Source organism: Microtus oregoni, unplaced genomic scaffold (assembly GCF_018167655.1).
Source record: "Microtus oregoni isolate MIOR12 unplaced genomic scaffold, Mior012 000004F_ref0000308, whole genome shotgun sequence".
In the NCBI taxonomy this organism is placed as follows: Eukaryota; Metazoa; Chordata; class Mammalia; order Rodentia; family Cricetidae; genus Microtus; species Microtus oregoni.
In genome coordinates this window covers 63,532,703-63,593,650 of record NW_024543063.1, presented here as the reverse complement: position 1 = coordinate 63,593,650, position 60,948 = coordinate 63,532,703, and the positions used below count along the sequence as shown (strand labels likewise).

Here is a 60,948-nt window from a genome sequence, read left to right as displayed (position 1 = left end):
TGATGTGTGTGTGTGTGTGTGCACGCGCGTGCAAAGCCAGTAACAAACAGGTGGCATGGGAGAAGTCGTAGGAAAAATACACAATATATCAATTTGGGAAACAGGGCAGTGTCGCTCAAGATCTGCTCAGCCCTGATCTTTTCTGTCATCTTGGGGTCCACAGCACAAATGTCCTCGCAACACTTGCAATAAACTCCTTTCAGTTCCATCATTTATTATCTGTTTCCTCCACAGAACTCCTCTTATCTAAAATCAATCAATGTTTGCATGCTTACTGCTCCCTGCGACCTTTCGCCTTGAGGACTGCAATCTTATCTACCACCGTCATAATTGTATCTCAGATAAACACAATGTTTAGTGCGTCACGCAATAAATACTTCTTGAATGAATCAATGACCACTAGGAAATAAACAGGACATTATAATCAAATATCCATTTTTCTAACCTTGTACATATTCTTGTTATAGTTACTGAGGCTTATACTTTGCATTCTTTATTACTTATGAATATCGGATGACATGAGAAGAAAATAACCAAGACAGAAGTCCTCTAAGGAGTTGCCTTTCTAAGAAAGCGGTACCATTAGTCAAGGAAATCTATTCTGTGGTTACTGACCGCTGAACATTATTTTAGTTTTCCTTAGTTCCTTGAGAGCAAGGACAGCTTGTTGATCTCTCCTTAGCAACCAGAATACTGCTCAGAAGGTAGTGGGCTCTCAATCACTGTTTAGAGACTGAAAGAAGTAAGAAAGAAACCAAGGGAATGTGTAAAAATGAAGTACGCTTTTCCGGGATGCAGTTCCTCCCCGAGGCAGCAGGCGGCACCATGGCTATACCTGTCCGACTGCCTGCTATTCTTGGCCCTTCCCGCTGAACGTCTAACGCTAGGTCCCCGAAAGCGTTTGCTGAAATTAGCCAATAGAAAACTACTTTAGTTAAGCGGTCTTCCAAAGATACCCAATAAACACAGCGTTTCTAGAAGAGGGCGGTGCGAAGGGGAGGGGCCGAGGGGAGCGGTTAGAGGTGGGAGTTGGTGCTGCCGGCCGGGCGGGGACGGAGGGCTGCGATGCGGACCTGGCAGCAGCGGTGACCGGAGCTGCCGCCCGACATGAACTCGCTGGAACAGGCGGAAGGTAGAGTGTGTCGCCCGCCCAGTCCCGAGGCGGACGGGGTCGCGAGGGCGGCGTGCCGGGGACCCGGGGCGCACGGCCGCGGAGGGGTACCACCTTCTTCCCGCTTGGGCCCCCGGGGTGGGGGTGGGGGCTTCTCATTGACGAGCCCTTGCTTGTTGTCGAGTGCGGATTCATGTTCTTTTTGTCTGACAACCCCTCGAGCCGTAACCCGAATTTCTTCCTTTGGCTTCCGGTAATTGCCGGGGTTTCGGAGTGCTCTTGGCCTTGCAAAGTTTTACAAAAACTCCACTGTGGAAATAGCACCCCACTTCATTCAGAGGTGCGCCCAAGACGTAGGTGCTCGCTGCTGCCGGGACGATCACCGGTCACTCGTTCCGAGGAGGGGAGGGAGTGTCTTTGTACAACCGTTACCTGTCTACGGAAGTCTAGTAAGCCCATACTACAGAGCCATCCATTAATGATGAGAGCTAGGGCCTGAATCGGATAATTGCAACCCTCATGGGTTTTGATGTTTCAACAGAAAGTTCGTGGTTGCACAGAATCGGAACTCAGCTGGATTTTGCTTCTTTTATTTGCAGCTCCCCGATTCCAGCTTTTGGCTCCGGCTGGTCTTCCTTATACTATTTTTCAAGCTTCTAAATGTAGACCAACTGGTTTCCAGAAGCTGGAATGAAAGCAAAGTGATGTTTTTGTTGTGTCCATAAAACTGTCATTATAAGCAAAGAGGGTATGACGTATGGGATTGGATGTGTAAGGCCTGTAGCCGTTACCGACATAAAATTTCATTTTAATAAGTTCAAACTGGAAAGCGTAGGTAGAGAACTGAATTCTCTTTGCCTAGATCTCAAGGCTTTCGAAAGAAGACTTACTGAGTATATTCATTGCTTGCAACCTGCCACTGGACGCTGGAGAAGTAAGTTGCCGAATGCTTTCTAGGGGAAAAGGAGGTGCCGCTGATAACTTTATTACTAATTTATTTCATACTTTGGACTAATAAAGGCTTGTTTTACTCAGCTATCAAATTTCTGTGTTTAGACACCTTTTAAATATGCTACTTAACACTGTCAACAATGTATTACAAAGAAATGCTTAAGAAAAGAAAATTATAGACTAGCAAGATGGCCTGGGTGCATGCAGTAGAGTTTAGACCTCAGTTTCATCCTCAGAAGCCATTTAAGGATCTTATTTATTTATTTATTTATTTAGTATACAATATTCTGTCTGTGTGCATGTCTGCAGGCCAGAAGAGGGCACCAGACCTCTTTACAGATGATTGTGAGCCACCATGTGGTTGCTGGGAATTGAACTCAGGGCCTTTGGAAGAGCAGGCAATGCTCTTAACCACTGAGCCATCTCTCCAGCCCCCTCAGAAGCCATTTAAATGGCCAAGGAGAGGATGGACTCCACGGAGTTTTCTGACCTCCACATGCATCCGCGCCTGTACATGTCATGCATATATACACGCACAACAAATGATTTTTTAAAGAAAAAAATTATAACTGGCTACCATAAAAGGACAGACTATTTTATATGGTTGATTTTTTTTTCTATTCTATTTTATTCTTTTCTTTTCTTTTCTTTCTTTTTTTTCCAAGACAAGGTTTCTATGTAGCTTTGGAGCCTGTCCTGGAACTTGTTCTGTAGACCTGGCTGGCCTCAGACTCACAGAGATCCTCCTGCCTCCACCTCCCAAGTGCTGGGATTAAAGGCATTCACCACCACTGCCCAGCCTTTTTATACACACACACATATGATTTATTTATTATGTATATACACGTCAGAGGAGGGCATCAGATCTTATTATAGATGGTTGTGAGCCACTATGTGGGTGCTGGGAATTGAACTTAGGACCTCTGGAAGAGCAGCCAGTGCTTTTAATCTATGAGCCATCTCTCCATCCCTTTTTTTGGTGGGCAGAGTGGGAACTGAGACAGGGTTTCTCTGTGTAACAACCTGGTTGTCCTGGAACTTGCTTTGTAGATCAGGCTGCCTTGAACTCACAGAGATCCATCTGCCTTTGCCTCCCAAGTACTGGGATTAAAGGTATGTACCACCACTGCCTGGCTGAATTTTTATTTTTCTATGAAAATACATACATATTTTAAAAAGTTTTAAGTATATTAGTGTTTGGTCTGCATATACGTGTGTGCATGCCAGGTACCTGCAGAATCCAGAAGAGGGTACCATATACCCTGGAACTGGAGTCTCTAGTGATTGTAAGCCACTCACTGTGTGAGTGCTGGGGACTGAACCCAGGTTCTCTGTGAGAACAGAAAGTGCTCTTATCTGCTGAACTGTCTGGCCCCCCCCCCAAAAAAAATCATATTTTATGTGTATAATTGTTTTCTTTTTTGCTTGCATGTATATCTGTGTTACTATGTGTGTGTGCAATGTCCAAAGAGGCTAGAAAAGGGCACTAGATCTCTCGGACTGGAATTACAGAGGGTTGTAAGTTGTTGTGTCGGTGCTGGGAATTGAACCTAGGACTTCTGGAAGAGCAGCCAATGCTCTTAACTGCTGAGCCACCTCTCCAGCCCAAGATAAATGTTTTTTTATTAAATGTTATAACTGATAAAAAAAACAGTCAATAAAAATGTTAGTAGCTAGTGAGCTTCAGATTAAGTGAGCTACTCTGTCTCATACAATAAATTAAACAGCTCGCTGGTGATGCTGTATGCCTTGGGTTCCAGTACTTTGGAAGCAAAGGCAGGCACAGCTCCTGAGTTCAAGGCCAGCCTGGTCTACAGAGTGAGTTACCCTGTCTTGAAGGAAAAAGCAAAACAAAACAAAAAACCCCCAGGAAAACACAATTTGCCTACAAGCTATTGAAATATAATTTTGTTAAGAAAAATCATATTTTGGAGCTGGTGATTGAGAGTGCATCCTGATCTTGTAGAGGACTCATCCCATTCCCAGAACTCATGTCAGCCATCTGTAACTCCAGTCCCAGGGATCCGACACCCTCTTTTATATTCTGCAGACATGTGCACAAGCCTATATGGATACACACATACAAATAGACATAATTTAAGATAATAAATCTTTTTCAAAAAAAGAAAAATCATATTTTGACTTGAGGATGACTCTGGTAGACCATGTGCTTAGCATCTACAAAGCTCTTGCTTTAAAAAGAAATCATTCAGTTGTACCTATAAGATTAAAACAGGGCTGAATAGATGGCTCAGCAGAGGACCTGAGTTTGGTTCTGAGCATCAACATGGTGACTCACAATCCTCTGACCTATGCAGGCCTTGCATACATATAGTGTACATGTATACACACAGGTACATACAGATAGAATTACATAGATACTTAAAAAGCAGAGGTTATATTTCTTTTAATATATTTTTTAAAAATATTATATTGCATATATTGTTGGCATGTGTGCTTGCGTACAGGTTCACTAACGTGCCACAGCCCATGTTGAGGTCAGAGGACAACTTGTGGGAGACAGTTTTTTCCAGCCACCTTGTGAGTCCTGGGAATTGAACTCAGGTTACAAGACTTGATGGCAAGCCCTATTGTCAGATGAGCCATCTTGATACCTCCTTAGCTGATGTTTAATATAGCCTAATGGTATGCTTTGGAGCCTGACCCAGAAAAGACTTTTACCTTACTACTGCCTATTCCTATTCCTAAGTATTGTGAAGGCTACACAGTATGATTTGAATGAGTTCTAGTTATTGCTCCAAGGAAGGGGCAGAATGGGAAATGTGATCAAATATAAAAGCATTGATATAGTCAAGAGAATGTTTTGCTCATCTATATTGAGACAAATTGTCTTTTTTCCCTCCTCCCTCCATTCCTTATCTTTTTGGATATGGGATCTTTCTATCTTGCTCAGGCTGGCCTCCAATTACTAGGCTCAAGTGACTCTCCTACTTCTGCTTTCCATTGTTGGGACCACAGATATGTATACCACTCAGCTTTGGACTAGCTGTGGGAAGCTGGACTCTGAGATTTAGTATCTCAGGCTTCTTATTAACTCTTATAACTTATATTAGCCCATAATTCTTGTCTGTGTTAGCCACATGACTTGGTACCTTTTTTGGTGAGGCAGACACATCTTGCTTCCTCTGCATCTGGGTCAAAACTGCAGACTGAAACTTTCCTCTTCCCATAATTCTTCTTGCCATGCTTCTACTTCCTGCCTGGTTGCCGTCACCCTGGCTATACTTTCTGCCTATCTACTGGCCAGTCAGCATTTTATTAAAAATAATGCAAGTGACAGGGTACAGACTATTGTCCCACAGCATTTGCTTAGTCACAATATCCTTTTGTTCTTTTTTATTAATATTATCTATTCTTCAATTTATAATTTATTTAGATTTTAAAAGGTGAGGGTGTCTAGCAAATGGCTAAGCAGGTAAAGGTGATTGCTGCCAAGCTTGATGACTTAAGTTCAATTCCCAGGAGCCATCTGGTGTAGGGAGACAACCAGCTCGCACAAGTACCTCTGACCTTGACATGTGCACCATGGCGCACACACACACATACACACACGCCATACATACACACACACAACTGAACAAATGTAGAATTTGAAAAAAAAAAGCTTAGTGGGAAAAAACTTAACCCTTTCTGGTTTCTACTAGCCTTAGAAATTTCTTTAAGTCCTTTTTTTATTTTTTATTTTTTTTTATTTTTCGAGATAGGGTTTCTCTGTGTAGCTTTGGAGTCTGTCCTAGAACTCACTCTTAGACCAGGTTGGCCTCGAACTCACAGAGGTCCTCCTGCCTCTGCCTCCCCAGTGCTAATGTTAAAGGCCTGCACCACCACCGCCCAGTTTTAAGTCCTTTCTTTACTCCCCTTTTAAAAACCAGTACTGACTGGTCTGCTCACCAGTGACATCACACTCAGTGACTCCAACACTGCCCTTTGTTTAACTCAGCAGCAGTTGTCTGCCTGGCTAGGAATCACAGGACTGCAGTGTGGCTCAGAAAGGGGCCTTTGTGTGCTCCCATTAGAAAATGGGAGGGCTTTCTCTTTTCAGTGTGAGTTTACAGGATCTGCAAAACCACAATGAAAGCTCTATAACATTGAGTCTTAGCTTGAAATTCTTGGTTTTAAGTTTTAGACTTCATTCTCATGAATCCTAACCAAGAAGAAGTTGCTGTAATTCCCCATTCCTAGGGTTCAGAATGTTGAAGAGAGTTCCTCAAGATGGCAAGTCTGACTCTTGAGCCTAGTCATTGCTCTGTTTGATCAAGTGCTGCATTCTTTGGCTGTGTCTGTCAGGAACCGATGGAAGGGGTATCAAGACATGAAGGGATGAAGGGTGTGTTTGCTTACTAATTTTCTGTTTATCTTTCACCAGTGCTTCTTATAGTGGTGTCTGTCTGTACAGCTACTGGTGCCTGGAACTGGCTAATAGATCCTGAGACACAAAAGGTAGACATTTTGTTTTAAAACCTTTAGCAGATTAAATGAGATACTAAATGTATGATGCTAATAATGAAATACGATGCCAACCTGCCTGTGCCTGCTACTAATGACTTGAATCTCATATTAATGACATGCTCGGTAATTGTTTGCTTAAGTAAAGCTCTAGCTGACTTTATAAGTTAGTTATCTTTCTTTTTGTTTTTCTTTGTTTGTTTATTTTGAGACAGTTTCTCTATGTAGCCCTGGCTGTCCTGGAACAAGTTCTGTAGATCAGGCTGGCCTCGAACTCACAGAGATCCACTTGCCTCTGCCTCCTCAGTGCTGGGATTAAAGGTGTGTGCCACACTACCTGATTCAGTACCAGATTTTAAATACTGTAATTTAGTAAATTATTTATTACCTTTCTGCATCCCATAAAGCATTTGAAATGCCAGGAAAAAGATACAAAGACAAATGTCACTGGTAAACAGATTAGACCAGGTGGCCAATATCAGGGAGGAACCAAGTCACTGATCTCTAGGCCACGTAACTCAGCGAAGTTGACAGAATTGAGTTATAAGTTGATCTCTAGGTGACCTGATCTTTGGAGTCACAATTAATTCCTTGTGTTTTCATTGTCATTGAAGAGAGAGTGCAAGCTCCTCAAGTCAGCAAAGCTTTTCTTTCTCCACATTGGTCCTTCCACGGTTCTTGCCTGCAGTTTAATATGGAGAACACCGAGAGAACTCCCGCTGGGCACTGCACAAGCTTCGCTGTACCAAATGCAATATCAGATCTCATAATGTTAGCTCTGGAAGGATTATTTGATAAAATGTTTCTGAAGTTTCCACCTCTTACTGTACCTTCGTTTCAAGTTCAATCTTTTTTTATTAGAAAATCTGCAGTTTTGTGTTTTTCATTCTTTTGTTTTTTGTTTCTTTCTTTGGTTTTTATTTTTTTTCCTTCAAGGCAAGGTCTCACTATGTAGCTGTATAGACCAAACTAACTTCAAACTTAGAGAGATCCACCTGCCTCTGCCTCTGCCTCCCGAATACTGGGATTCTAGGCACACACCCCCACACACACTGGGCTAGTCTCAGGATTCTAGGTACACACCCCCACACTGGGCTAGTCTCAGGATTCTAGGTACACACCCCCACACTGGGCTAGTCTCAGGCTTCTAGGTACACACCCCCCCACACACTAGGCTAGTCTCAGGATTCTAGGTACACATCCCCACACTGGGCTAGTCTCAGGATTCTAGGTACACCCCCCCCACACACACACTGGGCTAGTCTCAGGATTCTAGGTACACCCCCCACACACACACTGGGCTAGTCTCAGGATTCTAGGTACACCCCCACACACACACACTGGGCTAGTCTCAGGCTTCTCTTTCATCGCCTCTCTCCAGCTTTAAGTTCAGTCTTATGATTTTCTTAAAAATAGGCTCTCCTTTTTTTTTTTTTATTTTTGAGAATGAAAATGTTTCTCTGTGTAACAGCCCTGATTGTCCTGGAACTCTCTGTGTAAACCAGGCTGGCCTCGAACTCACAGTGATCTCTTGCCTTTACCTCCTGAGTGTTAGGATTAAAATGCACCACCTGGCTGTAGTTATAATTAAGTAGACTACATCTGTAGATTTATTTTCTACTTTTTAAGTTATACAGAAAGGGAAGCCCAATGATAAGGCTTTTGTCATCAATCTGGTTGGCAATTCAGACAGCCAGGGGGTTGTTTAGGATGTACCCCCTCCCACCCGACTCTCACTGAGGGGAGATGGAAAAGGACAGGAAGCAGGGGAGGTTGGTGTTGGAATTTGTGTTAATAGAAGGGGTTTTGTGGCAGATAGGAAACTCTCCTGTGAGTTCATTTATAAAATCTGATCTGAAGGCTGTACTTGGTACTCATCTGTAGGGGAGGGTAGAAGGAGGCTGGCAAGATGATTAAAAAAGTTCTATCTTGGGAAATGAGTCTACTTCTAATTGAGAAAAATGTAAGCTGATTTCAGCTAGTTGAGATCTTAATAAAACGAAGAATTAAATGTAATCGGAAATAGGCCCAAAACTGTGTAGTTAATATTTCTAAATTAGGTAAGAAGATCGCTTTTAGCCTCAGGGTTGGTTCTTTTTACTTCAGTGTTTAATAACCCAAACCTGATGAGAGTTCTAACCAGCAATTGTGTCTGAAGCAGAAGGTACAAATACAAAAGCCAGGGAGTACAAAGATGCTGCAAACTTCTGAAAGAAGAAACTGCTGTTTAGATGTCATTGGTTGTCGCCCTGGAGGGAAGGAAGGAGGCTAATACAACTGCCCTAGTTAAAGTAAGAACATAAAGCCAGGGGTGCAGTTCTGTAATCTTGACATCATGAGAGACTGAACCAGGACATTTGAGTGATAGAAGCCAACCTGGGCTGCATGGTGAGACATTGTTGCTAAATAGCAACAGTAAAATGACAATTTTTAGACTATAAAATATCAGAACTGGAGAAATGATTGAATATTTGCTGTGTAAGCATCAGGACCCAAGTTCATAACTCCTACAGTCACGTGGAACCAGATGTGGCAGTCCGTGTCTGTAACCTGTCTGTAACCCTAGAGCTGGGGGAGGACAGGGTTGATGACGTAGAAGGATCCCAGAGCTTGCTAGTCGGCCAGTTCAGTGAGAGACCTTATCCTAAAAAATAGGGTGGAGGTAATAGAGGAACAAGTGAGTGCACACACAGACTATACACACATTTACAAAGTACTGTATGTGCCAACATTGTCCAGGCACATAGCCATCTTGTAGGAATCGAAGCTCAGATTTTCAGCCACACCTTTAATTCCAGCACTTGGGAGGCAGAGGCAGTAGGGTTTCTTGAGTTTGAGGCCAACCTAGTTTACAGAGCAAGTTCTGGGGCAGCCAAGGATACACAGAAAGACCCTGTCTCCAACAAACAAACAAACAAAAACCCCTCAGATTCCTTAAATTACATACACACACACACACACTATATATATATATTGTGTGTGTGTGTGTGTGTGTGTGTGTGTGTGTTTGCTCCTCTTGTGGAAGACGGAAGACACTTTGGGAATTAGCTCTCTTCTTCTACCATGTGGGTCCTGAGGATTGAACTCAGGTTATCAGAGTTGGTGGCAAGTACCTTTACCTATATAACCATCTTGCTGGCCAGTTAAAGCTCAGAGATTGTAAAGCGATAGTTCTTCAGAGGCGAGCGTGGAGGCTTATGCCTATGTCCCCTGTGCGTGGGAGGCTAAATCATAGGAGATACTGTGAGTTCTAGGCTGCCATGGCTACAATTTAAATACCAGGTCAGCAGGGGCTATGTAGCAAGACCCTGTTTCCCAAAACAGAAAGAAAAGGAAGTCCTCTGGAACTTTAGCTTGTCTTCAGCATCACCTCATCTCAGAAATATTTCCCTCCTGGTGTTTTAAGCCTTGTTCTTTCATTTGTCCTTGTTGAATTATATGCCTAGTCCATTTCTTTGTCTTGCATGTGTGTGCGCGTATGTGTGTTTAGCTTTCCATCATAAACCGTGAGATCTCTCCTGTGGAGAAAGTACTGTGCTTCCCTCCATTGTTTTTCCTATGTACTTACCAATCCGTTTACTTTCTTTTTCTAGACAGGCTATATGTTTATCTTTTTACTTTGCTATGTTTCCATTTCCAAGCCTTCTGCTTTTTGTGCCCTCTCTTGTTCTAGTATGGATCCTGGACTCTTGTCACTCTACATAGTCTTAGAGTTGTGCATTTCCAGATTTTTTATAGTCGTTTCAATATGCCCAGATCTGAAGGAAGTCCTTTCTCTCTCAGTCTTTCTAGATCTTTACAGATTCCTACTAACCAGTTTTTGTTGCTTCAGTGTCCATGGCCACCACAATTCTAATAACTTCAAAAGAAACTTTTTTTACTTAATATTTTTTATTTCATTTTTCAAGAAGCTTTAAAACAGCTTCATTTTTAAAAATTCAAATAAACCGGGCAGTGGTGGCGCATGCCTTTAATCCCAGGCAGAGGTGGACAGATCTCTGTGAGTTCAAGGCCAGACTGGTCTACAAGGCAGGGCAGGCACCAAAACTGCAGGGAAACCCTGTCTCAAAAAAACAAAAAACAAAAAACAAAAAATTCAAATAAACATTATTTATTCATTTCAAGCAAAGGTAATGAAGGCGTTGTAGAAATTAAGCTAATAGGGAAGTTGGCATTTGTGTGGAGGGTGGGAAGGGAGATGAAGATTAGTCTGGGACTTGGTTGTGAATGACAGAGCTGGCCTCACTCTCTTAAGGTAACTTTTGTTGGTTTTAGTTTTTTGAGACAGAGTCTCACTATACAGCTATTAGCCCAGGCTGGTCTTGAACTCACAAGATCCACTTGCCTCTACCTCCTGAGCATTGAAATTAGGTAGTTTCATTACCGACACTGTTCCCAGCCTTGAAGCTTTTTGACGGGGAAATAATTAAATCAGATTTAATCTGTGTTTTCATTGAGACTAAAGGCCTCCAGCAGGGCAGGGGTGGCACTGCTTTTAATCCCAGCACTCACTCAGGAGGCAGAGGCAGGTGTACCTCTGAGTTCAAGGCCAGCCTGGTCTACAGAGAGTTCCAGGAAAGCTAGGACTAAATCAAAAAACCCTGTCGGGGGTTCGGGGGAAGAAGACATTAAAGGCCTAATCTACATTCATTGAACAGAAAGTTGAGGATTTTTTTGGTGGGGTGGCTTTCTGATTATAGGAATGAATTTGAAGTGGCCTAGAGTTTGGCATGGATGACAATGCTGTGCAATCCTGCCATACAAAGAAGATAAAGCATGTGTTCTGTTATCATAGCACAGCAATAAGAAATAGAGTTGTTGGAAGTCTTCACACCCTTATAGTTGACGTGATAAAACATTGTGCATGTCTGTGTAGGCCCTAAGATTCTTAATCTCACACTTTTCTCTTACAGGTGTCCTTCTTCACGTCCTTGTGGAATCATCCATTTTTCACAATTAGCTGTATAACTCTAATAGGCTTGTTCTTTGCTGGCATACACAAAAGAGTAGTTGCACCATCAATGTATCCTTTACCTGGAGTTTAATTTTGTCTTCTGAACTAAGCTGAAGAACCTTCCATGTTATCTAAGTCGTTGTTAGAAGCCTTGTTAATCACATTCCAACTCCAAGACAAACTACGTGAGAAGATTTGTCATGGCTCGTGATTTCGGAGGGCTCAGTCCATGCTTGGTTAGCTCTGTTGTATTTTGGCCATGGTAAGGCAGCACATCATGGCAAGAAACGTGGGGTAAAACAAACCCACTCACCTCATGGTGGCCAGACACAGTGAAGGTTCAGTAACAAAATATGCTTTTAAAGTTACCCCCTCCTTAGCTATGAAACATAGGTGGATTTATCTATTGAGGAAGTTTGTCCCTTCATTATTCAGTTACCTCAACATGCCGATGGCTAACCTTTAACCTTTACCTCAACCTAGCCTTTAGCACATGAGCCCTTGGGGGCAACATTTCACGTCTAAACCGTAAGAGATGCTTGCTTCGCATTGGCAATTTTCCTTTGACCACAATGATTCAGAATAGCTGCTCGATGCCGAACGATACTAGCAGAATACAATATGTCTTGTGATGATGTAAGTATTTTTTCATTAGAATATACCTGTAGCCAGTTATGTTGTTGACATCTATAATCTCTGCCCATGGGAGGCAAGAGGATTACTTCAAATTCAAGGCCACCCTAATCTATATAGTGAGACCCTGTTTCAAAATAGTAAAAATGCTTAGTGGACCTGTTTAGCTTTAGGAAAACAGACCTTTGGGTCCTGTGGGTCAGGCTTGGTGGCATACACCTGTAATCTCGGTACTAGGGAACTGAGGCAAATGAAGAGAGTGTGAAGCCAAGGTCTTGGGTGTAGCTCAGTTGGAAGTTGTAACTGAGTGCTTGTTTATCACGTGTAAAGCCTTGGGTTTGATCTCTAACACCATGTGAAACCGGGCATGGTTTACACCTGTAATCCCAGCACTTGGGAGGTGGAAGCAGGAAAATCAAAGTTTAAGGCTCTCCCTTAGCTATATACAAATTTGAGACTAGCCTGAAGATAAAAATACTGTCTAAAAACAAAACAAAACAAAAACCCACTGCCACCAAAAAAAACAAAAATCAGTAAATGGATGAAGGCCAGCCTGGACTCCATAGCAATTCCTTATCTGAACCAAACAAGATTATACCTGAAATCTCTTAGTCAGGCTTGTTGGCACACACCCTTAACCCCTGCACTCAGGAGGAAGAGACTAGCCTGGTTTACATAGCAAGTTCTAAACCAGCCAGGACTGCAGTCAGGGGTGCCAAACAAATTGGTGGGGTTGGGGACTAGAGAGATGGCTCAGTGGTTAAGAGCATTGTCTGCTCTTCCAAAGGTCCTGAGTTCAGTTCCCAGCAACCACATGGTGGCTCACAACCATCCGTAATGGGGTCTGGTGCCCTCTTCTGGCCTGCAGGCATACACACAGACAGAACACTGTATACATAATAAATAAATAAAATATTTAAAAAAAAACCAAATTGGTGGGGTTGACAATTGAATCTTTCTTATTTTATTTATTATTATTTTTAATTTTGAGACAGGCTGGCCTGGAATTTACTATGTCATCCAAGCAGGGGAGATGAGAGGACAACTCCCACAAATCTTTTTTTTCTCCTTCTACTTTGGGTTCTGGGAACTGAACTGATTTTGTCAGACCTGTCAGCAGGAGCCTTTCCCCACTGAGCCATCTCACTGGCTCCATTAGATGACCTTTAACAGAAAGTTTTACATCTTTATTGAATGACTGATCATGTGTGTTTGTGCGCCTGGGCACCCAAGTATGTACATACCGTATGCCATGGTGCCAGTGGGAAAGAGATGTGCAGTAGTTCTCTGCTTCTACCGTTTTGGTTCTGGGGGCTGCACTCTGGTTATCAAGCTTGGCAGGCAGCAAGTGCTAAACCATGGCCCTCCAGTTCCCTTTAAGGTCTATAAGTAACTGCTGGTGTTTTTAATAGAACTGTGAATTGACTTTTTCTTTTTTCCCTTTTTACAGACAGGAAAGCTAATTTTGAAACCTAGACCTCACGTTCAATGACAATCTGCACTATTGCTAGGGAACCTGAACCAGTCTTTCTTCAAATAAGTGACAGAGCAAAACGCCACCAAGGATTCCTCTTGGAATTGGATATGTGATGGTTTAGCAACAACTGACAAGACGCGTGCAATATTTGCCCAGATTGTCTCAATGAAGAAGACTGAGCGCTCAGTGCTTCAGTACCTTTGGTTACCTGTGTTCAGTGTTAGTGTCACTTTAGTACTTCAGCTCCTGCAGAGTTTTGCAGATGAAGTATGTGTGTATGTTACTAAGTTAAACTTAGAAACCAAACCTCATTCAGTTTTTATAATGTATTTTTGCAAACTACTGTAAATAGCAAATCAATGCCAATGTTAAACCAAGAGGAAAATGTTTGGACTTTGCTCTCCTGCACCAGTATTTCAGAAACCATCTGCTTGGCATCTCCACGGCTCCTTAAACCTGGCTATTATGCGCCTTTCACTCTCAGCGCCTCCTTCCATCGTGCTGCGGGGAATACCAGGCTCCACTTAGACTGAGAAAACCTCATCTCTACTATGTTGAAATTTTATACATGTTTCCACAATTTTTGTTAATCCCAATACTAAATTCTGGCAACTATTGTTATATTTTTCAGTAAATTGTTCTCACTTAACACTAAATTACTTTTTTAAAAAAGAATTTAAAAAAACACCCCAAAGTCTTCTGAATGTACAAGTTAAATTACGTGTTGCCTGGGAATTTGACAGTCATTATTTTAGGTGACTGGATTTTATGCTGAGGTAGACGTGTTAGACCAGTACTGTCCTGGTGTAGCTGATGGGCCCAGTCCATCACCAGTAACACTGGAACCACATCCCAAGCCAGAGCCTGCAGTCCTCACTGCTGGAGAGTCGTGATGGCATACTGTGTATGCGCAACAGCAACATGTACTACGTAGCCCTTGAAACGAAACTGTGGGATTGCTGTAAATACTTAATGGACTAGTGGTGCCTTTTTACCTGTTTATTAGAAGATTTTGAAAAGGTTAAATTATTTCATGAGCAATATTTTAAATTTCATCCAATATGAAACTAAATTTGAATGATAGGACAAAACCATTGAATTAAAGTTGCCATTTAACTAATACTTTTTCATCTTGACTTTCCTTTCAATAAATTGTATTCTTTGAATTGCAGCAATAAAACCCTCTGCTTCTAAGAATTCTCTAAGAGGGTATTCTATATGTTCTGCATTGTGTTATTTTCTGTAAATTCTGTAGCTAAATATGTGCAAAAATAAATATTTTATATATAACCAGTGATTAGAGTTTTTCTTTGGTTTATTGTGTCTGCAACTAAAAAATATGTAAATGTATTCTGTATATTAGATACAAGCTAATTCCAAATAAGAAATTTTACTTTTTTGTGTGTGTGTATGAGTGTTCTGCCTTCATGTATGTCTGAGCACCACTTACATGCCTTTTGCCTGTGCAGTTAAGAAAAGGGCATCAGAAACTGGAACTGGTGTTACAGATGGTGATGAACCACCATGTGGGGACTGGGAATTGAACCTCAACCTCTTTAAAAGCAGCCAGTGCTCTTACTGCTCTTACCCGCTGAGCCAGCTCTAGCTCCTAGCTGTCTTACTGTAACTCTGTCCTGTAGACCAAACATAGTTGTCAGTACTATTCTAGACTATTAGCCTTCTTCATGTCTTATTCATTGTGGTCTAATATTGCTTGGCTTTTACTAAGGAGATGCATGTTGTTTTTACAGGCCTAGATTGGTAATTTCCTCCAAGAGTGTAAAGCTGAAGAAGATTTAAGACCTTTAGTACTGGGGACAGGGAAGTTTGAGTGTTTAATAAGAACCTGGCTCCTAGAAGAGCTATATCTGACTATATAAATAAACGTGGTGCTTAGAGCCCACTGGCTCTAAGAAGCAGCATCCTGCTACAGTGCCAGAGGTTTGAGCTTTCCTCTTTTCTGTTTTTCTATTCATTGTTGTGTCTTGTTTTGTACTGTAGATGTTCATTTTGAGACCAGGCCTCACTGTTTCATAAGTCAATCTTGAATTCCTGGGCTCAGGCAATCCTTCAGTGTCCTAAGTTTTTGATTTAGGATGATTACAGGGATGTTGTCCCCCACCCACCCACCCAGTGCAAAGCAAGCAGCCATAATTATTTTCAATTCTTTAGGTATTTATGTTTTGCCTGCGTGTATACAACATGTCTATCTGGTGCCCACAGAGTCCAAAAGAGGATATCAGACTTCCTGGGACTGCAGTTGCATATGGTTATGAGCCACCATGTAGGTGGTGGGGATCAAAACTGTCCTCTCCAAGAGTGCTGAACCATCTCTCCAGCCTCAGGATAATACGGTTCCCACAATTTTTATGAGGCATGGTCCCATTATGTAGCTTTGGCTATCCTGGAACTCACTCTGTAGACCAGGCTGGCCTTGAATTCAGAGATCCACCCACCTCTGCCTCCCAAGTGCTAAGATTAAAGGATGTGCCACTACTTCCTTTAGACAGGATTTTTTTCTTTTTCAAGATAGGGTTTCTGTACTGTAGCTTTGAAGCCTGTCCTGGAACTAGCTCTTGTAGATCAGGTTGGCCTCAAACTCACAGACATCCACCTGCCTCTGCCTCCCAAGTTTTGGATTTAAAGGCATGCACCACCACTGCCTGGTTTAGTTTTTTATTTTAGCCTGGAGGCAGTTAGTGTTGGGAGGACTGATGTGTGGGAATGGGATCGTGTCCTTACTAGATGTAACTGTCCATCTCGGAAGACAGCAGTTGTGCCACTACATATAGAAGCAGAAGGTGACTTTTTTTGTGTTTTTGGGACAGGGTTTCTCTGTGTAGCTTTGGAACCTGTGCTGGAACTCATTCTGTAAACCAGGCTGGCCTCGAACTCACAGACATCCACCTGCCTCTACTTCCTGAGTGCTGGGATTCAAGGTGTGCGCCATCACCGCCTAGTTTAGGTGACAATTCTTAATTGTGCTATGAAGCAAAAGAACAGGTGAGTCTCAAGATAGATCTCTGACTGAAGTCAGAAGAGGTACCCATAAAGAAATGCCTCTTAACTAGACATGGGGGCTCACTTTAAATCCCTGAACTCAGGAGGTAGAGGCAGATGGATCTCTCTGAGTTTGAGTGAGTTCCAGGACAGCCAGGGCAACACAGAGAAACCCTGTCTCAAACCAAAATAAATAAATAAATAAAATAAATAAAAAAAAATATATATATATATATATATTCTCTTGTGTCCACTGATTCAGGAGGTTGGGGGAAAAGAGGCTTATGTAAAACCCTGGGCCCTAATGAACATTATTGTTTTTAATTTTTTAAATGATTTATTTAACTTTATTTTATGTGCATTGGTGTGAAGGTGTCAGATCTTATGAAACTGCATTTTCAGACAGTTGTGAGCTGTCATGTGGGTGCTTGGAATTTAATCCAGGTCCTCTGGAAGAGCAATCAGTGCTCTTAACTGCTGAGCCACATCTCCAGCCCCTAAAGAACATTATTAAAGGGACCAGGACACAGGAGTGAAGTGAGATGAGGCAGCCTAGCCTAAATTTTTGAAAACTATCCCGAGGAAGAGAAGCCATTGAGAAGTTTTGAGGACAATGAATATAATAACCATGGAAGAATATTTTGAAAAGTTCATAGGGTGGACATGGAGAGGCATGATCAGGACAAGCGAAGACTACTTTGGTCCTGTGTCCAGGTGAGAGATCAAGGAATTAAGATATATATTTTTGGTAGCTCCATGGGTTCTTTGCACCTTAAGGTTGAGAGGCTTCCCTGATGTGATTCTATCTTAAACATGGCATAGTAAGGAATGTTATCCTTTTTGGTAGACAGTCCCGTCTTTGTGACTAGGTTACACTGAGATAGAACGGGTCTTTGGAACAGTTGGATTAGAAGCCTTGAATTTCTCGGGTGGAGTGGGTGTGTTAACATTCCCAGGAAAAGCCAGTGCTCCACCCCCTGTCAGGAGTGGCCCCGCCCACACCGCTTTACACGCATGCGCACTCCCTGTGCCCGCCCTCTCCTCGCTCCCGACGCGCCGTGCGCAGGCGCGTAGCTTTTCCATGTGTACTCAGGCCGTCAGCCCGGTCCAGCTTAGGAAGGACGCCAGGTAGTGCCGGAGACTGAAGTGTTCGTTGGGCCGGCGGCCCCCATCGTCTGTTGCTGTCTTCCATTCCCGGTCTCTCCCCGCGGCCTCCGTCGCCATGGGTAAGAGTCGGACGAAGCGCTTCAAGAGACCTCAGTTCTCCCCTACTGGTAGCTGTCAGGCCGAGGCGGCGGCCGTGGCGAATGGGACCGAAGACGAGGAGGACGACGGACCAGCGGCGGAGCTTCTGGAAAAGGTGGGTCGATGGCTTGACCGGGCTCGGGGCGGCTTGCGGCAGGGTGTCCGCGGGAGCGGGGCTGCGGCGCGCGTGCTCACTTCCCACCTCTGACGTCTTGGTTCCCGCAGCTCCAGCACCCGAGCGCCGAGGTCCGCGAGTGCGCCTGCGCGGGGCTGGCCCGGCTTGTGCAGCAGCGCCCGGCGCTGCCAGACTTGGCGCGCCGCGATGCTGTCCGCCGGCTCGGGCCTCTGCTGCTGGACCCCAGTCTGGCGGTCAGGGAGACGGCGGCTGGAGCTCTGAGGTGAGTTGGAGAGGGTCCGAGGCGGTGTCCCTGCGAGCAAACAAACCCATCACACCCTCTCCCGCTGCGTTCTCTACTAATGCGGAGAGAAAAACCTCCCTGCGATCTCAGGTTTGCAGCGGATAGAGGTAGGAGTTCGGGTTCCGAAGGACCCCGGGAGCCACAGGTCACGCACCTTGTTTGTATACACCTGGCTACTTCACCTGTCCTCAAACCTGATGCCTTTTTCCCTTCCAAAGCGCGCTATAAAGTCCCTGACTGGATGGCTCTAAGTATACCGATATTTCAGCATGCAGGATGTTAGCAGGACAGCCAAGATCCTTGTCTTTGCAGGAGCTCCATTGAGAGGGTGTCTGGAAACTAGCAAAAAGTAAACTGGTATTAATGAGAATTGCTGTAAACGACAGGCTAGGGGAGTTGCACTGGGGTGTCCTCTAGATGGCATTTATAAACGGAGACCAGAGGACCGGAGAACCGGACATGGGAAAATAGGGTGGAGAGCATTCGGTATAGGAGGAAGAGCCATGCCAGAGACGTGAGGCCGAGGGCGGATAGACGCTACACAGAAGTTAATGTGACTGAGGGGAGGAGGTGGCGATTATAGTTGCTGCGGCTCCTGAGTTGAAGGATTTCTTCTAAACCCGAGTGATGAAGCCTACCTTTTGAAAAAGCCACTCCGATGGCTATGCAGAGAGTGAACTGTAGAGGGGGCTGGACCTTAACTTTTGGACTCTGACAGATTTGGCTGTGTGTATTGTTTCAGTTAGGCAAGCAGCGATGGAGTGCCTGTGTGCCAGTCATTGGACTAGGCTTGGGGAATGGTGTAGTGGGGAGTACAGGTGTAATTTCTGGCCTTAGTAAATCTTAGGTCTGTTGAGGAAGGTTTCTGATAATAATCTCTTGTTTATTGCCTGGTGTAGTTGTGCCTGCCTTTAACCCCACCACTTGAGAGACAGATGGCTGGCCAGTCACCTGAGTTCAAGGCCAGTCTGGTCTACTGTGCTAGTTCTAGGACAGCCAAGGCTACACAGGGAAACCCTGTCCCTGGAGAAAAATCTGTTGATTATTATTAACCAAATAATGCATATATGTATCAATACAACCAGTAGCAATTACAGAGAATTCTGTTAGTTGGGGTATGGTGGGTTGATGTAAGAATGGCTCTCACAGGCTCATATGTTTAAATGCTTAGTCACCAGGGAGTGGCATTATTTGAAAAGGATTAAGAGGTATGGCCAGCCCAGGAATGGTGGTGCTTTCCATTAATCTCAGAACTCTGTAGGTAGAGGCAGGTGGAGTTCTGTGAGTTTAAGGTCAGCCTGATCTACAGAGCAAGTTCTAGTGCAGCCAAGGCTAGACAGAATCCCTGTCTTGAAAAACCAGAAAAGGGGGGGGGGGCTTGTTGGAGTGGGTGTGGGATTATAGATGAGGTGTGTCACTGTCTGTAGGCTTCAAGGTTTCAAAAGCTCACACCAGGCCAGCGTCTCTGTCCATGAATCAGAATGTAGCTCTCAGCTACTGCTCCAGCGCCATGCATCCCACCGTGCTCCAGCCATGATGATAATGGACTAAGCCTCTGAAACTGTAAACCAGCTCCAGTTGAATGCTTTCCTTTAAAAAGTTGCCTTGACAGTGACTAAGACAACGAAGTTATGTGTTGTGATAAAGAGCAGACAGTTGAAAATCTGTAGGCTTGTTTTCCAGCTTATGACAAATACATTTTTTCCTCAGAAACTTTGGCTGTGGCCGGGCGGTGGTGGCGCACGCCTTTAATCCCAGCACTCGGGAGGCAGAGGCAGGCGGATCTGTGTGAGTTCGAGACCAGCCTGGTCTACAAGAGCTAGTTCCAGGACAGGTTCCAAAACCACAGAGAAACCCTGTCTCGAAAAACCAAAAAAAAAAAAAAAAAAAAAAAAAAAAAAAGAAACTTTGGCTGTGATTAAACATACAGTACATTTGGGAGCTTAGTTGTATTTTGTCATGTATGACTTGAAAGTAAAACGTGTTTAAATTTCTTATGTAGGAATCTCAGTGCTTGTGGAGGTTTTGAAGTCTGTGATGACATGGTGGCTAAGGACATCATGACACCTCTGGTGGCACTGCTGAAAGAGGTATGTGGTGTTTAACGAGGCCCGAGGGATGGCTTCTAAGGGGAGCTCTTAGGAGACACGGCAGGTGGATTTTTCCCCCAGTACTTTTGTGTCATGAGTCCTGAGTTCCCTTTAAACTTCGTGGCAGTTTCATTCCTTTTCCTGGAAACTGACAGTACACAGGCTTTACTAATACCAATCTTTATTATTGTGTCCTTTATGATGATTAGAAGAGCCGTTTCTAAAGCTATGCAGACTTTCCCCGTTAGAATTCAAGCTCCATATTTCTTTATCGCTCACTTATGTATGTATATAATTTAATCTTCACAGCAGTCCAATGAGACAGTCTTTTTTTCCTTTTCTTTTCCTGTGCTGGAGCTGGAACTCAAATCTTTGTGCCACCTAAAGTCAGGTGCTTTTCCATTCAACTGTATCCCAAGTCCAAGGCAGGTATTATTATACCTGGTTATATGATGATACACCCAAGAAACAGACATATGAACTTATAAAGATTATATTGCACCCTCATGCTTAATATTACATCATTCATATATATGATTTACCTCATTGGTTAAGGACAGTGGGCTCTTATAGGTCTTAGTCTGTCATGCCTTTCTTCCGCTTATCTATGTATAGCCAGTTTTCACTTGATACTGCATAAAAGACCCAGTTTGGATGTGCAACATCAGTCCTTTCCCTTTAGAATAGTGATTCTGTATTGGAGGTGATTTTGCCCTATGGGGACATTTGGCACTATGCTGCTGGCATCCAGTGGGCAGAGGTCAGGGATGCTATAGAACCTTCTTCCATGTAGATGGTAGCCTCCCCATAAGAAGTTCAAGACTCAGAAGACCTGCTTTGGAGAGTGCCATGTACTGTACTCAAGGCACTTCTGCACAGAGCTTAAGGGCACCAGCTTTGAGGCCTAGAGAGTCTGCAGCTGAAGCCCAACTGCGCCATATGCTCAGCTGCATCTTCATCAGCTTCTGTGTATCTTATTTCCTTACTTATGTTGAGATAAAGGTTAATAGTTGTTTTTTTTTTTTTTTTTTTTTTTTTTGGTTTTTCAAGACAGGGTTTCTCTGTGGCTTTGGAGCCTGTCCTGGAACTAGCTCTTGTAGACCAGGCTGGTCTCACAGAGATCCGCCTGCCTCTGCCTCCCGAGTGCTGGGATTAAAGGCGTGCGCCACCATCGCCCAGCTAATAGTTTGTTGTGAGGATTAATTACTTAATATATGTAAGATGCTCAGAATAGTATTTATTTTATTTTGTTTATTTTTGTGTACATGTCTGTGTGAGTGAATGTCATGTGTCTGCAGGTGCCTTCAGAGGCTAGAAGAGGGTGTCAGATCCCTTGGAGTTAGAGTAACAAATAGTTGTGTATCAACTGATATGGATACTGGGAACTGAACCCAGGTCTTCTGAAAGGGCAGTACACGCCCTTCCTCTGGACAAACACAATACTCCTTTTGTTTGTTTGGGTTTCTCTGTGTAGCCCTGGCTGTCCTGGAATTCACTCTGTAGACCAGACTGGCCTTGAACTCAGATCCACCTGCCTCTGCTTCCACTGCCAGCCCAGTAGATCACTCTTAACTGAACTCTCTCTCCACCTGCAAGGGATGCATCATTTTGGGAAATGTGCATATGACCATATGTTTGTTAACCACTGTAATTTATGGTGCTTTTGCTTTTGTAATTCTTTGCTAATGTTAGCTTTTTTGCTTAGTTAATCTTTTGAACCAAGGTGCTAATCGTGCTGTTTGGTTGCAGTGTAGTGCTGGACTGGATTCAAATGAGATGTCTCCACAGGAGAAAACTGATACGAACAGAAATTCCATTGAGAGCATAGCCAACGAGGCTGTGAATGTGCTGTGGAATATATGGTAAGGAGCCTTCCAAGAACAGCTTCTTACTGCACCACTGCTCAGCCTGCTGCTCTTTCTGTTAAGCTGTAGGCACCTCCTGTAACTGTGATGCTGATACTTTGTAGGTGATAATGCCTGGTGATTTGAGACTCATCCTCTTCATCAGCCCAGGGCAGACTGTGTTGATATCTGGAATAAAAAAAGGCCCACAGACATTGCCTGATGCTTTTGAATAGGAAGTAGATTCCCAAGAGAAGCTCTGGGATTGAGTAGGAAACAAGGCCATTGTTTTTCCATGTTGCTGGTTAGGATGGAGTGGACCTCAGCTGGGAATGACAGTAGCTAGAAAGAAAGCCTGGAAGCACTTTTCTGATTTTATATCTGTGATTATCACAGAATGATAGTCCTTATTTTCACCTAAAAGTAGTGTTTCTTAGAATATAAGATCGAGTTAGACCTTGAAAAGCTCCCAATATACCAGTCTGAGTCTGTCTGTAATTTTGTCTTAAACTAGTAGATTTATTCCATCCCACCAGAAATGGGCAAAAGATTTGAGAAAATGACTCCCCCCCTTTTTTTTTTAGTTTTTCCTTTTTTGTTTTTTTGCTTTCTTTTCTCTCCCTCCCTTCTTTCACCGCCCCCCCACCCCAGGGTCTCACTATGTAATGTCTGGTTTTGAACTCATGATCCCCTTACCTTGGTCTTCTGCTTGGGATTACAGACTGGCTAAAAGAAATGGTACATGAGCAACTGATGGGTGTTTTTCTGTGTACCGACAATCTTTTACTTTATGTCATATAATTTGGTTGTTTGAAACTCTGAATTTCATGGCTGCTAAGCACTAAACACATGGTCTACCACTGTAATTTTTTCCCCAACCTGGATTTTTTTAAAAAAATACTTATTATTTTTAGTTATGTATATGTGTGCAGGTATGTGCATATGAGTGCTGCTACCCTCCCAGGCCAGAAATCTGGAGTTAGAGATGGTTATCAGCCTCTAATTGATAGTGCTGGGAATTGAACTCAGGTCTCTACAAAAATAGCACTCTTAACCACTGTGTCGTCTTTCTAGCTCTTTTTATCTTTATTTTTTGAGACAGGTGTGGTCCAGGTTAGCCTGACACTTGCTATATAGCTAAGGATGACCTTGAATTCCTGACCCATTTTTCCTATTTCCCATGTCCTGGACTTATAGGTGTGAGCCACCACATGAGGCTTGAACTGGGAGTTTAAATAATATTTTCTTTGAAAAGAGCCTAATATATCTATAATCCAAAGTAAATGTTTTTTCTTAACTGCCTGTGAGTTCCATCTTCACCATGTAGTTATCCACTACAGTTACATAGTTCCTAGACTTTTGTTTCCCAGTTTCCATTTCTTTATTGATACATGCTCTGCCTTCTTGACTGTAGCTTAGTACTGGAGCCACTAGATAGCTAGCAGAAAATATGTTTACTTGGATAGCATGTATAATAATGTAGTCACCTAAAAAAAAAATAATATAGTCACCTGTTCGCTCTGTTAGTCTGTTATGTATATGTTTACATTGAGATTATTTTCTAGAAACGAGTAAAACTATTCATTCCTTTTACCCTGGTTTTAGTGTGTATATATATAAGTGGTATTGATAGCTTTTTTATTTAAAACGAGTTCTATAATTTCAAAACTACTTATTAGAAGAATTTCTCTGAAGATTGAAAACTCTGCTTGATGAAATTATAATTTCAGTCTAGGAGTGAGTAAATATGCTTTTTCAGTTAAAAATGTTGTTTTTTATGTGATAGACCCCTTTTCCTTACTTGGACTCATTATTAAGTGATCGTGGAAAAACAACAGTCTGCACAAGGAGTTGAGGCCCTGGGCCAGGTGCCAGCACACCAGCATGCAGGATTTCAGATGTACTGCCTCTCCTGTGCTTCTTGGGTTTTCTTAAGTTTGCAAAATCGGAAGTTGGATGAGATGATTGCTGAGGCTCTTCCAGCTCTAAGCTTCTCTAAAGAGATCGGCTGAAAGATCCCACTGTGATGGAGATGAAACACTGGTGTTGCCATGCACTATGACTAAGAATGGCCGTTTCTTTATAAACGTGGGGGTGTTTGACTCCGATTATTGATTTTATAAAGCATAATTATTTTTTCCTCGTTGTCTGTGGTTGATTTCTTAATGTTAAAATATAAACGGTAAAACTTGTTTTTCCCCTTCAATTTAGTGAATGCAGTAGTAGAGCAGTGTCTATATTCAACAAAGAAGGGTGTTTGGAGATTGTGTTAAAGTTCTTGCGTAGGTTCCCCACCAGTGTTGACCTGGCTGTTTCCGTAGGTAAGTGAAGAAAGCGCTCATTTGTTCGTGTGTTGTCTTGTTCAGGACAGCCTGTCTGCTATACAGCAGTGATTGCTATCTTTCTGTTACTTACATAAATGTATTGTGGAGTTCTGTTTATATGGAACTTCTTTTTTTTTTTAAGATTTATTTATTATATATACAATATTATGCCTGCCTGTATCCCTGTGGGACAGAAGAGGGCACCAGATCCCATTACAGATGGTTGTGAGCCACCATGTGGTTGCTGGGAATTGAACTCAGGACCTCTGAAAGAGCAACCAATGCTCTTATCCTCTGAGCCATCTCGCCAGCGCCTGTATGGAACTTCTTTAAATCTGTGACTAATACTTACACCTAATAATTCTGCAGGGCTTTTTGGTATTTTGATTTGTTTTCTTTTTGAGACAGGGCCTTACTATGTACCTCTGACTAGTCTGGAACTTGCAGTATAGATCAGGCTAACCTCTGATGCTCAGAGATCTGACTCCCGGGTCTGGATTCAGAGGTGTATGCCACCATGCCTGGTCAGTTCTGAATTGTTTTGTTTTGAAAGGGAGGAAGGCAGTTAGTTATGTGGGTATGTGTAATATGTTACATCTTAGAAACCTTTATTCTAAGCCCCCACCAGGTGGTGGCGCATGCCTTTAATCTCAACACTCAGGAGGCACAGGCACTCTGAGTTCAAGGCCAGCCTGGTCTACAGAGTGAATTACAGAACAACCAGGATTACACAAAGAAATCACGTCTCGAAAACAAACAACCCCAACAACAACAAAAAAGTGATTGACCTTTCAGTGAGGGCAATGTCCCTTTCATGGGAGCTGAGGATATGGAGTCCAGCACTTGTCTTTAGCTTCCTACCTTCTTTGTGGTGGTCTAGAGAGCCATTGAGAACCCTCCGTTCTGCAGGAGTAAACAGCAGAGAGTAGGCAGCTGGGCAGAATGCTGGGTGCAGGCAGAGAAACACCTGAAAGGGCTTCTTCTCTATCCAGCTCCCTTTATTAATTCTGCATATTTCCAGAAAGGGAAGAAGAAAATTCCTTCTAGCAAAGCATCTCCTAGGTTTAGTAGGTACTTTTTTTTCTTATTAAAATTTACTTTATGTGTGTGTGCATGTGCTGTGTGTGTTGTGGTGCCTAGGAAGTCAGAACAAGGCATCAGATTCCTAGGAGCTGGAGCAACAGGCAGTTGTGAGCTGTCAGATGTGGGTGCTGGGAACTGGACCTCTGTCAGAGGTTCTCTGTAAGAACAGCAGGTGCTCTTGACAGCTCAGCAACTATTCTTTTTTAGCCCTGATTGGCCTGCAACTTGCTCTGTAGATCAGGCCAGCCTTAAATTCACCTGCTTCTTCAGTGCTGAGATTAAAGCTGTGTACTACCATGCCCAGCTCTCAGAAGATAGTTTTAGGAGACCAAAAAAGGGAAACAAAAATAAAATAGTAGAATAAGCACTACTGGAAAAATTTAAAAGATTGGTTTGTCAAATGAAATCTGTAGGGGTAGTGTTTTAAGTGGGAATGTTAGAAACTGCTCACTATTTTAGAAATTAGCAAGGGTCTTTATCTTAAACCAATTTTTATTGGGGTGAGGCTGGAGAGATGGTTTAAGGGTTAAGAGTGTGTACTGCACTGCAGAACCTAAGTTTAGTTCCCAGTACCCACATCCTGCTGCTCACAACTGTCTTTAATTCCAGCTCTAGGGGAATAGGTGCCATTTTATGGGCCTCTGCAGGCACCTGCACTCATATGCACATACCCACAGACAGATATACACACATAATTTAAAAAAATCTAAGATAAAAATTTTGGTGGTATACACCTTTAATCCTAACTCTTGGGAGGCAGAAACAGGTGGATCTCTGTGAATTGGAGGCCAGCATGATCTACAGAGTGTTCCAGGACAACCAGGGCTACCAATGAAACCCTGTCTTGAAAAACTAGGGGGGGGGGACTTTTAAAAAGAAATAAACAAAACAAAAACACCCAAACAAACTGGGCTAGCAAAATGGCTTAGTGGGCAAAGGACTTGCTATGCAGTCCTGACAACTTGAGTTTTGTCCCAGGAGCCCCACAAGGGAGAAAGAGAGCCAGCTCCAGTAAGCAGTAAGTTGTCTTCTCACCTCCAGCATGCTCTGTGGCATATAGTCTGTGCTTACACACACACACACACAAAAAAAAACAAATAAATGAATGCAATTTTTAAAATAAAAAATATTTTTGTGCCTTTATTAAAGGTTTTGGATTTTTTTCTAGTTGTTTTATTACTATTGTGGGTGATAGCACAGACATGCATGTGCCGTGGAGTGTGTGGGAGATCAGAAGACTGCTCTATCAAGAATCTAACACCCTCACACCAATGCATATAAAATAAAATTAAATAAATTTTTTAAGAAAGGAAAATGAATCACTTTTCTCCTTCACTATAGGCTCTAGAGATAGAGCTCAGGTTGTTAGACTTTTTAAGGAAGCACTCCTGGGCCCCAGTTCTTCTTCTTCTTCTTTTTTTTTTTTTTGGTTTTTCGAGACAGGGTTTCTCTGCGGCTTTGGAGCCTGTCCTGGAACTAGCTCTGTAGACCAGGCTGGTCTCGAACTCACAGAGATCCACCTGCCTCTGCCTCCCAAGTGCTGGGATTAAAGGCGTGTGCCACCAGCGCCCGGCCCCAGTTCTTGATCTAATGTACTTTTCACAGTGAATCATCTTAAGTCATTTTGAAATGTATAATAGTGTTTTTTTTCTGCATTTCGCTGGATTGGTGATTTTATAAACACATTTTGCAAGTAAAGCAACACTTACATATAATACAGTAAATTTATATGATTTTGTCCTGTCCAGAATAAGTTTTTTTCTGTTCTTGCTTATTTTTTAAAACAATCTTTTCTCATTTCACATATCAATCCAAGTTCCCACTTCCTCTCCTCCTCCTGCTCCCCTAACCTTCCAGCCCCCCCATCTATTTCTCAGAGAGGGTAAGCCCCATGGGGAGTCAACAAAGTCTGGCACATCACTTTGAGGCAGCAGCTCCCCCTAGGATAATTTTTTGAAATTATGTTTATGATAGCATTCATAGCTTATTGATATGGGATTTCCCTCTGAATGCTGGGATATGATTTATTACTATTGGTTAATAAAGAAACTGCTTTGAGCCTATAGGAGGGCACAGTATAGCCATGCAGATGCCGAAGGAGAAAGACACCTAGAAACCTTACCGGTAAACCACGAGCTTCGTGGTAAAATACAAAATAATAGGAATAGGTTAATTTAAGTTATAAGAGCTAGCTAGCAATACATCTAAGTAATAGGCCAAGCAGTGTTTGGTTAACACAGTTTCTGTGTGATTATTTTGAGTCTGAGCGGCTGGGAAACGAGCAAGTAGCCTCCGCCTACAGCTTATCTTTCTTTTGTGTTTAGATGTTGAGGTGGTTGCTTTGCTGTAGTGTACTGGGGATCCAGCCTAGAATCTTGCTTGTGCTAGGCAAGCACTCTGTAATCAAGCTATTATCCCCGCTCTTTATCTTGTCTTTTGCTAGTGTGACTAGCACTAGTCTCTTAATAACTCAATACATTTAGATGTAAGTATGTGCACACATATCTCTGCACATAGATGCATTTTGGGATCCAAATTAGATCCCAGCAGTGTAGCACGAATTCTAGTTGGTCTTAATAAAAATTCAGAGTCAGATGTAAGGGATGTTAATGCTGAAGATCAGAGAAGTAGAGAGGCCAGCCACTAGAGAGTTCTTTTACCTCTACCAATGCTCAGACCGAAGGGGCAAGCCTGTCCTCAGACTGTCTCCTCAGACTTCATCATCTGACACAGGGTTGATCCCAAGACTACAACTGTCTCCACCAAACCTCAGACAGCACTGAGTTCCTGTCTCCTTCTGTCTTAAATTTCTCTCTCCACCCAACCATATCACTTCTGTCTCCACCTCTTTAGTACTGGGATTAAAGGTATAAGGTTCCGAAGTGCTGGGATCACCTTTGTGTGAGCTCTGTTTCTCTTTTAGACTGGATCAATTTTGTGTAGTCCAGTGTGGCCTTGAACTAACAGATCCCTCTGCCTCTTGAGTGCTGGGATTAGAGGTGTGTGCCACCACGCTCTGACCTCTAGTTACTTAGCTCTGTACTCTGATCTTCAGGCAAGGTTTATTTGTTAAAACACAAAGTAAAACACAACAGTACCTTGTATTTTTCTTTTTTTTTTTATTTATTTATTTATTTATTTATTTATTTATTATGTATACAATGTTCTGTCTGTGTGTACGTCTGCAGGCCAGAAGAGGGCACCAGACCTCATTACAGATGGTTGTGAGACACCATGTGGTTGCTGGGAATTGAACTCAGGACCTTTGGAAGAGCAGGCAATGCTCTTAACCACTGAGCCATCTCTCCAGCCCCCTTGTATTTTTCTTTTAGTTTTATTTAGTTTGTGTATGAGTGTATGTGGATCATGTACATTCCTGGTGCCCTTGGAGATCAGAAGAAAGAGTTGGATCCCCTGAAACTGGAGTTACAAATGGTTGTGAGCTTTCATATGGGTGCAGAGAACCAAACCCAGGTCCTTTGCAAGAGCAGTAAGTGCTTTTAACTGCTTAGCTATCTCTCCAGTCCTAGTATCATATTTTTAGATTCATTTGGATAGATACAGTCTAATTTGAAATTTCTAGATCTTGATTTTTATGGAATAAGTATCTCAAAGGAAACAAATTTGGATTTATAATTTGTATTTATTTTCCTTTTGTACCTCAGAGGTCTCTTTTGTCAAAACCTTTCATGTGATCTCAGTTGTTTTTATGCTTTCAATTAATTTCTAGCATGAATGTTGTAACCCATTACCTTGGTTTTGTTTTGTATTGCTTTGATTTGGTTTTGGTTATTTTAGACAGGGTCTATCTATATAGCCCTGCCTGTCCTGAAACTATGTAGACCAGATTACTCGAACTAAGTAATATCCTTCTGAATGCTGGGATTAAAGAGTAATGGTATTAAAGTCAAACACCACCACACTCAGCTACTTTTTTTCGTAAATAGCCCTAATGAATAGTGGTTTTTAATAATCAAAATGCCTAATACCTCAGGTTTGTTCTTGTTAAACATGTGGTGCATGAACTAGAACTTCCTACTACTGGCCTATGATAAGTGTATAAACTGAGGATAAATCAGAGATATTTATAATAATTCAGCATTACCACAACATTTAGGAACCTTTAAGTTATACTCTATGAGAGTCTAGTTCTATAAAGAATTAAAAATTCTTTAAAGAAGAAGACAAGTTAAGATCTCTCGCCCTGATGGTTGTGAAGCCTCTTTTGTGTGTACCTTCCTTGAAGTAAAAATTCTATACATCTAAAGAAGCAGATGTGTCTAGAAATTGTAAAAATGCACATTTTTGTATGTTGTACTGGTGTAAATTACCCTAAAATTGTTGGATTTTGTCTCACAGCATATTGCTTACAGACAGTAACTGAAGAGAACCCAGAGCTCCTGAAGTCTTTTGATGGCACAGCTCTGCGTGTGCTAGAGTCTGCTTTGCTTTGTCCTGTCACCTCGATGGAGTACATTCTGCTAAAGACTCTGGTGGCAGGTAAGGTTTAGCCAAGTTATCTAGTAACTTTCAGTGAGTAAAAGTGGGGGCCTTCATTTCAGCACTCTAGCTTGCGCTCTGCCCTGTCTGAAAGTCTTACTATCAGAGCAGAGACCTTAACTGACATGGTTTTCCATAGTGTGAAGCCTTCCAGAATAGATGTTTCTATTTTTTAAAAATTTTTTTTATCTTTTTCTTTTCAGGTTTTTGTTTTGTTTTATAAAGACAGGATTTCTCTGTAGCTATGACTATTCTAGAACTTGATCTGAGACCAGGCTGGCCTCAAACTTAGAGGTCTGCTTGCTTCTGCCTCCAGAGTACTAATATTAAAGGTGTGCACAACCACTGCCCTGCTTATCTTTTCTTTTTATGTGCATGTATGTGTGGTTGTGTGTGCTTATGTGCCCCATATGGTATAATATAAAGCATGTTGTCGTACAGCTGAATTTCCAGATTTCTTCATCCTGCAATATGAGACTTGATCCACCAAATGATAACTTTTCCTAAATGTGCTCCCCCTCGCTATCTCTGGTTACCCCCATTCTGCTGTGGATATGACTATTGTAAAAATTAGCCTTACAATAACAAATAGAATAATTTATATTCGTCCCTTTATGGGGAGACAGGGCTTAAGCTCCAAGGTTGTCTACATAGTGAAATGCATCAATATTATTTCTTTTTAATTTTTGAGAACGGTCTGATGTAGCCCAGGTTGACCTCAAACTTACTGTATAGTCTGATGACCGCAAACTTCCTACACCTTATGGTTGTATACCACCACACCCAATTTATACAGTGCTGAGGATCAAACCCAGGGCTTTGTGCATGCTAAGCAAGCATTCTACTGACCAAGCTATAGTCCCAGCTCATTTACTTCTTTTTCAAGTGTGTGTGTGTCACTCTTGGGTGTTTTTTGTGTGTGGTTTTTCAAGACAGAGTTTCTCTATGTAACAGTCCTGGTTGTCCTGAAATTTACTTTGTAGACCAGTCTAACCTCAAACTCAGCGATCCTCCTGCCTCTGCCTCCCAAGTGCCAGCATTAAAGGCATGTGCCACCACTGCCTGGCAGTTTGGGGATTTTGAGGCAGGGTTTCTTTATAGCCTTCCCTGTACTGGAAGCCACTCTCTGTTTGTTCTCAGATGGGTTTTGTGAGCGGTGTTCACCACTTAGCTATGTTAATCATGCCACAGTGACCATGACTAGTTTTGTCTAGACTCTGCTTTCAGTATTTTAAGTTATGCCTAGCTGGTATTTTTAGACATAGAGGCTCATATGGCTACAACTTGCATTGTAATAGTAAGCTGAAATTGACCTGGAACTTGTGATCCTCTTGACTCCACCTCCCAAATGCTAGAATTACTGGTGTACAGCAGTAGCCCTGGTTTTGCAGTCCTACAGGTTGAACCCAGGGCTTTGTGCATGCTATGCAAGCAGTCTACCGACTAAGCTACATCCCCATACCCTGCCATTCACTTTTAAAAAAATTGTTCTGAGCTGGGCGGTGGTGGCGCACGCCTTTAATCCCAGCACTCAGGAGGCAGAGGCAGGCGGATCTCTGTGAGTTCGAGACCAGCCTGGTCTACAGAGCTAGTTCCAGGACAGGCTCCAAAGCCACAGAGAAACCCTGTCTTGAAAAACCAAAAAAAAAAAAAAAATATTCTGATCTTCCTGGAAGCAATATACTATTTTGGTAGGAAAAAGTCAAGAACTTGTAGTCTGTCTTCTATGTGAGATTTTGGAGGGTTAATAACATCCCAGTATACTTGGGAAATAAACTGCAACGAAAAGTAACTTAGGTGAAGATGGAGAAAACGGGGTACCTCCTGTCATTTGATTAGTATCTCTGGGTATGTGTTGACAGGCCCTGCTCATTTGTTTCCTGGTAGCCCAGACCCAAAATAAACAAACAGAAACTATAATAAGTGCAATACTGTTTGGCCAATAGCTTAAGCGTATTTCTTGCTAGCTTTTATATCTTAAATCACCACATGGTTGTGGTCTACCAGCAAGGTTCCATCTAGCATCTGGCGTCTGTCTCCTTTGGTGGCTACATGGCTTCTCACTCTACCTACTTTCTCCCAATATTCATTTTAGTTTTCCCCACTAGCTCTATTCTGCCTTATTACAAAGCAAAGCAGCTTCTTTATTTATTAATTAATAAAAGCAACACATATACAAAAGGACTTCCCACATCATTTCCCCTTTTCTGTCTAAATAAAAAGGAAGGTTTTAACTTTAGCATAGTAAAATTACTTATAACAGGTATCAAATAAAAATTATAGTTATAATATTTATATATACTTTATCTTTTATCATCACTAAGGAATACTATAACTATAACTTTGTATTCTTCAATACCATCAAAGACCCCAGAAGGATATAATATTACTTAAGTAAATAGGAAGTGCATTATAAGCAACTTCCAAAACTCTAGAATTGACAGATTGGGGCATCCAGTCTTCAGCCTACAGGCCCATAGTATCCAACAGACTTTTCCATGAAGCAGGAAATCCAAAGATCTGTTCTGCCTTGTAATGGCAAAGTCCATCAGTTTCTTTTTTCTGTGTCCTGCTGAATGTTTGACAGACTCTTTCATGAAGCAGCAACCGTGAAGGATGGTCCCACCCTTAGGCAAGTTCGGCACTCATTTTTCTATGGGTCCTGCATGTCGAATTCATACAGCATAACGTCAAGCAATCCAGGCAAGAGCATTCTCCTGTCCAAATGTCCAACAAACTCCATAAGGAGTCTCTTTGATGCCCATTAACCTCTTGAAGTAGATTGGTGCTGCCAGGAGCAGATGTGTCTCATTATTATGAAAAGTCCTAAGTTCTTAAAACATTTTAAATGCCATATTCTGTTAGTCTTTGAAAGATCTGAAGAATATCTATCCATCTGAAATATGTTTGTATGTCTAGAAAATCTAACATGACTACAAGCTTGACTATTGTAGATATGACTATTAACCTATATTTCTTAATTATACATTACATTTTTAAATGATCTACACAAATACAGTATCTTGGGGCTGGAGATACGGCTCAGTGGTTAAGAGCAGTGACTACTCTTCCAGAGGACCCGGGTTCAATTCCCAGCACCCACATGGCAGCTCACAACTGTCTGACGATCCAGTTGCAGGGGATCTGACACCTTCACACCAATGCACATAAAATAAAGTTAAATAAAGCATAAAAATATTTTGCCAGGCGGTGGTGGCGCACGCCTTTAAAAAACAAAAACAAAAACAAATACAGTATCTTAATCAAGAGCATAAATATACATAACAAAATTGACCTTAATTTTGCATCAATAAACCAAGATCCATACCAATGCAAAGTATTCATTTTTATATCATATCTCCCTTTAAATATAAACAAACATTTATAAATAATCATTTAGGGAATTTGGATGTAGTTCTTTCCTAACTGCTTTTTGCACAATAATATACATAATCCAGACTCTGTGTATATTCCATCTTTATGTGGCTTATTTTTCTTTACTCCTTTAATCTCTGACTGACTGCTCTTTCTCTTTCAAGGCTACTTTTTTTTAACCACTTCTTTTTATAACTCTCTATACTCTTTTTTCTTTCTTCTTTTTTAAACCCTGTGACCCATTTAGAGGGTTTTTTTTTCATCTGTAATTATTTTCTGACCAGGATGACTGCTTCTTAAAATGCTAAACAGCATGGCTCAAACTAAGGCTGCTTCACCTTTTGGTTCCACCCGGTCCAACATGGCAGAGGTTCAGTGCCAGCTCTGCGAGCTATGCTCACAGCCCCATTTTCAGGCACACAGTGGGTCTATGTTGCCATTAAGCAAGTTATAGCATGCTGCTCACAATCCCCATTTAAATGCTCTGTAGCCTGAACCCACCCCCCACCCCACCCCGCAAAAAGTCAGAGGAGTTCTTAAAGGAGCCATGCAGTTTTTGCTGCTATCCCTGAATTAGGAAGCATTCTCTTAAAAGAATTGTACCTCTGCTTGCTTCTAGCAAACAGAGCCCACCTGAGAAGATGTTGCTACCAAAAAACTGTGCTTAACTCTGTTCTTTTGTGTCTAGAATTTCTTTTTAAGCTATATCAGGCTTTATGTGGATGTAATAGGCCCATGTTAGCACCATTTTGTTGATAGAGACAGCTCATTTGTTCCTGGCCACCCAGACCTGAAATAATTATATAGAAACTGTATTGATTAAATCACTGTTTTGCCTATTAGCTCAGGTTTCTTATTTGCTACCTGTTATATCTTGAATTAGCCAATTTCTATTATTTTGTATTTTACCATAAGGCTTGTGGTTTACCAGCAAGGTTCCAGTGGTCTCCGGTGGGTAGGCATCTTTCTCCTTCAGTAGTGGCTCTACATAGCATCCCTCTGACTCTGCCTACTTTCTCTGTATTTCTTCCAGCCTGACTATATTCTGCCCCCCTATAGGCCCAAAGGAGCTTCTTTATTAACCAATGATATTCATAGCATATTAAGGGGAATCTCACATTATTTGTGCAAAGGCAGGATAAACAAAGGCAATTGAGTTTTATAAATTACACCAGAGCTTAAAGACTCAGCCCTGTGGAAACCCCCCCACTACTATATTAATATTATGTTGTGTTCCATATACTTTGTTTATTTTTACTATTTAGCATTTCCCTTTATTACACCAAAATCAGTCTGTTTATTAGTGTTAGAACTCATTCTTAATAAGGATTCTACAGGTAATTCTTTTGTCTTCATTATTTATCTTTATTATTTTTGCCCAGGCACAATGTGGAACCTAAAGGACATTATTCCATCCAAGAGTCAGGCAGAAATCATAAATGCCATACTGAAGATCTTGTCTGAAGTTCTGGAAGTAAATGGTGCTGACACAGTTATTCAGATGAAAGAGGCCGAAGCCCAGCGGTTAAAGACTGCTGCAGAGACTGAGGACGTACTAGCAAATGCTAATGGTGATGATTTGGTCGAAGATGATGAAATGGAAGAAATTCCTCATAAAAGAAAACTTAGAAAGAAGACATTTATTTCTGATTTACTTCCAGTAAGTCAGAATGGTGTTCAACATTATTAATAGATGAATTAATATATCTCTTTCCTTCAACAGGTGTCCTTAATATTATAGAAAAATACTATAGCCAATTTTTAGTAAAGGTCATATTTTCCTGTTGATTCTCATAACATTAGAAATGTACCCCTGTAGCTGGGCGGTGGTGGCGCACGCCTTTAATCCTAGCACTCGGAAGGCAGAGGCAGGCGGATCTCTGTGAGTTCGAGGCCAGTCTGGTCTACAGAGTGAGTTCCAGAACAGTCAGAGCTAACCAGAGAAACCCTGTCTCAAAAAACAAACTAAAAGAAAAGCAAAGAAAAGAAAGAAAGAAAGAAATGTACCCTGTAAAAAAAAAAAAACAAAAAAAACAAAAATTTCTTGTCTAAAATGAAACCTTTCTGTGTGGGAGCTTTCAGTTGGGGCAACCTAACCCAAATACCAGCATCCTGTCTTCCTGCCTCTGTCCATTTCAGTTACCCATCGCTTCCCAGGCTGCCTTCACACTGATCTTATCCACTTGGTTTGTCACTTGAGTTCTTATCTTTTATGTTAGTATTATATTTATCAGGGCAATAGAACAAACTTTCATTCCCCCACTGCCATCAGGCTGAGAAGAGGTTGGGAAATGTGGCTTTATGCTAGTGTGGTGTTGCAGAGAGATGCACAGTTGAGTTGTTTCAGCTGAGAAAGTGGAGATGGATCCATGCTTTGGGAGAATGCTTTCCTGCAGGAGGTGAGAATATAGGCAGGCAGGGAAGACCCAGTTGGGAAGGCACATACTTACTGTGCCCCAGACTTCAGTCGTTTCCTGTACTCAGGGAGCCCTCTGTTTAGGAAGGTTGACACGTAAGTCAAGAGGGTAAGTCTGTGGCTGTGAGCCCTACACTAAGAACACTGGTAGAATTGTGACCAAATTCCTGTCATTTCTGTACACTTGGTAAATGTAATTAATCCCAGATGGGAAAGCAAAGAAGAAAGCTGTTGGAAATGACGTAGGGCCAGCTGAGCTGTATGAAATGGTGAAGTAAGCGATAGAACTGTGAAGACATGGTAATATTTAGAAAATTTACTCAGCTGGCAGGAAAGGCAGGAAGGCTGCTAAAGAAAGTTGACAAGCCTCAGCTAGGAGAGTACAATTCACATCCTCTCATGGGACAGTGCCAATGGTGGCTTGTCTTGATTTACATGAAATGAATTGAAATTCATTGTCTTGAATCAATATCTTGCAGTTCTGATTAGAATTTTGTTGTTGTTTTGTTTTTTGGACAGGATTTCTCTGTAACAGTCCTTGCTGTCCTGGAACTCGCTTTGTAGACCAGGCTGGCCTCAAACTTACAGAGATCTGCCTGCTTCTGCCAAGTGCTGGGATTAAAAACAAGCACCACTATTTAGGATTCTTTAAATCGAATATAGCTCAGAAGTATTTTCTTATAGACTGTTTGTTTATTATGTTTTAGCTGTTCTAGTAGGTGGTATTTATTATAAGTGTGCATCACCATGCCCAACTCTTGTATTCTTGAAGACTCATGAAGCATAGTTTTATGGTTTTTTTTTTTTTAGTTATTGCATTTTATTGTTAGGTAGGAAGCATGTGCATGTCATAGAACATATGTGGAGGGAAGAGGGCAACTTATAGGAGTCAGTTATCTTTCTCTACCATGTGGGACCTGGGGATTGAACTCAGTTCATCAGGGTTCACAACAGGAGTTTTTAACCACTGAGCCATCCAACCTGCATAATTTAATCTTAGTTGCTTTGAAGAAATCAAGAATTTTATATATAGAACAGTTTCATATGAACAACCAAAACATTGTGTTAAGTGAGAAGGCCATTCTATCCTCAAGTTGCTTACAGATCAGAAAACGCCGTAAAAATCGTGACACCTCCTCTTTGAACATAGCGTGTGTATTAGAACTCAGATTTAACCCTTGTCTCACTTTGCTCCTGGCAGCATTTTGAAAACCAGCACGATGGAGGGGAGCACAGCTGTACACCTTGTCTAAAGGGAGACGTTTGTGAGGAACCTAGTAGTATTTCTTGGAATATCACAGATGGCTGAAGGGTAGACCTGGAATGTGTTTGGTTTCAGGTCCATGTGTAGAAAGTGTGTGTGTGATGTATTGGTGTTTTTAGGTGCAGGTGTACTAGTCTCAGTGTCCTGATGGATTCAGACATACTGCTTTTCTACTCCATCTGCCTATCAGATGTTGATGTTATTTTGAGACAGTTTATCTGTGCAATTCAGGCTGACTTCAGACTCCTTAAGTCTTCACCTCTGGAGTGTGGGATTACCATGACTCTTAGCTTCAGAAATTGCCAGGGTACTCTGAAGGATCTGAAATTCTTTCTGGTAGTCAGACAGTGGCATTCACATGTTACTCTTGTCTGCAGTTTTACTTCCAGGAGACTCTTAAAAGGAGTAAACGATCAAAAAACCAAAGAAAAGGAGTAAAGGAGCAGGGCGGTGGTGGCACACGCCTTTAATCCCAAAAGGCAGAGGCAGGCGGATCTCTGTGAGTTCGAGGCCAGCCTGGTCTACAAGAGCTAGTTCCAGGATAGGCTCCAAAGCTACAGAGAAACCCTGTCTTGAAAAACCCAAACAAACAAAAAAACAAAAACAAAAACAAAAAAAAAAAAAAGAGTGAAGGGAAGAGAAAGGAGAAAACCCCCTCTGCCAAGATTGAGGTAGGAATGTCACCGTTTAAAAATAGTTGGTGATTGATTTCAATGTTCTGCCCTTGGGAATTACAGATCTGAACGATCACATTAACCGGATGTATTTCCTTAAGTATTATTTTAAAAATAGAGGGATGTAAAGGGAGTATGTGCTGGGGAGATGACTCAGTGGGTATGAGCAGGAAAACCTAGGTTCAAATATCCAGAACTTACGTAAAAAGCCAAGCATGACTGCATGTGCTTGTAACTCCAGAGTAGGGGAGTAGAAAGATGAATCCTCAGAGCTCAATAGCAAGCAAATCTAGCCAAAACAGTAGAATCTTGAGGTATTCAACAGTAGAGACCCTGTTGCTGCATTCAGTGTGGCTCCAGGAGTAGACCTGAGTGGGGTAGTGAGGGGATGAAAGTACATAGACAGAAAGTTGGGATCTGGTAGTCTGGGCTCTCAGCAGAAGAAACTGCAGGACCCCAAATTTCCTTATGCCTATTATATAGAGTTGAACAGAGAGATGAGGTTAGCCTATTATGTATTATTTCACACAACTGAATTAGGAGGTGGGGTTATTACATACAGATAAAGACAAGTTTAACTAATTTTGGTAGAATCGGTCTCTGTAGCAGAGCAGTTTTTAGGCCATAAACATCCAGGGGCAGAAGACTGTGGTGGACCTGTTCTGCACACACTGTAAACATCCACACACGGATTAGAAGGAAAGGCTTTGCCATTTCTCCATGGGTCTGAGGTTCTGAGCTCCTTTGCTTATGTCAGAATTACAAATTCACTTACTCAGGCTTTCTCTGCTCCCTATACCCTGTGTCAAGGCAATGAGGTAGGGCATGGTAGAGGAAGTCTGCTTCGCCCTGTGTGTGTGCTTGTACACTCATGGCCCTCACTATTTACATATGATATGGACACAGGGGGCTGAGGATATTGTTAGTGGTAGAATGCCTTCTAATTATGTTTTTTTTTTTTTTTTTTTTTTTTTTTTTTTTTTTGGTTTTTCGAGACAGGGTTTCTCTGTGGTTTTGGAGCCTGTCCTGGAACTAGCTCTTGTAGACCAGGCTGGTCTCGAACTCACAGAGATCCGCCTGCCTCTGCCTCCCGAGTGCTGGGATTAAAGGCATGCGCCACCACCGCCTGGCCTAATTATGTTTATGGCCCAAGGTTTAATGCTGGCACACTGAAAGAGAAGTAAAATTTTGAGCTCATAAAATACAGTGTTTTCTCAAAGCAAAAATTTCTTTTAAAGCCTTAACTCATTACCTTATAATTAGCATTCAAGTAAGTTAGGCAGCCAGCGTTTAAGTGCCAGTAGAATGCTGGGCGTCACACTCTCCATGCAAGGAGTACAAACTCACAGTAAACTGAGGTCCTTCACACTGCCCTGTAGATTCTGCTGGAGTCCTGTCAGTTAGAAACCTTCAATTGCATCTTTTTTTAAAAAAAATATTTATTTATTTATTATGCATACAATATTCTGTCTGTGTGTATGCCTGCAGGCCAGAAGAGGGCACCATACCTTATTATGGATGGTTGTGAGCCCCCATGTGGTTGCTGGGAATTGAACTCAGGACCTTTGGAAGAGCAGACAATGCTCTTAACCGCTGAGCCATCTCTCCAGCCCTCAATTGCATCTTTAAACTTAAGGTTTAACACAAATGTGTAAAGAAAGCAATTTTTAATACATGCAGAAATAGAGTATTCCTCTTTAGCTTCCAGGATTATAATTTATTCAGTCTGGTGTTTTATTTCATCGATACCTCTTCAGCTGCCCCTTCTTGCTCCTGGTTACTTTGACACAAATCCCAGATGCCGCAACATCTCTGGGCTGATCCTTTATGTCAGCTTGATAATAGCAAGAAGTAGAGGAATGCTCTGAGCAGCAATCACATTAAGGGGAAGCTAATCTCAGAATTTCTTCTAACATGGATCCGTAGCAAATGTATTTAGTGACAGTCTATTCTTAGCTTAGCTGAGCACCACACACATAGACCGGAATAGAAATGGTTTTTATATACAGTGTTAGTAGAAAAAATATGAAATATAAATTCATAGATTGCTGTTAGATTAGCAGTCTGTTTTTTTGTTTTCTGTGGGGAGGGGCAGGTGCTAGGGATTGCACACACACACACAGCATGTATTCTATCAGCCATCCTTCATTTTTGTTAGATAACATAGGCCAAAGTTATGGTTAAATTTTTAGATGGCGTTTGTTGGTGGGATTTTATTTTTTGTTTGTTTGAGACAGTGTTACTATGTAGTTCTGGCTGTCCTGGAACTTGATATTGTAGACCACGCTGCTCTCAAGCTCACAAAGATCCATCTGCCTCTTCTTCCTGAGTGCTGGGTTAAAGGTGTGCCACCATGCTTAGCTCCTTAGTTGCATTTTAAATGAGCACAAACATCAGAAAGGAAAATGGTGATGCATCATAAGACCTATAGATATATTTTTAACTTTAGACCCAGTAAATTTGAGAAAATAAGATACTTATACATATCCACGGGGAATTGGCTCTAACTCAGGCCCCGTCCCACCAACCCCATGTTCCAAATCCCCAGATGTTAAGTTCTTCATATGAAATGGCATGTTATTTGCATCCACTTACATGCATCCTCCCATAGCTCTCAATCATCTTTAGATTAGATTTTTTTGTTGATTTTGTTTTAATATAGGGTCAGACTCAAATTTGCCCTGTAACCAGAGGATGACTTGTAATTTCTAATCCTCCTATCTCCACTTCCCAAGTGCTCTGATTACAGGCTTGTGCCACCATGCTCAGGTTGTGTAGTGTTGGAGATCATACCCAAGACTTTGTGTATAATAGACAAGCATTCTACCAACTGAGCTATATACCCAGCCATTTTGAATTCTTAACAATATGTAATACAGTGTTAGATGAGAAGGGATTATTTTGTGAGCTTAATTTAATGCTGAGGACCAGTCCCAAGGCTTTGCATATTCTTGGCAAACACTCTCCAGCCCTCTTAGTAAAATGTAATTGTTTTTTATATATAGTTATATTACTTATAGAATACTGACTGTGCAGATGCAGTTTTTCCTTAAATATTTTTGGCCTTGGTTTGGTTAGCTGGTCATAGTGGAATGTGTCTTTGTCCCAGATACTTAGGCTGAGATAGGAAGGTTAAGCCCCGGAGTTTGAGCTTTTCCTCCCCCGACAGTACATTATAGTAAGAGGGTTTTTGTCTTTGTTTTAAGAATTAAGGGCTGGATGGTGGTGGCACATGCCTTTAATCCCAGCACTGGGAAGGCAGAGTGAGTTCTAGGACAGCTAGGACTGCTACACAAGAAACCCTGTCTCAAAAACAAAAAAGAATTAGATTTATAGGTTTATATTGTTCCTTTTAAGAAATAGTAATTGCCGGGCGGTGGTGGCGCACGCCTTTAATCCCAGCACTCGGGAGGCAGAGGCAGGCGGATCTCTGTGAGTTCGAGACCAGCCTGGTCTACAAGAGCTAGTTCCAGGATAGGCTCCAAAACCACAGAGAAACCCTGTCTCGAAAAACCAAAAAAAAAAAAAAAAAAAGAAATAGTAATTGATAAAATTTGTTTTTAGAAAAAAATGGCTCCATTTCATTCTTTTTTATTTTCTTAAGTTTTATGTGTGTTATGTGCAGATGGGTGGGGGTGCCCATGGATGTTGGAAAAAGTGCATCAGAGTCTCTTGGAGCTGGAGTTAAAGGCAGTTGTGAGCTACCTAATGTGCTGAGAACCAAACTTGGGTCCTCTGCAGGAACAGTACAGTACACAGTTTCTCTCTCTCTCTCTCTCTCTTTTTTTTTTTTTTTTGAAACTGGGTGGCTTCATAGATCTCCTATTCTCCCGCCCCTGCCTCCCAGCTGCTGGGATTAAAGGCATGCACCACCATGTCCAGCTTTTTTTTTTTTTTTTTTTTTTTTTTTAACAGGTTCTCTGGGTAACAGCCTTGCTTTCTAGGAACTTGCTTTGTAGACCAGGCTGGCCTCAAACTCAAAGTTCTACCTGCCTTTACCTCCCAAGTACTGGGATTAAAAGCCCTTGCCACCACTGCATGGCTTTTTTTTTTTATTCTTATTTTATTTATTCATTTATTTTTCTTGTCTTCAATCTTAAAGAGTTGCTTTACATTTTATTTTTCATAGAAAATTGGGGATGGAGGCTGTGTGCTACTTTATCAAGCATTGCTAATTTAAGACTTGTTGATAATGTTTGTGGGTATGGTTGTTTTTGAGATGGATGTCAGTAAGTAGGTTGGGCTGGCTTCAAATAGAGATAATTTTCCTGACTGCCACCTGAGTGCTGAAATTACAGGTGTGTGCCACCATGCCTGGATGGGAGTGTGTGTTGAATGTAATCTGTTCAAAAAGATGGCAAAAATATGTTGTTTAAGCAGCTAGGGGCTGGAGAGATGGCTCAGCGGTTAAGAGCATTGCATGCTCTTCCAAAGGACCTGAGTTCGATTCCCAGCAACCACATGGTGGCTCACAACCATCTGTAATGGGGTCTGGTGCCCTCTTCTAGCCTATAGGCATATATGCAAACAGAATATTGTATCCATAATAAATAAATAAATATTTTTTTAAAAAAAAGCAGCTAGTGTCTGAAAGGAGCTTTGGCTTAACCTTAGTATGCTGAGTCACTTCTTTTTTGAGACAGCTTCTCTGTGTATTCCTGACTGTCCTGGAACTTGCTTTGTAGACCTCAAACTCACAGAGATCCAACTGTCTCTCCTTCAGAAGCTGAGCTACTTAACACATAGGTCAAAATTCAAGGTGAATATGTTTGTTCTCTCCTATGGAGCCTGTGATAGATGGAACCCAGTTAACAGAGGCCAAGAGGAAATCACAGTGCTCATTTGTACCTCTGTAACTTTTCCGAACCTCATATTCTCTATTCCAAGTGCAGAAATTGTCCAATAGACTTTAATCAAGGAAACTGATACAAAAAATACATGATTTATTATTATTATTTTTTAGTCTACTGACAAGGAGCTGAGAGAGACCATGGCATTGCTGACAGCTCAGCAGACTGCTCTGGAAATCATTGTCAACATGTGCTGCAGTGAAGGTTTGCTCCCTGCTCACGTGAGACGTTCCACTACCCCATCCCCACCCCACACCAAGGACTGCTTCTGTGGGAGTTTCTTTGTACCCAGTTATATCTGTTTGCCCTCTCCTTAGATCCCTCAGATGATGAGTGGGAAGAACTTTCTAGTAGTGATGAAAGTGAGGCCTTTATGGAAAGCTCCTTCAATGAGTGCAGTGGGCAGCTGCTGTCCCCATTGTGCCTGTCCCATGAGATTCACACTGCCCTGACCAACTGCCTCATCCCAAAGAAGGTAATTAGTTTCATGCTGGCCTCAGGTTGGAGTGTGGGAATGACTGATGTAAGCTGTGACCTGGAGAGCAGGAGCTGGCGGCTTGGGTGTAAAGCAGAACTGACAGCTAACATGCACACGTTCTGACCATGCTAGTATGTAAACAGAGAGTCAGACTTTATAGAGAAGTGCTGCTTAAGATGGTCTCCCTTTTATCTTTTCCTGTTTCCCTTTCAAACCTAGGTTTTTGAGAAAACCGCTTCACCAAACAGTATTGCCATTGACATATGTTCTTGGAACCCTACTTGGAAACCTTTGATTAAGAAGTAAGAACCTTTCAATTTTCAGAAACATTTATCATTTTGTTATTATGTGAATTGTTGGAATATTGAATGGAAAATGCTCCCAAGACCAGCCTATGTACCCTGGAGAAGTTTGTGCCCTGTATGCTGGGATACCTGTGTGAGAATGAATATTCGCTACATTGTGGGTCATTGTTGCCACAGCTTGGAAACAGCCTTGATGTCTGTCATGACCATGTGAATACGAAGTTGACATTAAGCGGTACTAAGGATCTGAACTAGAACCACTCACAATACACAATTGACTGTGTTGAGCAGAGCAAATAAAACACAAAATATGTACACTGTGGTTCCCTTTCCACAAAGCACACATCCAAACAACACTAGAGACACATGCCAGGTGGCTCCCATATGAAAAAGCAAGGAAGAAAGCAGGCCTGGGGTAAGGGTCTGTAATCTCAACTGCCCAAGGCTAGAGTGGGAGGATTACAAGTTCAGGCAGCCTATTGAGAGCCTGTCTTCAGGGTAGAGTGCTTGTCTAGCATGAGTGGTGCCGTGGGATCAGTCCCTGGGACAGAAAACATAAATAAAAATGAAAAAATAAAAGTGAGTTTGGTGTCCAAGGCTGAGTAGAGACTTATGACTCACAGTGAGCTGTGCTCATAGTCCTTGAGTGCTCAGGCTCTTTGATTGGCAGATTAGTAATTCATATTATTCTTTGTGACCTGCCTCAGCTCCCTTGAACCTGTAGGTACTCTTAATTAGAATCTGAAGCTTAGATTAAAAATTGGCACTGAACCAGGCACGGAGGCTCATACCTCTAATCCCAGTATTTGAGAGAATCACAAATTCAAAGCCAACATAGACTTCATAATGAGCTCCAGGCTAGCCTGGGGCACAAAGCCAGTTGCTGTGCCATAATCAACAACGATAGTAAAAATCGCTAGACCCATAGAATTCCATTGTGTTAGTTTACAGAAACGGACTATTCACTTTCTTTGCAGATTGAACACTATTCAGTGTAGAGCCCTTATGTGTCTCCAGAGTCTTGTGTCTCTCCTGGACATGGACCATCTTGGTGGAGCCCCAGCTCTTCAGACACTTGTACAGCACCTGTCAGAACTTCTTTTTTCTCAGCCAGGTAAATATTTAGACATTACTGTGAAAGACTACTTGGACAGCAGAACTTTGAAGGATAGGAACTTGAACTCTATAAATGGAGTGTTATCACATTTAACCTGCAGAAACCTTTCCCAGATACTGTTAACCATGTATTACCATTGCCAGTGACAGTTAAGAGGTTTTAGTAGGTTTGTGTGTGTGTATATTTAATTTAAAATTAATGTCAATCTGGGTAGTGGTGACCCATGCCTTTAATGCCAGCACTTGGAAGGCAGAGGCAGAGGATCTCTGCGTTCAAGGACAGCCAGGCCTCTCTCCTCCCCGCCACACACACATACAAACAAAAAACAGAATAAATAATTAAATTAATGTCATGTCAATTAAAATGAGTCATAAGTATCAGGTCCTCATTAGGATATTTGAGTAAGTCTTTGTTCTTTTTTTTTTTTTTTTTTTTTTTTTTGAGGATTTCACACATGAATGTCCTGGATCTGCATCATTTCTGCCCCCAATTCCTCATGTCTTCCCCCATCATCCTCTCCACCCTCTCTTGAATTCATGACCCCTTCTATATTTCTTCCTGTTACAAACACACACAGGAACATAGATACACAACCCTCTGGTCCAGTCAGTGCTGTCCCACCTCCTTAGGGCTGACCAGGTAGGATTGTGGTCTCATCCCTGAAAAAGGGAACAAACAAAACAGAAAAGTGGTTGTCTTTTAGTGACCATTAGTTATAGCTCCTGAGCTAAGGGTGGGGCCCTGTGAAATTTTCCTCCATCCAGGTTGGCACATCAGCTGGTGTATTCTCAGGTCTTGTGCTGGCATCCATTTGGTGAGAGTTCAGAGAAGCAACATCCCTGTCCTCTTTAGAAGAAACCATCTTGTAGCAGTCATCCTGGTCCTTGGCTCTTTCTCCTCCTCTGTAATGCTTCCTGAGCGTAGGTGTGGGAATTGGGTTACAGATGTCCCATTGGAGGCTGAGCACCCCCTGGTTACTTATTCTTTGCATTTTGACCAGTGGTAGATCTCTACTAGTTTCTGCATGCTGCAAAAGAACTTTGATGCGATGTGAGATCTGCACTTATACATATAAGTATTTCAGAGGCGGGTAGAAACCATTACTTTATTAATATGGTAGTGGTAGGTTCACATGGCTTTTGGCTAGATTTTTAGTGCTTGACCATCCTCCAATTGATCAGCCTTTGTGTCCAGTTACAGCTATTGATTATTCCAAGATGCAAGTACTATTATTGTGCTATTGAGGGGCTTTTTTTTTTTTTTTTTTTTTTGGTTTTTCGAGATAGGGTTTCTCTGAGGTGTCCTGGAACTAGCTCTTGTAGACCAGGCTGGTCTCGAACTCACAGAGATCCGCCTGCCTCTGCCTCCGAGTGCTGGGATTAAAGGCGTGCGCCAGCACCGCCCGGCTTTTTGTTTGTTTTTTGTGTTTGTTTTTGAGACAATATTTTTCTGTGTAGCCTTGGTTGCCCTGGAACTCACTATATAGACCAGGATTGCCTGATATTCAGAGATTTGCCTGCTTCTGACTCGTGAGTGCTGCAATTAAAGGCATATACCAGTGCTCCTAGCCTGTTGAGGATAACTTTTCTCCCTAAGCAGCTTTCATGGCACCCTTAGTATTGTGAGAGCTAACTCTCAGGCTTCCAGGTAAGCACCAGGTTAATTTCTCCCAAGTTCTGAGTGCAGTGTGTGGTATCTTCAGCAATAAGGTCCACCTTGACATTCTGGCAGATAGTCAAGAGAATGGCAGTAGTCCGTGTTTTCTTGTAGGTCTCCTGTGCCTTCCCAGTCACATTCTTTTTTTTTTTTTTAAAGATTTATTTATTTATTATGTATACAACATTCTACCTCCATGTATGTCCACATGCCAGAGGGTGTCAGATCTCATTACAGATGGTTGTGAGCCACCATATGGTTGCTGGGAATTGAACTCAGAACCTCTGGAAGAGCAGCCGGTGCTCTTAACCACTGAGCCATCTCTCCAGCCCGCCCAGTCACATTCTTAATATATTTAAATTTAATTGAGTAATATGCATACAGTATGTAGGACAAAATTCAAAAATTAGGAGAGAATGTGAAATGGACAGCCTTCTTCGTTTGTCCTATGCTACCCAATTCTCAGAGGCATCATTAATACACTAGTTTCATTTAAGTATCTGCTTCCAAAGAAATTCTGTGTCCTAAGCACGCAGTAATAAATCATGGCATCTGCTACCATGTAACAAGTCTGGCCCAAGTTTTATGACTGAAGCAATAAGGTGCATATGATTAGGTATAGCTTCAGTCTCTGCCGTCAGGAGGATTGCTTGAGTCTGTGTGTTCTAAAGCAGCCTGAGCACCACATGATCCCCTGTCTCGTCCTTATTCTCAGAGTCAGGCAGTGATTCTTCACTAGGGGCAATTGCTCCTCTCCTAGGGGACATTGGCAACGTCTGAAGATAATTTCAGGGGTTACTGTCTTGGTGGTTGTTCCTGGTATGCCGCAGGGATGTTAGGAGATATCTTGAACAAGAGCTTCCTGTATACACACACATAACAGAATTATTATCTAAGCAGTGTCTCTGTTGCTGAGGTGGAATCTTGCCTAAACTAGGGTCTCTTCTGAAGACCTTAAAGACTGTGAGCCAGAATCATTTGAGCTTTTGTTCACTTACATTAAACACTTATGGCTGGAATGATCCATGACTAGAGCCTCTTTACAACAGTGACTGGGTTCCTAGGTTGGGAGTCCAGGGAAAAGCACATACCTGTGAGTGAGCTGTAAGTCACACTGCTTGTTATGACTTAACCTGTCATAGTTGTGGTTGAAGAAAATAAGTCACACCCATGTTTAAGAAGAAATCAGACTCTGCGTGTGGGAAGTATATGGGGAGGTGTCAGAAGATGGCGTAGGACTGGACAAAGTTGCTGTACATTTTTGGAAATTATGATTCAAATGTACTCTATGGATCACTCACCTGAATGGCCCTCATTTGTTCTTGCCTGTGACCATTACTGGCTCAGGTGTTTATTGCAGCTGTTTTGTTTGTCATGCATAGGAAAGTACAGTAGGAAAAGAGCAAGGCTGAGTCATGGAACAGACCAGGGAGGCTTTGAGCCATGAGCTTGTATTGTCAAGAGCACTGGTGTAGGAGATGACTCCCCCGCAGATCTGCGAGCATCACAGCGGAGACCTCTGAGAGATGAGAATCAACCACTGGCTCAGGGTTATCCTATGCCAGGTGTTAGACCACTGAAAACTCAACACCTTAAGTGAGGGCCTCTGCAGGTCTCTGCCTGTCCCTACTGCAGTCATCTTTCAGACTCACTGTACACTGTACAGACTGTTAGCTAAACATTTATTTGGCTTACATATCAAGAATGCCTTTGTTGGGGGCTGGAGAGGTGACTCAGTTACTGTTCTTGCAGAAAATCTCAGCTCAGTTCCTAGAACCCACATGGAGTGTTTCTTTTTTTTTTTTTTTTTTTGTTTGTTTGTTTTGTTTTTTCGAGACAGGGTTTCTCTGTGGTTTTGGAGCCTATCCTGGAACTAGCTCTTGTAGACCAGGCTGGTCTCGAACTCACAGAGATCCGCCTACCTCTGCCTCCCGAGTGCTGGGATTAAAGGCGTGCGCCACCACCGCCTGGCTCACATGGAGTGTTTCTGATGCCCTCTTCTGGCCTCCCTAGGCATTGCACCCATGGTGCATAGACATACAGAAAGGCAAAACACTCATCCACCTAAAATAAAATAAATATGGGGGAAAAAATTGCTTTTGTTAGTAACATTGTAAGCTAACACTTGCATGCTTAGTTTTAAAACTTTTTCTACAAAATAGTTTGTCTTGGAGAAGAGAAAATTTGCACTTCATCTTTGTGTTTTGTGGAATTTTTTTGTGTCTTTTAGATTTTGCTAAACAAGCTGATTTTCTAGAAGCCATAAGTAGTGCTTTGAGGGCCCTTTTGCAAACAATGGCCGCCAAAAACATTCCACAGGTAAGACATTGTAAAGTTCTTATGTAAAATTTGGAAAGATGCTGTGTTTTGCAAGCACATTGCCAGAAAAACAAAGATCCAAAGCTGTTAGAGTTATATCTTTGTGAAAAGGCAAGGGAAGAAGTAGAGAAAAAGAGAAAACCTGGTGTGGTGGCTCACACCATTAGTCCCACACTTGGGAGGCAGAGGCGGACAGTCTCTGTTACGAGTTCAAGGCCAGCCTGGTCTACAGCGTGATTTCCAGAACAGCTAGGGTTGTTACACAGAGAAAAACTGTCCGAAGAACTTTTGTCAGGCCTAATAACCTCACACATAAAGGTGGAAGGAGAAAACTAACTCCACAGAGTTATCCTCTGACCTCCACACACATATGCGCACATTCCCATATGTATATTTAAACAAGTTTGATATGTTTTACTTTGTTTCTTTTTCAAAAACAGTTCATAGAAATGTGATTCATTTGTCTTTGCTCAAAGGTTTTAGCCAACAGTCATCATAGCTGCCCAGATTCATTTGTGAGGCTGCACACTGGAGATGCCCAGCTTTGTGTCTCCAGTGCTATCAGCTAGGATTCTTCTGCAAAGAAGACATCGTCTCAGTGATCATTTAGTAATTTTGGCACAGTTTGTACTCCTAGGCAGCTATGATCACTGTTGGCTAAAACCTTTGAGCAAAGACACTAAGACATGATCTGCGGTGGTGGCGCACGCCTTTAATCCCAGCACGCAGGAGGCAGAGGTAGGCGGATCTCTGAATTCAAGGCCAGTCGGTCTACAAGAGTTAGTTCCAGGACAGGCTCCAAAGCTACAGAGAAACCCTGTCTTGAGGGAAAAAATATATATGTATGTGTGTGTGTGTAGCAATATGAATTTTACTTGTCAATAAAAATTCTGAACCTGAATCTAATTAGATGTAGGTCTTAATATAGGAAATGAAGAGTATTAAAATGTACTATCACATAATGAATATGTACCCTGGTAATCTCTAAATACAACCTCTCTCTTTTTTTTTTTTCTTCCTGCTTCTTGTTTTGTTTGTTGCTGAGACTGAACCTAGGGCTTCACTCATGCTTTCTTTTTAGTTTCATTTTGTGCTCAGAGTTTTATACACATTTATTTTGAGATAGGGTTTTATTATGTCCCCCAACTGACTACTGAGTGATCCTACTGCCTCAGCCTTAGTGCTGGGATTATTTGTAGATCTGTAGTTTTGGCTACCATACCAGCCTTGTTATTTTATTCATTTATTCATTTTATATGTGTATGTATGTATATATTTATGTGTTTGTGTGTGTATATATATATATCTTTTTATTTTGATATTTCTTTTTTTTTAATATTTATTTATTATGTGTACAATGTTCTGTGTCTATGCCTTCAGGCCAGAAGAGGGCACCAGACCTCTTTACAGATGATTGTGAGCCACCATGTGGTTGCTGGGAATTGAACTCAGGACCTTTGGAAGAGCAGGCAATGCTCTTAACCACTGAGCCATCTCTCCAGCCCCCTATTTTGATATTTCAAGATAAGGTTTCTCCGTAGGTTTTGGAACCTGTCCTGGAACTCATTCTGTAGACCACACTGGCCTTGAACTCACAGAGATCCACCTGGCTCTGCCTCCTGAGAACTGGGATTAAAAGTGTACACCACCACCACCCAACTATTCTTTTTGATTCAAAAACTGATGGATATTAGAAGAAATGTCTTGGGGTTGGTTCCCTTTCTCTGGTGTGGACCCCTTGTCTGCACTTGTGCCCTACCAGTGAACTAAACCTCCAAACTTTGATTGCTTTTTGCTAAAGAAAATGTTCCATGCTCAAGTCATTTTCCTTGATTTTTAAGAATTTTCCTTTTTAAAACATAAAAGGACTAGATAATTTAGTGATTAAAGGGCTTGCCATACAAGATCTCTGGAATCCATATAAATGCTGTGTGGGTGGGTGGCCTGTAATTCTAGAGCTCTGAAGGTGGAAATGGGATTCCTGGAGCAAACTAGTCAGACTAGCTAAATAGGCAAGCTCTGGTTCAAATGAGAGATCTGGCCTCAATGAATAAGGTAGTGTAATCAATGAAGACTACCAATATCAACCCTAGGCCTCCACAAATTGCACACAAGCATACAAACTCTTGTATACTCATGCCCACCGTTGTGTGCAACTCATTTCTACTCAAATCAAATAGGGATCTTACCACAGAGCAAAATATGGTCACTTGTAAAGTCCAACTTGGTAAACTAGTGAGTTTCATTGATGATACAGAAATATGGGTGAGAGGTTACTTAAAGGAGCAGAAGACAACTATATCACCAAAGCCCACCCCAGTACCTGGAACAAGCTGCACAGCTACAGCTCCACAGGTTGGAGGATATCCTTTCAAAGTGACTCAGTTGGTCTACACCTCTTCTAGGAAACTCAGCTGGTTCCTGCTTCTTCAGGCAGTTGGTCTAGTCTCAGAGTCATCTTTGTAGGTTTTCTCCTCTAAGAGTCTCTGCAGCTCAGCTTGTTTGAGTGTCTTTGCAGCTTGGCTTCCTTCGATCTGAGAACTGAGGGGCCTAGTGAACTTGATCAGTTTCAGGTACTTCCTAAAGCTATTTTGAGTGTTTGCCTTCCAATTTAAAGAGCTTCCCAGCAGGATGGAATGTTTCAGTCTCAAAGGAAACTATCTACAACATCCACACGCGTGAACATGAGATGAGTAAATAAAGTATTTCTTTTCTCTCAACAGTGTATGACACCTGAGCAGCTGATGACGCTGTGCAGAGCAGGCATTCATAGTAGCAGCATCGGGGTGAGAGTGAATGTGGTCAGTATTTTGGGGATCACTGGCAGCGTCCTAGCCAAAGAAAATGGCACACTTGAAACTCTTAAGGTAAACAATTGTTTCTAACCTAAACTGTCCAGTAAGTAGGAATGGGGAGAGATCATGATAAGACACTGTATAAAGAAATATAGAGTGGGGCTGGAGAGATGACTCAGGTTAAGAGCACTGGCTGCTCTTCCAGAATTCTTGCATTCAAGTCCCAGCAGCCACATGGTTCACAGCCATCTGTGATGAGATCTGGTGCCCTCCTTAGGCCTGCAGGCTGCATGCAGGCAGAATCTGTATACACAATAAATAAATAGATCTTAAAAAAAAAAGAAAAGAAAAAGAAAAATATGGAATGTACCCTATGGCTTTAATAAAACTATGTATTAAATAAGTATTTGAAAAGGTGAGCCTTGTTTTTATTTATCTTTTCTCAAGATGTGCTTTTTTAAGAATAAACATGTCTTCAGCATAAAGCCAAATGTGGAATTTTTATTTGTTTTTGTTTGAGACAGGGTTTCTCTGTTTAACAGAGCTGACTGTCTTGGAACTTGTTCTATAGAATAGGCTGGCTTTGAACTCACAGACATCAGCCTGCCTCTGCCTCCCAAGTGCTGGGAGTAAAGACTTGAGCCACCATGTCTGGCTCTAAAGTCCTTCTTAACATGCTAAAACCCAGTAGGGATTTGTTTTTTTTTTTTTTTTTTTTTTTTTTTGGTTTTTCGAGACAGGGTTTCTCTGTGGCTTTGGAGCTCGTCCTGGAACTTGCTCTATTGACCAGACTGGCCTCGAACTCAAAGAGATCCGCCTGTCTCTGCCTCCCGAGTGCTGGGATTAAAGGTGTGCACCACCACCACCTGGCTTTTTTAATAAGACTTGTTATGTTGTGATATATGCTTCATAGTACATTCTAGACTTCTAGGATATTCAGCCTAATACTGTGATAGAGGTTATCTGTACTGTTCACATTAAAAGGAGAATATTAGTGCCCAGAGAGGTTAACTGACTAGTAAGGTACAGCTGGACTTTAGACTCCGTAGTCTGACAGTCTCCTTCCCCTGTTCTCATGAAAGCTTACATATCACTTCCCATACCACAGCCAGACTATAATCCGATTGTTGTAGTCTGGAAGAGGCCTTTGCAAATTGGGACTGTTATCAAAAGATAACTAATTGTGGAGGGAAAGGAAAGAGCATATAATAGCCAGGCCTGGTGAGTACGTCTGTATTCCCAGCACTAGGGAGGTAAAAGTAGGAGGATCAGAAGTTCAAGGTCATCACCCACTGTCAGGTGAATTTGAGGCTAACCTAAGTGACATGAGACTATGTGTCAAAAACAAAATCAAAAAAACAGCGTGAAGTAAAGTGTGATTTATTTTGTTTCTTTTTCTTTTTCTTTTTTTTTTTTTTAAAGGCAGGGTCTCTCTATGTAATTCCCTGTGTAGGCCTCAAACTCACAGAGCTCTTCCTGCCTCCACCTCCTGGGTGCTGGGATCGTGGGTGGTAGTGATTGTTGTCACAAATGAGAAGCCTGAGGAAAGCAGAAGGAAAATTTCAGTAGTTTCCAAAATAATTTTTTGTATCATTTATGGACCCTGGTTCGCTTTATTTGGTAATATAAACTATAGCACATTTTAGCTTATCTTGATCATATTATGTTTGGTATAGTCATAGCTGTGTGTGATATCTTCACACTTTTCAATTTAAGTAGAATGCAGAAGCTGTTAACACATTTATTAGTGCTCGTACTAGAGACTGACCCTTCGTTATCCTGTGTTTGATTTTTGTAGACCATTGGGTGCTTTCTGTTGGAAGTTGCCACCAAAGACCCTTCCCTTGTGGTAACAGGAGAGGCTTTGGATGCCCTCTTTGACGTTTTTGCAGATGGTGAAGAAGCTGAAAAGGCCTCAGTTCAAATTAAATTGTTATCAGCTTTGAAAGAATTCCAGCCAGTCTTCAAGATGAAGGTTTGTAGTTGCTTTCTTATAAATGCGCAGGTCTCAGCAGCTCTGGGGAAAAGGGTCATGCAGCCTAGAGGGTGCTTGAGGAATTCCTGTTAAGTCTTGGTGATTAACCTAGCACTTCCCATCCAGAGCACTCAGTGAAGTGCTTGTTTGGTTGAATTGTGGTTCCACAGAGTGGTGCTGGGTTGTGGTAATTTGAATCCAGAGTGGCATCTTGACACATTCTTTATGATATTAACAGCTTTCTTATACAGAAATACTGTCTGTAGTTTAAAAGGCACTTTCGTATACTTTTAAACTTGTTTTATAGGTGTAATGTACTGTATGTTGGCTTCATCGTTGTGGGTATTTTCCTTGGGGAAAGAAGGCATCTTTAGGGTATTCTGTCCAGGAAAACAAAGCTGCCACTGTATTAGCTGGATAAGAGAGCAGCCCAGAACTTTGTTTTGATTTGTTGATTTATTTATTTGTTTTGGTCCTGGGGATTGAACCCGGGGCCTTGTGCTGTCCATATGTCTATCCAAGTTATACCCAGCGCCTAGGAAATAGGAACAAACTTGAATCTTTCTGTTTTAGAGGACTTTTTGTTTGTTTTCTTTTGTTCCTGTCCATCTTCCTTTTGCTTAAAAGCATTCTACCACTGAGTTATATTCCCACCACCCAAAATTTCTTCCTTTTGAGATACATTTATTCTTATATGAATGTTTTTGCCTGCACATATGTCTGTATACCATGTATATGCAATGCTTATGAAAGCCGGAGGATGGTGTCAGATCCCCTGGAACTGGATACCAGGTGCTATGAATTGCAGTCAGTGCCTTTTAATCTCTGGGCCATTTCCCTGACCCCACTGGACCGTGTTTCTTTTAGCAGAGACAAATGTACCTGGGGTTTATTTCTTCCTTTGCTGTCCAGAAAAAATAGCATAACATAATCATATTTCTGCTTTTTTGTGTTTTTGCCTAATTCTTTAAAAGACCTGTTTTCATGCCAGTACATAGTGTCTACATTGTTCATAAAAAGCCCTTTAGATTTCTGCAGAAGGAGCCTTTGAGGTAAGGAGAACAATGTTTACCCCATTTCTGCTGCCAGCAAAGCAGATTAGGCAAAGTCATCAAACCCTCCAGACGGATGTGGTGCCAGCCTCTAATCCCAGAACTTGGAGGTGAATCATGAGTCCCAGGCCAGCCTGGACTGCACAATAAGATCCTGTCTGAAAAGATAAATGAATGGGGTTGGGAATGTCGCTCATGGTAGCATATGTTTTAGCATTCTTGAGACCCTAGGTTTAATCCTCAGTATTAAAGTAGAACAAGACTAGAACTCTGAAACAGCAGTGCTCTAAAGCTTCTGTAAACTCTGAACTGGGAAAACACCCTGGATATTGGAAGCTGTTGATGGGGTTGGCTTACCTGTTTGGTATGCGTTGCTATAGTGATAATGTCTCACGACATTTGTTTGTTTGTTAGCCCCAGTGAAATTTCTTTATCTTGTGGTTTGAGAGTTTTTTTTTTTTTTTTTTGGTTTGGTTTGGTTTGGTTTTTGGTTTGTATTACTTGTAGATTCACTGGGGCTTGTTCCATATGTGGATTTTTAGCCCTCAGCTCCTGGCCTCTGAATCAGAAAGTTAATAAGGGTACCAGTAGGAGCCCTACTAGCCCATGCTGTGGGAAATCTTACAGGTGCTGTACTAAAACTTGAAAACTGGTGCTTAAGACTAGAGATGAGGGCCCGAGAGCTGGTCCCTGTTAAGAGCACTGGCTGCTCTTCCAGAGGACTTGGGTTCTGTTCTCAGCACCCACATGGTTACTTAGCTGTAATTCCAGTTCCAGGGGATCTAACACCCTCTTCTGGCCTCTGTGGGCACTGCAGACATATGATGCACAGACATGCATGCACACAAAATGTCCATACACGTAAAATAAAGGGGCTGGAGAGATGGCTTAGTGACTTAGAGCACTTACTGCTTTTGTAGAGACCCAGCTTCGACTCTCTCCATCCACATGATGGTTCACAACCGTCTTAACTCCAGTGCCAGGGGATCCATTGTCTTATTCTGACCTCCATGAGTACCAGGCACTCATGTGGTACACATAACATACATGCAAGCAAAATGTTCATACAAATAAAAATTTTCAATTAAAGATAAATAAAATAAAACTACTTTTTAAAAAGACTTGGGGTGAGTTATGATTTGCATTCCATAAATTTCTATCTTTTTTATCTATGGCTCTTATTTCTGTAACTTCTTTTTCCCCTTTTGTGTTTTATTTTTATTGAGATAGGATCTCTCTGTAATTTTGACTGTCCTAGAACTCACTATGTAGACCAGGCTGGTCTCAGACTCACAGAGCTCCTCTGCCACCTCCAGAGTATTGGGATCAAAGGCAAGCAATTGGCTTATAGCTATAATTTTAATGTGTGTGTTCGGGTTGGGGGATGGTTTAGTGGTTGGAGTTCTTATCATGCAACTGTGGAAACTAGGTCAGTATTTACCCACCAAAATGCTGCGTGGGATTCCAGCCTGAGAAGTTAGAGATAGATGATCCTAGGAACACGCTGACTGGTGAGTCTAGCTAAATCAGCAAGCTCTGGGTTTGACTGAGAGATTGCCTCAGTGAAAATGGAAAAAGAAAAAAAAATGAGCATGTTTTCATTTTTCTTGTCTTCACGTACTGTATTCTATTTAATCTGAAAGTAAAACTTTATATTTGCTTATAAAATAGTTACTTGAAGCCAGGCAGTGGTGGCACACACCTTTAATCCCAGCACTTGGAGAAGAAGAGGCAGGTGGATCTCTGTGTTCAAGGCCAGCCTGGTCTACAGAGTGAGTTCCAGGACAGGTGCCAAAACTACAAAGAAAAACCCATCTCGAATAACCATTTTTTTAAAACAAAGTTATTTTGTTTAAACAATAACAAATTAGGTGACATAATCTCATTCTGTCTCTCATCAGATACGGAAAGAGGGCAGGGGCAAATACAGTCCAGATCAGCTGTGTGTTCTTGACAACGTGAAGATGAACTTGAGACGGTTTGTTGCTTACCAGGAGACTGTTGAGAAAAGACTGACTTCTTAAACCATCAGGAGGACCAGAGCTGGGGTTGGCTCCGCAGCTGCAGGCCTGGCTGGCATGCACGCTTTTCTAAAAACCCAAAGCTCTGTTGAGAAAATAGAGCGAGAGCGAGTCTGCTTCTCCCAGTGGATTTAACTCTAAGAATACTAAAGGGTTTCCTTTGAATGTACATGCTTCCAAAAGCCTCTTGTTTCTTTTTTGAGACGGTTCTCCCTAGGTAGCCCTGCCTGACCAAGAATTCACAGGGGTCTACTTGCCTCAGTTTCCTAATTGCTAGGATTTAAAGCATTCAACACACCTGGCCTACAAAGGCTATTTTTTAAAGCCTCTGTTTTGTATAGTAGTTTGAAGTTGAGAACCTGCAGGAAATGTGTGCTATGACCAGAATCTCTGGCCTTCTGTTCCATTTCCAGCATATTTTAGCCACTGAAATGAGGAGTGGAAACGCACCACAATCTCAGGTGGTCCTGTGTTTTCCTTCTCAGTGCTAGGGCAGCATTCAGGACCTCGCTGCTGCCAGGCAAGCGCTAACTACACCCCAGCCCGCAAGTGGTTCTTAATTAGTTTGTGGGCGGGCAGTGAAGAGATGGCAGACAATTATGACCTTGGAAAAGAAATTAAGGCATTGTTTGGATGTTCTTTAAAGCCAGTATCATTTTATATTAACTAAATTTTAACTGAAATATGAATATAAGCTTTATAAAATATTTTGATACGAAGTACTGTATACCTATTATGACTTGTGAAGTAAATGACTTGAATTTGTCAAGCTCAGATAATGAGCTAATGAGGGGATTGCACTCTGTTCAGGGGTTCTGAGCAATTATTCTGTATAACTGCTCAAAACCCCATCTTAATTTGATATAGAATCAGAATTAGTTAAAAAAAAAAAAAAGCCGGGCCTGGTGGCACATGCCTTTAATCCCAGCACTCAGAAGACAGAGGCATGTAGATTTTCGAATTCAAGGCTAGCCTGCCTGGTCTACAGAAGGAGTAGACAGGACAGCCAGGGCTATTTAGAGAAACTCTGTCTCAAAACAAAAGAAAGAAAAGAATTAGTAGAAAATATTTTTGAATAAATAACTTTTAACTGGATATTTTGTGTTCTACAGTTATTTTTGTGACCCTAAGTATGCACATTCTTGGGTAGTTTGCTTCACATCAGAGCTTACAAAAGGATAACAGCGTGACTTTCTGGTACCACCTCTCATTACCCTTGAAAACAGCACGCAAGCTGGGCCTTATCCCCGGTCTGCTCCCATCCATCCATTTGCCTGATCAGAATGTTCAGCAGCAGATCTCCATTGCAGTGAGGAAGGCTGTAATTTCCCCCTAGTTGTGTAGCTGCATGAATCATCTACTAGTATTGCATTTCATGTGTGCTGTGGCCTGATAAACAGTATTTCCTGTCTAGTAGAGCTTGTTGGAAAGCCGAGGAGTCACTGAGTTCATGAGAGTCTGTAAGTGGAAGGGTCTGCCATGCACACAACAGTCTTATACTTTATTCTCCTGGATGATAGAGTTTGTGGCTGTGTGTGCTTTATGATTGCTGCAGCCAGGTCTTTGGCCCAGATTTTTTATAGCATGTGTTTGTCAAAAGGACTCCCTCCCCTCAGTGAGTTTTACATGTGAGTTCAAGGCTGAAGAGTTAAGTTCAAGGGGCTGGAGAAGATGGCTCAGCGGTTAAGAGCAATGACTGCTCTTCCAGAGGACCCGGGTTCAATTCTCAGCACCCACATGGCAGCTCACAACTGTCTGAAAATGCAGTTCCACGAGATCTGACACCTTCACACCAATGCACATAAAATAAAGTTAAATCATTTAAAAAAATATTTAAAAAGAGTTAAGTTCAAGATGGCTCATCTGTTTGTCATACCCCTGTCAAAGAGAAGAGGGTTTCCGAGTCTATCCTTCCCATGATTCCTGTGCTCTGTTCTTGGAACAGAGTAGACAGTCCAGCACGGGGCACACAGGTATTTGGTGAGTGAGCGTTGTGAATTTGTTTTACTAAGCTGTAAGGCAGCACAGCGCAAGGTGAGGTGGTGCATATTGAAAAACCCAGGCTGTGACAGGGGTGGTTCAGCTCAAGGTGCTCTGTAGCAGCAGGGAAATGGAAAAGTCCTGAATACACTCCCCGGTTATAGAGCAAATTCTGGAAGTTCCAAGGATATCTAAGGCAAAACAGAGAAATTGTCTTAGAAAAAAAAAAAGACAAAATCTAAAATCGTTCATCAGAACTACAAGCTTGTAAGTGTTGGAGTATAAAGCCATATAGGATTCTTTATTAGAAGATTTCTTTTTTTAGATAGAATCTCATTTAGCCAAGGCTAGCCTCAAATGTATTATGAATTGTGATCTGAAATCATGTCCTCTGTTGAGCCATCTCTAGCACTGGTTTTAGGATTTTAAAGACTCTTCCAAAGCCAGGTGATGGTGGCACATGCCTTTAACCCCAGCACTCAGGAGGCAGAGGCAGATGGATCTCTGAGTTCAAGGCCAGACTAGTCTATGGAGTGAGGTCCAGGACAGCCATAGTTAACCAAGAGAACCCCTGTATCGCTGTCTTGGAAAACCATAAATAAATGAATAAATTAATAAGGCTAGGCAAGAGAAACCTTGTCTTGAAAAACCATAAATAGATAGGTAGGTAGGGTGGGTAGGTAGGTAGGTAGGGTAGGTAGGTAGGTAGGTAGATAAGGTTTGAGGTCAGCCAAAGCTACATAGCAAGACTTTGTCTCAAAACCCCACAAATGATATGAAGAAATAGAGCTATTAGAAAAGAAAAAGAATGCCTTCAGTTGGTGTTGCTATAGATGCAAAGTCCAGGGAGGCACTCAGGAAAGCCACCAGAACCAGTAAGTGCATCTAGTAGGAACACAGAAAACAGTCACACTACCAAAAATTAGTTTTATTTCACACATTAGCAGTTGTGATTTAAATAAGAATGGTCCCATAGACTCATATATTTGATGCTTGGTCACCAGGGAGTGACACTATTTGAAAGGATTAGAAGGACTGAGGTGTGACATTGTTGGAAGAAGTGTGTCTCTGGGGGGGGGGGGGAGAACTTTGAGGTTTCAAAAGCTCATGCCAAGCCCAAAGTCCCCTTTTGCCTATGGATCAGGATGTAATTCTCGGCTACTGCTCCAGTATCTGACCTCATGCCACCATACTCCATAAGTGATGATAATGGACTAAACCTCTGAAACTAAGCCACCCCCAGTTAAATTCATTCTTATAATAGTTACCTTTGCCATTTAAGAAAATTCATTTTTCACAGGCTAGTGATAAGGCTCAGTGGGAGGGGGTGTTTGCTGTTTGATGGTGTAAACTTAACTCCCATAATCTATGATGGAAAGAGAACTGATTCCCAAAGGTTGTCCTCTGGCCTTCACAAACATGACATTTCCAGGTGCAAACTCACACATGTCTCACACACACACATAATTTTTTTTAAGTCCTCTGTCTTGAGTTTAAGAATCCCATAAGAAGCCGGGCACTCCTTTAATCCCAGCACTTGAGAGACAGAGACAGGCAGATCTCTGTGAGTTTGAGGCCAGCCTGGTCTACAGAGCAAGTTCCAGGACAGGCTCCAAAGCTACCCTGTCTCAAAAAACAAAAAACAAAAACAAGCAAAAAGAATCCCAGTCCCATAACACTTCAACATGTCAATCCCAAGAAGCAAGCAGTAAGTGGTTCTCTTAAAGCTCCTGAGCCTTGACACACAAAACCCCTGTCAATTCACTGTTCACTCTTCACCTGAGAAGAGTGAAAATGGTACAGGAAAGAAGAAAAAGAAAAAATTAAAGAGGACAGAGACAGCGGCTCCACACTGGGGAGGAAGAGGATGATCCAGGAGGAAACGGAAACCGAGAACTCACAGTGAGTGGAAACGGGGCCCATGCCAAACAAAGCTCTGGTCCTCAGGGTGGCTCAGGAAGAACCACAGCAGCGCATGTCCGTGTTCTGCTTGGTTTTCCTGAGAAAGACGAGGGCACCACTGACTCATCCCAGGAACCTTTGCCAAAGAAGAAAGACTACATGTGGAAGCTGCTGCCCTCTTGATCTCAGTGATGCTCTTTTTAATGAGTTAGAGACCAAATAAAGAAACATAAACTCTGTTTCTAAGCTTTTTGTCCCTGCAACAAAAAGCTCGTCCCTTCTTTTTCATGTTTTGAAGAGTGTGGTGTCAATGCGGCAAGCACAACTCAGCTCTAAGATACCATGTATAATTTCATCATCATTATTTTTTTATGTATATGGGTATTTTGTCTGCACATATATGTGTGTGTGTGTGTATGTGTGTGTGTGTGTGTACCACATGTATGCCTAATGCCTTCAGAGGCCAGAAGTCCTCAATCCCCTGAAGCTGGAGTTGCAGACAATGTGAGTCACCACCTGGGTACTGGGAATAGAACCTGGGTCCTCTGGAGGAACAGTCAATGCTGTCAGCTGCTGAGCCAACTCCCGGCCCAATCCACACATCCTGAAGAACTCGTGTGTTTTAGAAAAGGGGGACATCATCAGCTGATCAGAATAGCTTCTAAATGTTT

General features: G+C 41.9%; 2 protein-coding genes across 3 annotated transcripts; both read left to right on the top strand.

Moving 5' to 3' along the window:
• The first annotated feature begins 1,004 nt into the window (after window positions 1–1,004).
• Cnep1r1 (CTD nuclear envelope phosphatase 1 regulatory subunit 1) lies at window positions 1,005–14,883 on the top strand. Its single transcript, XM_041650067.1, has 6 exons — window positions 1,005–1,132; window positions 1,974–2,045; window positions 6,450–6,523; window positions 11,443–11,552; window positions 12,065–12,119; window positions 13,567–14,883. The coding sequence occupies exons 1-6, from the start codon at window positions 1,108–1,110 to the stop codon at window positions 13,606–13,608; spliced, it is 378 nt and encodes a 125-aa protein (XP_041506001.1). The 5' UTR covers window positions 1,005–1,107; the 3' UTR covers window positions 13,609–14,883.
• Window positions 14,884–17,666: 2,783 nt separating this feature from the next.
• Heatr3 (HEAT repeat containing 3) lies at window positions 17,667–57,390 on the top strand. Of its 2 annotated transcripts, XM_041650658.1 has the most exons (15): window positions 17,667–17,953; window positions 18,064–18,236; window positions 20,260–20,347; window positions 22,097–22,209; window positions 24,403–24,512; window positions 29,958–30,098; window positions 34,856–35,133; window positions 42,791–42,881; window positions 42,995–43,152; window positions 43,375–43,457; window positions 44,438–44,574; window positions 48,464–48,552; window positions 51,276–51,419; window positions 53,146–53,322; window positions 56,276–57,390. In XM_041650658.1, exons 1-15 carry the CDS (start codon window positions 17,816–17,818, stop codon window positions 56,396–56,398), a joined length of 2,043 nt encoding a protein of 680 aa, XP_041506592.1. In that variant the 5' UTR covers window positions 17,667–17,815; the 3' UTR covers window positions 56,399–57,390. The 2 variants fall into 2 exon arrangements, with proteins under 2 accessions (XP_041506592.1, XP_041506593.1); XM_041650659.1 differs by lacking the exons at window positions 17,667–17,953; window positions 18,064–18,236; window positions 24,403–24,512.
• The last annotated feature ends 3,558 nt before the right edge of the window (window positions 57,391–60,948 follow it).

What these genes read in the sequence shown, in the direction of transcription:
- Cnep1r1 (XM_041650067.1), top strand. Translation starts at nt 1,108, where the DNA reads ATGAACTCGCTGGAACAGGCGGAAG. An exon ending in CTCGCTGGAACAGGCGGAAG is followed by an intron (nt 1,133 to 1,973) that starts GTAGAGTGTGTC and finishes CTCTTTGCCTAG; the next exon opens with ATCTCAAGGCTTTCGAAAGA. An exon ending in TAGATCCTGAGACACAAAAG is followed by an intron (nt 6,524 to 11,442) that starts GTAGACATTTTG and finishes TTTCTCTTACAG; the next exon opens with GTGTCCTTCTTCACGTCCTT.
- Heatr3 (XM_041650658.1), top strand. Translation starts at nt 17,816, where the DNA reads ATGGGTAAGAGTCGGACGAAGCGCTTCAAGAGACCTCAGTTCTCCCCT. An exon ending in ACTTCTTTTTTCTCAGCCAG is followed by an intron (nt 44,575 to 48,463) that starts GTAAATATTTAG and finishes TGTGTCTTTTAG; the next exon opens with ATTTTGCTAAACAAGCTGAT. An exon ending in GCACACTTGAAACTCTTAAG is followed by an intron (nt 51,420 to 53,145) that starts GTAAACAATTGT and finishes TGATTTTTGTAG; the next exon opens with ACCATTGGGTGCTTTCTGTT.